The 66,774-nt window shown below is 42.5% G+C and overlaps 1 protein-coding gene across 2 annotated transcripts; it reads left to right on the top strand.

Annotated features, from left to right (window-relative positions):
* The first annotated feature begins 23,915 nt into the window (after nucleotides 1–23,915).
* Nucleotides 23,916–60,531, top strand: C15H16orf87 (chromosome 15 C16orf87 homolog). Of its 2 annotated transcripts, XM_038313069.2 has the most exons (4): nucleotides 23,916–24,072; nucleotides 39,911–40,007; nucleotides 53,965–54,147; nucleotides 59,496–60,531. In XM_038313069.2, exons 1-4 carry the CDS (start codon nucleotides 24,007–24,009, stop codon nucleotides 59,612–59,614), a joined length of 465 nt encoding a protein of 154 aa, XP_038168997.1. In that variant the 5' UTR covers nucleotides 23,916–24,006; the 3' UTR covers nucleotides 59,615–60,531. The 2 variants fall into 2 exon arrangements, with proteins under 2 accessions (XP_038168997.1, XP_038168998.1); XM_038313070.2 differs by lacking the exon at nucleotides 53,965–54,147.
* Nucleotides 60,532–66,774: the final 6,243 nt, after the last annotated feature.

Below are 66,774 nucleotides of genomic sequence, written 5' to 3' on the forward strand. Positions count from 1 at the left end.
TGCTGCCTTCCTTCTATCATTCTTTATTTTCTTCTTTTCCTTCCTTCCTTCCTTTTTCTTTTTTTCTTTTTGGAGACAGAATCTCACTCTGTAGCTCAGCTTGACCGAAAACTCACTATGTGGCCCAGGCTGGCCTCAGATTTGCAGCAACCTGCCTCAGCTTCCAAATTAGGAGGATCTCAAGTATGAGCCTCTGCATCCTGTTCCAAAGGTTGTACAGACTATACCCTCTCCTCTAGGCACCCAGGACTGAGGTTGTCCACACTACACCCTCTCCTCTAGACACCTAGGTCTGAGCTTGGCATATCCCTGGTTATCCAGGAACCTACTCTTTGGACCAGGCTGGCCTCAAACTCACAGAGATTCACTTACCTCTGCCTCCTGAGTGCTGATATTAAAGATATGTGCCACCAGTGGGGCCTTGCCTCAAAAAAAACCAAACTTTTTACTTTTAACTTGTGCAAGAATTAGGCAAGTAAGCACACCTAGGGGGGAAGTTCAGAGGTTTTATTCCTAACTCAAGGGGCTCTGAGTCTCATTTTGATTGGTCAGTGTCCAGCCTCACAGTCTTATGTGACTGGCTAACAATACAGAATGAAGCAGTTTCTTGGGAAAAATGAAATTTGAACACATATTTAATTCCAGAAATTGCTGCCTTATGTGGAATTTTCACCAGATGGAGCTAGCTTCCTTCCTTCCCTTTTTCTCTTTCCTCCTCTTCCTTTTAACTAGCTCTGTGGCTCAGACTGACCTTGAACTCAGAGATCCACCTGCCCCTGCCTCTCGAGAGCTGGGCTCACTGGCTCTTTCTCTTGTGACAACATCTATCTTACTGGGTAGCCCTGGTTGGCTTGGCACGCACTATGTAGGTCAGGTGAATTCACAGAGCTCTGCCTCCCAAGGGCTGGTATTGAAGGCCCACCTGACATGATTCGTGTGTTGGGACACACTCTAACTCACTCCTGGGATGTATTTTCAAAAACAAGCCTAAGTTTGTTCCTCAGACTCTGAAAATGAAAAAAAAAAAATGCTTATTTTTCTTTGTAACAAAATTTGGTTTTGCCAGGCAGTGGTGGCGCACACCTTTAATCCTAGCATTTGGGAGACAGAGGCAGGTAGATCTCTGTGAGTTCGAGGCCAGCCTGGGCTACAGGAGCTAGTTCCAGGACAGGTTCCAAAACTACATAGAAACCATGTCTCGAAAAACCAAAAACCAAAACAAACAAACAAAACCAAAACAACAACAAAAAACAAAAACAAAAATTCCCCCCAAATTTGGTCTTTATACTATTCCCAGATCGAGAACCCTGGCTGCCTTAGCATACTGGATTATAACTCTATGCTGTAATTGGACCTAATTTGTCATAATTTAGGCTAGGATCCTGGGATCCTTTATACCTGAGCTGTGGACACTTGAATAGAAAATGTCTTCCATAGACTCAGGAGGTGCTGTCAGGGAAAGTGGCACCTTGCTGAGGAAGTACGTCATTGAGGCCAGTCTTGAGAGTTTAAAAGTCTCACCCCGCTTCTAACTTACTCTCTACTTCCTGTGTGTAGTTGAAGAGGTGATCTCTCAGCTTCCTGCTCCTCCCACCAGGCCTGCCTGTTGCCCTGCGGCCTGGCTATTATGGACTTACGGATTGTCCCTCTGAAACTGCAAGCCCAACTGAACTATAAGTCACCTTTAGTCATAGTGTTTAAAGACAGCAACATAAAGTACCTAGCCCACAGGCCTTGCCCCAGAACCCTGAGCAGAGAAATGGATGCCACATGTGCCCTGGACTCACACTACCTTGCCCATCTCCCTTAAACTCAGCCCGGATGATGTCCTTGACATTTACCTCACAAGTCTCTGTTCAACCTCTGCCTTCACTGTCTCTGCTCCAGTCGCCCCCCTCTTTGAACAACCACTCCCCCTTCCTCTCCACCCGTGGAGCTCTCTCTAACCACACTTCCTCCTTACCCAGACACACTCAGTCTTTTTCAGACACTGTGGGAACAACACAGAATCCTCTGGGAGAACGTCCTTCTTCATGACATAGCTAACAGGGCTCCTGGTACCCTTTTCTGACAGATCTCAAATACAATCCAATTAAAGTGATTTAGTAAGGATCCCCTCCACCTCCACTAAAGGATTCCAAGGGCTTACTGCAGCTTTTGCCCTAACTTGGCAAGACCACTGGCTGCATATCTGAGGGAAAGTTCCACAACTAGTCTTTGATACACACTTGTACTGATGAGTTTCATTCAATTACAGCCTGGCCAGGTCCATTGCCTAACGCGGAGCTTCCCTGGTCACTGACAAAGGAAATGCTGAAGGAAGGACCCATTGGAACTGTAATATTATCAGAGGAAACGGAAAAGGCCATTGTCAACACAGGAAGCTTCCAAAAACAAACAACTCCCCCACCATTTTCTTTCAGCCTAGCCTAGCTGAAACCATGTACACATATACTAACCTGGACCCTGAGAATACAGAAAGACAAGCCATCCTGACAGTACATTTTACAGTTCAAGCCTCTTCAGAAACTGGGGCATACATGCTCCACAGGACAAAAGCTTCAAAAATTAGACCAGCAACTCCAGAACTCCTTTCCCTACTTTATGAGACACAGTCTTCAAAGTCTTTAATAGGTGGGAGGAGTCTTCGACAGTCAGAACAGCTAAAAGAGCAAAGAGCCAAAAGACCTGGCCAATTTATGTCCAGAGCTATTGTGGCTGTTCCTCTCATCTCCACAAACGCTAGGGCTCCCTCTAGTGGCCACCTGGTTTAGTCTAAGCCACTAACCAACCTTGGGTCTTCGGAGTCTGTCTTGTTATCATGTGGTTTTAACGCTGAGCAGTTATAGTTGCTTGTTAGGCACCTCTTAATCACTTGTGAGTCTCTGGGTCAACTGCTGTTCACTGTAAACAGAAACTTTGACCAAGGGTAAGCACTAGTCTGTGGATGTAAACATAAATATTCAAGAGGGACTTTGACAAAAAGCCCATTTATCAGGTAACAGTAGTAGGCTCACCCCCGTGGCCTATGACTTCTCCAGTCATAGGGGGAAGTCACAGTTACACGTTTGACTTCTAGAGTCAGTGAGATATGAGCTTTTGATTAGGTCCTCAGTGTTAGCCACAGCCACAGAAGATTGTAAAGCTTCTCGGTTTTTGGTTGGACTATGACAATTCCCATAGCTATGGCAATTTGGTTCCTCGAAATCAAATACCTTGTTTCTCGGGCTGGAGAGATGGCTCAGAGGTTAAGAGCACTGCCTACTGTTCCAGAGGTCCTGAGTTCAATTCCCAGCAACCACATGGTGGCTCACAACCATCTGTAGTAAGATCTGGTGTTCCCTTCTGGCCTGCAGAACACTGTATACATAATGAATAAATCTTAAAAAAAAATACCTTGTTTCTCTAGTTTCTTGCCTTCCCTGCCCTAAGGGCCCAGAATAATGGCCAGCCAGAAATGATGCTTATCACGTCACATTCTTTAACCCACTGCTTGCTGTTACCCCTAGCAATCCAGCTGTGGGCCACAGCAGGAAGCTCTTTAACCTCCTTCTCCACCCCTGCCCTGCTGCCCTAGAACTGCTTCAGCTTGAAAGTGGACAGTGGCCTCTGATACCTACAGAGCTCCGCTCCGCAGGCTTTGCCCCCAGTAAAAGTTTGTGCTGTCTTAGCCAGTCATTGCCTTCTCAGTGACATTTCTCTTGGTGTCCTAGTTGGGAAGTAGGGGTGCAGGCTCTCCATGGGGGTTCTCCTTTGCTCCTTTCTCCTCTCCACCCAACTCCTCATCCCTCTTTCCCCTTGAGAGTCTGACAGACACCATCTCTCTATTTTGTTCCTGCATCCGGTTCACTCAGCCTTAGCAGTATTTGGAGACAATTTTTTTCTTTTCCCTTATCCAGAAACCATTCCTTTCTGACCGTCTTCCAGGTGGAGTTTCCCAAAACCGTGGTGCCTGGGAGAGAACCGTTGGTGTCCCTTGAGACTAGTGGAGATATCTTCCCTCTTGCTGGGCCCTTCTACCAAGCAGTGCCATTGATGTTTGGCTGATGACTCTTCCTTTTGACCTGTTTTCAATCAGGAAAGATCTTTCTCACCCTTCCAGTGATGGGCACTGCTTTTTGGCACGTCTCCTGAAAACGGTTTCTACTATAGCATTCTGCACTGCTAGTGTGCCAAACTGGCACAGGCCAGGGTCATTAGGGAAGAGGCACCTCAATCCAGAGAACGCCTCCATCAGATGGCCTGTAGGCAAGTCTGTAGGGCATTTTCTTGATTAATGATTGATGTGGGAGGGCCCAGTACTGGGGGTTATATCACTCAGGGAAGGGGGTCCTGGGTGCTATAAGGAAGGAAACTGAGCAAACGGTGGAGAGCAAGTCAGTAAACAGTGCTCCTTCACCGTTCCTGCTCCAGTTTCTGCCTCCAGGTTCCTGCCCTGCTGAGTTTCGGCCCTGACTGTCCTCAGTGTGAAGTGTAAGACAAAACAAACCCTTTTCTCCCCAAGTTGCTTTGGTCATGCTGCTTTATCACAACAGAACCCTAACTAAGACACAAGGCCTGGCCTCAATACCCTCCACAATGGTTATCACTGGCCAGAGGCTGACACAGTTGACTTCTAGGTTCAAAAGGACCTATGTTAACTCAAGGAATAAACCTGAGGTCCTGCATCTAAACCTTTCTCTGTCTCTGCTTCTACCCTCTTCATTCATGCCGCTTGGCCTTTCAAGTTCCTGTCTCCATAAAAATCCTCCCCATGTTTCCTAAATCTATCTTATCCGCCTCCTGATTTTTCTGTGGTCATGTGTTCTTCTCTCACCGCTGACCACACACAAACCCTGCTTTCTCTCGTAGCTGTATGTAGCCCTTCCACAGCTAAAGGTCAGCCTTTGCCTCTCCAGGAAAAAGGAAGGAAGGAAGGAAGGAAAGAAGGAAGGAAGGAAGGAAGGAAGGAAGGAAGGAAGGAAGGAAGGAAGGAAGACTTCTCTCTCGCTGGCTGAGGACAACTGCTCCCTGTGGGGCTTCCTTCCCTGCTAACCCAACCCGCTCCTCCAGACAGTTTCTCCCAGATAAAAACAAGTACCAAATTCTCAGTCCTTGGAAAACAGACAGGCTCTTCCCTCTTGCTGTCTGTGCTGTTCTTAGTGTCCAGACCCATCACACGTTTTTAAGGCTCATCTCTATTCAGTCCACAGAGTTCCAAATGGCTGCTCTAGCTTACCAGACTCCTTCGTCACACCGGGTTCTTCTGCCCCCTTCGGCCCCCATCCTTGCTCCCACAGTGCCCTCCTACAACAGCTTTTAGGTGACCACCAGAGAGGTGACAGAGTGACACCCTGATTTTAAAATGTGTGAATGTTCACAGGTATATATGGATGGGGTAGAAATGAGTGTGGGGCTGTGTGTATGTGTATATGTATGTGTGTATATTAAGGTGTGTTATTTTTTTTTTTTTGATACAAGGTCCACTATGTAGTCCTGGCTGACCTGGACCTATGTAGACCAAGCTGGTCTTTAACTACAGAGACCCACTTGTCTCTGTTTCCTGAGTGCTGGGATTAATGCTGTGCTCTACCTGATCTAATTCTTGCAAGTTTCTCATTTTCATCATTTTTAAGATGATGACCGTATTCTGTCTATTTCTGATTGTCAAACAGCTGGGATACGATGAATGCCTAATTCATTCTGTAGATCAGGTTGTCCCCCCTACTCAAAGATCCGCCTGTCTCTGCCTCCCAGTACTGGGATTAAAGGTACATGCCACCACCACGCCAACTCTAATACATTGTTTCAATTTAAAATATAATTGGTTTATAAAATCTTATAAACAAAATTAAGCCATTAAATTTGAAAAGACACGAAATGCTGCCTCAGTGTTAGCTTCTGTGGAGGCAGCAGCTTATATCTACCATAGGCGGAAGCAGTTCCATCATCACCTGTTGCCAGGTGCTTTCCACAATCAGCTACGCGTGCACAGCTTCAAAGTGCCCTCCAGGCAGAGTTTGTTCTCTTGCCTCTTGCTCCTCTCTTTTTCCTCTTGTCTCTTCCCTGTTCTCTCTGTTTCTCTGTCTGCCTGCCTCTCTCATATCCCCACTCCAACATGGCCTTTCACTCTTACACACGCGTGCTCACACACACACACACACACACACACACACACCCCACTACTGCCTGTTCCTGAGGGTGGAATCTCCCCACCTTTCCCTGGTCTTGGGAGTCGCCTCCCTCAATTACCAGAACCAACAAAAAAATTTCCCCCTAAACTTCTTAACTTTATCTTCTGTTCTGTCAGCATCCTTCTGGGTCTAGGTGTCTCCTTAAAATCTGTACCCAGGACAGCTTTAAAGTGGCTAGCCCCAAGTGGCCCAGCCCCTCACAGTCTGCTTCTGCTAGTCCTTACTTTCCTGGTGCCTGACACTCCCACAGAGCCTGGACAGTGAGAGAAACAGCCAACTGTTATGCCCAGATCTGCACAGTCCCCCAACAACCAGCAAGGAGACTGAGTCTTTCACATACATTGAAAGCAAAGAGGCTTTATTTTATACAAGTTTGCAAACCCGGTCTCTCTCTGTGCGTCCAACGTATTGGAATAATCAGAGAGCCTCAAGCTCAGTTAGAGTTAGGTTTTTATAGTAATAAAGGGGGGGGTGAGGGATTTCTAAGGTTCAGGACCCCTGATTGGCTCACGTTTGTCTAGGGGTGTCCTGGTGAATGTGTGCTGGCCGGTGATCCTATCTACAATGATTGGAACGTTAGGCATTTCCTTTGGATGGTCTGTTCCTGGGTGATGCCTGAGTTATCTCAGTTTGAGGTCCTTCCTGCAACCAGGTATTGCCTCAGGGTAAACTACTGAGACTTGGGCCTCCATTAAAGCTCACCACGGCTGGGTCCCATTGTTCCTATTAAGCTTATGAACTACACCTGGACTTGGCCAGCATCCCAGCTTTCTCAGGTCCCTCAAAGATGGACCTGACGCCCCCAGACAACAGGAGGCAGTCTAGAGAACATGGCACCCCCATTCCCACCTCACCAGCTACCTCTTCCCATTTCCTCACCCTTTTATACTAAACTAAAGGGAAGGAAGTTGCTTTCCTCTGCAATAGCAGCAGCTGCACCATCACCTGGTACCAGGTGCCTTTCTGTCAACAGCTACATGACAGGTGCACCCCTTAAAAGTGCCCTCCAGGCACAGTTCACTCTCTTGCCTCTTGTTCCTCTCTCCTTCCTCTTGTCTCGTCCCTGTTCTGTTTCTGTCTGCTTGCCTGCCTCTCTCATGTCCCCAGTATGACATGGTTTTTCACTTTCGCTTCCCTCTCCCCCAATAAACCTCTTGCGCTAACTCGGTTGTGGATGGTGTGCTTGAAAGATACCGTGACCAGGGCAACTCTTATAAAGGAGAACATTTAGCCGGCGTGGCTCACTTACAGTTCAGAGGTTCAGTCCATTCACATCATGGGGGGGACGTGGTGCCAGAGAAGTAGCTGAGAGTCCTACATCTTGCAGAAAACAGGAAGTGAACTGGGTGTCATAGTGAGCAATGCTTGAGCAAAAGAGATCTCAAAGCCCGCCCCCACAGTGACACACTTCCTCCAACAAGGCCACACCTCCTAATAATGCCACTCCCTTTGGGTACCATTTTCTATGAAACCACCACAAATATAAAGTATATCATTGATAAAATGTTAAAAGAAAAAAAAATTTTTTTGACACAGGTCCTGTTTTTACAGCCTTGGCTCTCCTGGAACTCACTCTGTAGACAAGTTGTCCTCAAACTCAGAGATCTGCCTGCCTCTGCCTCCTGAATGCTAGGATCAAAGGAATGTATCATCATGCCCAGCTAACAAAATGGTTTTACATTAAAGTAGCTCTACAAAAATTTATAAAGAATGGTTATAATATAGTTCTAACAATTATAAATTCTAAGGTCAAAAATTATTTTCCATCCAGATAAAACTAAGTCTTGATTCTCTACAAAATCTTAGTAGTGTTTACAAAAACAATGATTTTGGTTTATTCTTTTACTATAGGAGATATTTAAAGCCTGTGATTAGATTTTGATAAGTATTGTTTCTGTTTTCTCATCAGTTAAAAAAAAATAAACCTGTAATTTACATCAGTTCCTGGCTTGATGGTTCTCATCCGCGTTGGTCAACTTGAACACTCGTCTTCGCGGCTGAGACTTCTCCAGAACTACCTCGTGCACCGTGAAGCTCCAGGAGTTTTTCCCACACCGGATCTACTGCTCTGTTTTCCCTTTTTATTTCTCAAAGACTATTCCTGAAACGAACTGTGTTAATTTAAATGAGAATGTGCCCCATAGGTTCAGATGTTGAGTACACAGTTCCTAGCTGGTAGCGCTGTGTGGGTGGGTTTAGGACGGTCTTGCTGGAGGAAGTATGTCTTGAGGGAAGGCTTTCAGATTTATTTATTAACACCTCATACCATTCCCAGTGTGTTCTCTCTATTTGGTGTTTATGGTTCAAGATGTGAGCCCCCAGTTCCTGCACCTACCAGTCTGCCTTTGCTCCATCATCATGTGGTCTGACCCTGCAAGCCCCAATAAACTCTTCTCTAAACTGCCTTAGTCATGGTGTTTATCCCAGCAGCAGAAAAGTGACTGATAGCTCTCTCTCTCTCTCTCTCTCTCTCTGTCTCTCTCTTTCTCTCTCTCACACACACACACACATACACACACACACACACACACACACACAAATACCAGATCCCAAACTATCATTAACACAAGAACCTTGATCTCAATAGATGCGTCTACTGAATACTGCCTTTTTAAAATACTCATTTTTAGCCAGACGTGGTGACACACACCTTTAATTCCATCACTCAGGTGACAGAAACAGGCAGGCAGATCTCTGTGAGTTCAAGGCCAGCCTGTTCTACAAATCAAATTCCAGAACAGCCAGGGCTACACAGAGAAAACCTGTCTCAAAAAACTATATATATTTGTTTTCTATGTATGGGTGTTTTGCCTGCACATATGTCTGTATGTGTGTGTCTATGCACCATGTGTTCAGTGACCACAAAGGCCAGAAGAGGGCTTTGGAGCCCTGGAACTAGAGATATAGATGATTGCGAGCTGCCATGTGGGTGCTGGGAATTAAACACAGATCCTCTGCAGGAACAGTGCTTTTCAATGCTGAGTCATTGCTCCAGCGCGGCCTTCTGGTGTTAAACAACTGAGGCCTGAAGATCCAGCCCCGACACGACCCCGGGACTAGAGGCACTCAGGACAAACTAACGTTAGCACAAGACAGACTTCTCAGTGCCACCAGAGTTAACCTCATTCCCTCCAAAGACAGAGACGGGACCTCTTCACCTCGCTGATGCAATTGTGTAATTGCTTGTCTGTCATTCTATTTTATGACAGCACAGAGCGGAACACAGTGCACCCTTAAAATTCCCCAGAGCCACTTGTGACAACTTAGATTTCTCTTTTTTTATTAATTATTTTGCATGCTGAAATTATTTTTAAATGTCTTGACATACTTAGAACTGTGGGTCTATTAAATATTTCATAAAATCTTGAAATATTATTTGTTTATATGAAACAAGATCATTAAGGTCATAAGGTAAAAGTCTCATTATGTTGTAGGATTTGACATTAGGGCTAGGTAGGGTGGCACATGTCTTTAATCCCAGCATTTGGGAGCAAGGACGACAAGTGTCGCTTTATGAGTTTAGGGCCAAGGGGGGGGGGTGGGCTACGTGGTGAGGCCCTGCCTCAAAACAACATATTTTTACATTAGATACAAAGATTTTAATAATTTTTTTTAAAAGAGATGGTATTGATTTAATATCATTTGTGTGATAGTCATGAGTAACAGAAATAAAAAGATATAAAATTGCTTTTTGTCAGCTGAGGTATCTTTGGGTGCTGGCCATTGTAAATCATTTCTGGACTAGTTGCTATTGGTTTCTTTGAAAAAATTGTTTTGTTTTTCAAGACAGGGTTTCTCTGTGTAGCCCTGGCTGTCCTGGAACTCTCTCTGTGGACCAGGCTGGGATTAAACGTATACACCATCATGTCCAGCCCTAAAAAGATACTCAATATAAAAATGTTACCTACGAATTTTTAAGTTGAGGTTGTAATATATCTAAAATGATGTTTTTTAAGTAACTCAGTTAAATTTCCTTTGTATGGTGGGGATTATAATAGGAGATTCAATACTGATAAAAAAAAAACTATGTAAACTTCCCCTATAAAGAACAGAGATGGCTGTGCTATACTTAAAATATAGTCACTGGTCTCTTACATTGCTAACACTGCCTTAGTTTAGGTTTCTATTGCTGTGCTCAAACACCATGACCAAAATCAACCTGGGAAGGAAAGGGTTTGTTTCATCTTACAGCTATCATTGAAGAAAATCGGAGCAGGAACTCCAGGCAGGAACCTGGAGGCAGGAGCCGATGCAGAGGCCATAGAGGAGTGCTGCTTACTGGCTTGCTCTCCATGGCTTGCTCGGCCTGCTTTCTCACTCAGACCACCACCTGCCCTGGACTGGGGGAACCATCCACAGTAAGCAGAGCCCTCCCATATCAATCATCAATCAAGCTTGCCCCCGGCCAATCTGGTGGGGACATTTTCTCACTTGAGGTTCTCTCTTCTCAAATGACTCCAGTTTGTGTCAGGGTGACTTAAGCTAGCAGCACAACCAGTGGCAATGGCGTGCGCCTTTAATCCCAGCACTCAGGAGGCAGAGACAGGCAGATGTCTGTGAGTTCGAGGCCAGCCTGGTCTACAAGAGCTAGTTCCAGGACAGACTCTAAAACTACAGAGAAACCCTGTCTCAAACTAAACAAAACAAAAAAATAAAAATAAAAAATAAGGTTTTCAAGGTTATTTTGTCCAACTTAAAAAAAATCTATGCACATGACTTGTGTACACACATTATTTACATATGCCTATATTTTATATTGTTTACATGATATCTAATTAGCTTAAGTAAATTGTATAAACTTGAGACATGACCGCTCCATGGTATGGTTAAGGGAAAGGTTTTTATTGTAGATATGGAGAGAGAGAGAGAGAGAGAGAGAGAGAGAGAGAGAGACAGAGAGAGAGACAGAGAGACACAGAGAGAGAGACAGAGACAGAGAGAGAGACAGAGACAGAGAGACAGAGACAGAGAGAGAGAGAGAACATACCAAGCATAGCAGGGCCATAAGAGGAGTGAGTATCTAGGGGAAGGAATCCCCTGAGCTGGAGGGCACTTAGGGCAGGAGAGCGGGTGAGAAGGCAGGTTACGTACTTGTGATACTGAGGGGGCATGAAGCCCAGCATTTGCTTAATAAGCCGATAGCAGCCACAGGTAGCCATATGTCCCTTCTGTCAGAAATAAGGGACCTTTGAATAGATGGGAACTGGCTTCACAAGTTCCAGAGCGATGCTGGTTTTATCTGCAATGCTGGCTGTATCTGACCACCAGAAATCCTCCCACATTCCAGGATGAGCTCATTTTTGGCTGTTTGGAAAGCCTTTGGGGGTTTGGGGAACTGGAGTTTCCTTCGTACCTGACACCAATGATTATTTTAACTGAAAGTCCAAAGTTAGTCCAAAGCCCTTTTAATTCACAGTGTAAGGAAAGTTTTGAAAAATGTCAGGCAGCATCTCAGATGCTCTGTAGTTCACCGTTGTCTTGGCTCTGGTCCACACGCAATCTAAAACTGTCCTGTGGTTTGGGAAAACAGACTGGCCTCCAGGACACAGTATCTTCTGTTCCAGGCACAGCTTCGCCCTCGGAGACAGTTGCCCTCCCTCAGAGGTGACTCTCTAAAATTTGCTGCTCCTAGAATCCAAAGGAAAAAATTACTTCCTTTCAAAATAATTGTTTATAGTTCCTACAAGGTGCGTGGGGCTTCTAATGAAAAGAACAAATTGATTCTTAAATCAGGTTTATTTAAAATAAAAATCTCTGCCAAACTATATCTAAAGGTCATAAAACAGTTACACCAGCTGAGCTGTTTGTTCTCCAAGACTCTTGTAACTGGCCTTCCAGGGGCACACTAGCGTACTTGATCCCAGGGCCTCTGTGGTGGTTCAAATGAGAAATGTCCTCCCGAGGTATGTGTGTTTGAATATTTGGTACCCAGTTGGTGGCGCTGATGTAGCAATGAGGTCTTTTTTGTATTTTGTTGTTATTTTTAATTGGGGTTACTAACAGGAGTTTGCGGGGTGAGGGGCTACTTAAAAGGAGGAAGGATAATCCCAAACAGCTGCAGCACCGCACTGTATCTCGCTCCCCCTCCCCAACATGGATGCCTTTTCAGAATCCACTACCCTGGCGTTCCCCGTGCTGCTTGCAGGGAGCTTGGCGGTCCAAATAAGTGCCTCTTTCCTTTTCGGTCCGGTAGTACGTGTTACTGCTTTTTATAGTGCTGAGGAGAGACTTCTGAATTTTCGTTCTTCCCGACATGAAGCTTTCTGCGATCCCCTGTTTCCCACTGACTCTGTTGATCCTTCCCTTCCGTCCTGGAAGAAATGGTTCAGTTTAGTGGAAAAAGCCCGACAGCAAATCCATGCTTCTGGGATCAGCACCAGTCACTTAAAGGACTGTTCAAAGTCTGTTTTTAAATTATGTTTTTAAATTAGTTTATAAAGTACTAGGTTTCGGGGGCTGGAGAGACCGCTCAGCGGTTAAGAGCACTGGCTGCTCTTCCATAGGACCAGGATTAGATTCCCAGCACCCACATGGCAGCTCACATTTTCTCAATCCATTCATCCGTTTATTCCATTCCCTGGCTTTTGTGGACGGGGCGGCAATGAATGTGGATATGCAAGTATCCCTGTAGTTACTACAGTGTAATAGGATTGAGAGTCCTTCGGGCATATGCACAGGAACGGTACCCACCTCATCCTCTAGTTCTACTCCAGCTTTCCAAAATAGCTATACCAATTTAAATTCCCACTAACAGTGAATAAAGCTTCCCCACATCCGTACCAGAGCTTAAGGTCATTTATGCTCCTGATAATGGACTGGATGTAGCTGTTGAGATGTTGAATCCACTGCAAAAGACCAAAGACTTAGACTCCATTCAAACTTAGATTAAATGAGTTTATTCTTACTGCTGGCAGAAGGAGGGCAGCCTGAGAGCCAAGCAGCACGCCATGCGGAAGGGGCTAAAGGGGGAGAGGTTTGTAAAAGGTGATATCAAAGGTGCACATTACAATTATCTGTGGAGTCGCAGCTGGGCCAGAGAACTGTTTCACTCCTGCCAGCTCTCTCAGTAGAGCATTGTGGTCTCAGTAGACCACACCCCCTAAGTCCCGTGGCGATAAGTAAAGTTTACCAAAGCAGACAGCAAGTGGTTAAACACCACACAGCAGGAACACCATTATCTTATACCTACCTCGTCTGAACACTCTGGGGGAAGTGTGACTAATCCACTAGGCTAGAGCAGGCAGTGACGAAGTGCCCTCAGGTTAGGGCTCATTGTCACACCCACAAAAGAAAAATCTTTTTTTTTTTCACGGTCTATTTTTTTATATTTAAAAATTTCCATCTCCTCCCCTCCTCCTCCCCCTTCCCTCCTCTCCTCCTCCCCCTTCCCTCCCCTCCTCTCCACCCATACCTCCCCTCCCTCCCTCTCCAGGCCAAGGAGCCATCAGGGTTCCCTACTCTATGTTAAGACCAAGGTCCTCCCAACTCTCCCCAGGTCCAGGAAGGTGATCGACCAAGCTGAGAAGGCTCCCACAGAGCCCGTCCATGCAGAAGAATCAAAGCCCAGCGCCATTGTCCTTTGCTTCTCAGTCAGCCCCCACTGTTGGCCACATTCAGAGAGACGGGTTTGGTCTCATGATCCATCAGTCCCATTCCAACTGGAGTTGGTGATCTCCCATTAGTTCTGTCCCACCGTCTCCATGAGTGAACGCACCCCTCACGTTCCTGACTTTCTTTCTCATGTTCTCTCTCCTTCTGCTCCTCATCAGGACCTTGGGAGCTCAGTCCAGTGCTCCAATGTGGGGCTCAGTCATTTTCTTTATCTATCGCCAGGTGGAGGTTCCCTCACGGTCCTGACTTTCTTTCTCATGTTCTCTCTCCTTCTGCTCCTCATCAGGACCTTGGGAGCTCAGTCCGGTGCTCCAATGTGGGGCTCTGTCATTTTCTTCATCTATCGCCAGGTGGAGGTTCTATGGTGATATGCAAGAAATTCATCAGTATGGCTATAGGAACTGGCCTTTTCAGGCTCCCTCTCCTCAGCTGCCCAAGGAACTAACTGGCGGCATCTCCCTAGAAACCTGGGAACCCCTCTAGGGTCAAGTCTTTTGACAACCCTCAGATGGCTCCCTAAATTAAGATATATGCTTCCCTGCTCCCATATCCACCCTTCCTGTATCCCAAGCATCCCATTCCTCCGAGCTCCCTGCATTCTCCCCTTCATGCTTTTCTCTCCCCATCTTCCCTTGGCCGCGTCTCGCCCCACCCTCAAGTTCCCAATTTTTGCCTGGCGATCGTGTCTACTTCCAATATCCAGGAGGATTACTATATCTTTTTTGGGGGGTTCACCTTCTTATTATCTTCTCAAGGATCCCCAATTATAGGCTCGATGTCCTTTAATTATGGCTAGAAACCAATTATGAGTGAGTACATCCCATGTTCATCTTTTTGGGTCTGGGTTACCTCACTCAGAATAGTGTTTTCTATTTCCATCCATTTGCATGCAAAATTCAAGATGTCATTGTTTTTTTACCGCTGAGTAGTATTCTAGCATGTATATATTCCACAGTTTCTTCATCCATTCTTCCACTGAAGGGCATCTAGGTTGTTTTCAGGATCTGGCTATTACAAATAATGCTGCTATGAACATAGTTGAGCAAATGCTTTTGTAGTATGATTGGGCATCTCATGGGTAGATTCCCATTAGTGGAATTGCTGGGTCCTGGGGTAGGTTGATCCCAAATTTCCTGAGAAACCGCCACACTGCTTTCCAAAGTGGTTGCACAAGTGTGCATTCCCACCAGCAGTGGATGAGTGTACCCCTTACCCCACAACCTCTCCAGCAAAGGTTATTATTGGTGTTTTGGATTTTAGCCAATCTGACAGGTGAAGATGATATCTCAAAGTTGTTTTGATTTGCATTTCTCTAATAGCTAAGGAGGTTGAGCAGGAGTTTTAACCTGCATTTCCCTGATGGCTTAAGGATGTTGAACACATTCTAAGTGTTTAATAACCATTTTCACTTCTTCTCATTAAAAATTAATAAAAAGTTCCGTTTATGTGTGTGACTCCCGTTATACATCATGCACGTGTGTGTGGGTACCCACAGAGGATCTCCTGAAGTTGGGGTTACAGGTAGTTTGGTGTCTCTTGACATGGGTACTGGGAACTGAACCCAGGCCATCTGAAGAGCAGTAAGTGGCCTTCTATGGAGCTGCCTTTCTCTATTTTAAGAAAATGTGAATTACATTTTGTTTGTTTTGTATATAAGTACATATGCCACAACACTGTGTGACAGTCAGCAGGCAACCAGTGGCTTTTTTCCTTCCTGGTTGCTAGGCTTGGTGGCAAACACTCTCACCGGCTCTGTTGGTTAGTTTTTGTCAGCTTGACACAAACTAGGGTCACATGAGAGGAGGAGAATTCATTTAGGAATCCCCTCCTAGCTAATCACATTCGCGAGTGGGCTTGTCTGCGGAGAGGGCATTTTCTTAATTGCTAATTGATATGGTAGGGCCTAGACCAATGTAAGTGGTATCATGCCTAGGCAGGTGGGCCTGGGCTGTATTTTAAAAAGGAGCTGGACAAGCCACCGAGAGAAAGCCCACAAGAAACAGTCCTCCATAGATGGAGCTTCAGTTCATGCATCTGGGTTCCCGCTTAAATTCCTGTGTTAGCTTCTCTAGAAGATGGGCTGTAACCTGTAAGCCAAAAATAAAAACATTTCCTTCCCACGTTGCTTTTGTGAAAGTTTTATCACTGCAACGGAAATGCAAGCGCCAGCTGGGCACCTCTCTGGGCTCTTTAGAGTACGGCTCTTTCTGAGAACTCTCTATTCAGTTCTATACCCATTTTAACTGGTTAGTTTGTTTTCTGATTTTTATTTTTTTAGTTCTTTGTACATTTTAGAAACTACTTCTCTGTCAGAGATATAGCTGAGCAAAGATTTTCTCCCATTCTGTGGGCTGCGTCTTCACTTAACTGACAGTTTTCTTGGTTGTATAGAAGCTTTGGGTTCCCTGATAACCCGTGAGTCAATTGCTGGCCTTTATTTCAGCATTTGTGAAGTCCCTCCTCAGAAAGCCCACACCTGTGTCTGTATGGCAAAGGATGGTCTTAAATCTTCCTCTAGCAGTTTCATTGTACTAGCTCTTTAAATTTTTATTATTATTATTATTATTATTATTAATTATTTTGTTTTATGTGTATGGGTATTTTACCTGCATGTATGTCTATGTACCACATGGGTGCCTGTTGCCAGGGGAGACCGGAAGAGGGCATCGGATCCCTTGGAACTGGAGTTTACAGAAGGTTGTGAGCTGCCATTTGGATGCTGGGACCTGAACCCAGGTCCTCTGTAAGATCAGCCAGTGTTCTTAACTGCTGAGCTAACTTAGCTCTCTAGCCTTTATTATTGTAATTTTCACGTGTGTGTGTATGTGTGTGTGTGTGTGTGTGTGTGTGTGTGGTCTGTGTAGCTGTCATTGGTGTGTAGGTGCCACAGAGGCCAGACAGGGCATCGGAGTCCCTGGAGCAGGAATTGCAGGCTGTAAGCTGCCTGACATGGGTGTTGAGTTCCAAACTTTCCTCTGTAACAGTGATTCTCAGCCTGTGGGTCTCAACCCCCTGTGGTCGCATATCAGGTATATGCATTATGGTTCATAAGAGTAGCAAAATTACAGTTATGAAGTAGCAAATAAATAGTGGTTTGGGGTCACCACAACACAAGGAACTGTATTAAGGAGTCACAGAATTAGGAAGGTTGAGAACCACTGGTCTGGAAGAACAGCAATGCTCTAAACTGTTCATCTATGTCTCCCGCCCCTCGAAGTACCAGATCTTCCGTACACGTCTTTGATTCATTTGGAGTCGAGTTTTGTGCAGAGCAAGAGATAATGGGCTAGTTTCATTCTTTTACAAGTCGACATTGAGTTTTCCCATTATTTGTTAAAGAATAATGTTTCTCTAATGTATGTTCTTTGACAACTTTGTCAAAGTTTAGGAGCGTGTAACTGTGTGGATTTATTTATGGACTTACTAATATATCCTATTAGTCTACTGTCTGTTTTTCTGCCAGCACTATCCTGTTTTGATTCCTCTGGCTCTATAATTTAAGTTGAGTTAGGTATTATTATCCTAACAGCCAGTGTTCTTTTTGTTCCGCATTGTTTGGTTTTCCTTGATCTTTTGAGCATTCGTGTACTTTTGTTCCTTTATTTGATTTGGTTTTTTGAGACATGGTTTCTCTGCGTAGCCCTGGGAGTCCTGGAACTTTCTCTGTAGAACAGGCTGTCCTAGAACTAAGAGATCTGTCTGCCTTTGCCTCCTGAGCGCTAGGATTAGCGGTGTGCACCAACCAGGGCACCCAGCTGCATTCCTGTACTTCTTAAGACTAATAGTCAATGCCTGTGAGGAACGGCCTTGGGATTTTGACTGAATTATCCTGCATCTCTGTAACGAAGCCAACTTGACAATTTAGATGTTTTCTTGAAGTGTTCAAGCATATTGGGAGTTTTGTATTGATTTGTGGATCGTTTCTGGCAGGAAAATTATTTTCACGATATTAACTCTTCCAGTCCATGGGCATGAGAGGTGTTTCCATCTCCTAGCATCTTCTGCAAATTCTTCAAGCTTTTGTTGTAGAAGCTTTTTCATTTTCTTGGTTAAATTTATTCCCAGACATTTTATTATCTTGGGGGTGGGCTACTCAAGCGGGATTACTTCACTGATTTCTTTCCACTGAGGTGTGTCATTGGTATAGACAAAGACCATAGATTTTTGTGTGTTATTTTTGTATCCTGCCATCTGGCTCAAAGCGTTTACTGGCTCTCTCTTTTTTTTAATAAAGATTTTAGGGTTTCTTATGTATCACGTATCATACTCTTCAATGGGGATACTTTGACTTCTCTTCCTATAAATATCCCTTTTACTCATTTATATTGTCTTCTTGATCTAGCTAAGCCTTTAAGCACTGTGTGTATTGAATTGGATTAAAGAGAGGACTTGCTTGTCTTGTTCCTGGTCTTAGTGGGACTACTTTGAGTTTTTCTCCATTTAGCATTCTGCTGACTATAGGTTTTTTTAAATATTTATTTATTATGTATACAATATTCTGTCTGTGTGTATGCCTGCAGGCCAGAAGAGGGCACCAGACCTCATCAAAGATGGTTGTGAGCCACCATGTGGTTGCTGGGAATTGAACTCAGGACCTTCGGAAGAGCAGGCAATGCTCTTAACCACTGAGCCATCTCTCCAGCCCCCTCTCCGTGACTTTTATCATGAAGGGCTGTTTGGTTTTGTCAAAGGCCTTTTCTGTACCTACTGAGATAATCTGTCTTCAATTCCATTTATGTAATGTATTACATTTATTAATTTATACGTGTTGAACCATCCTGCATCTGTGTAATGAAGCCAAACTGGTAATTTAGATATTTTCTTAACTTCAATTGGCAAGCATATTGAGAATTTTGCATGTATTACTAGGGAGATAAATCTATAATTTTCTTTTTATGCGTGTGTGTGTGTGTGTGTATGCTTGTAATAATCTTTGATCTGGTTTTGCTATCAGGGTAATAGTAACATTGTAAAGACAATTTGAAATAATTCTTTCCCTTTCTATTTCATAGAATATTAATATTGGTGTTAGTTCTTTGGCAGCTTGATATAACTCTGAAGTAGATCCATGTGGTCTTGGATGCCTTTATTTGGGGAACTTTTAAAAATTACTATTGCTTCAATTTCATTGCTGGTCATATATCTGTCAATATTATTTGTTTAATTGTGATAAGTCAGAATGTAGAGTTTTATTTATTTCTTTTAGGTTTTCCAGTTTAGCAGAATATAGGTTTTTAAGTTATATCTTTATGGTTTTCTGGATTTTACTGGTACCTCTTGAGTTTCTCCTCTGTTGCCTCTAATTCTATTGGCATCTATTATAATAGCTCCATTTTAACCTCGAATTTTATAAGATTTTTTTTCTCTTTCTTTTGGTTACTTTGGCTAAGGTTTGTCAATCCTGTTTATGTGTACACAAATCCAACTCTTTGGACTAGAGGGAGAGCTCAGCAGTACTTGCTGCTCCTATAGGGGGCTGATGTTTGGTTCCCAGCACTGAGTGGCTCACAGTTCCCTGTAAGTCCAACTCCAGGAGATCGAATCACATTCTGGCCCCCATGGGCACCAGAACTGGCAGACACATATTTATACACAGAAGCGCACACATACATATCATTTTAAAAAATCTTTCGCTGGGCGGTGGTGGTGCATGCCTTTAATTCCAGTACTCAGGAGGCAGAGGCAGGCGGATCTCTGTGAGTTTGAGGTCAGCCTTGTCTACAAGAGCTAGTTCCAGGACAGGCCCCAAAGCTACAGAGAAATCCTGTCTCAAAAAAAACTTACAAAAATATTCAAGTGTTGTATTATTTCTAATTGTATTATTACTAATTTCTTCTCTGATCTTAATTGTTTCTCCCAATTTGCTGTTTTAGGTTTAATTTATTCTTGTTTTCCCGATGCTGTGAGATGCACTATTAAGTTATTTGAATTTTCCCTGATTAATTTATTTGCTGTAGGCACTTAGCTAATATGCTATTTCTTAGGTCTGCCTTCACTTTATCCCATAGACTTTTGGTAGGTTGCATTTACTAACTCATTATTCAATAGTGTGTTGTTTAATCTCCATGAATTGTGTGCTTTCTGTAGTTTCTCTTGATGTTGATTTCTAGATTTAGATTCATTGCAGTCAGATATAATATAAGAAATTATTTCAATTTTTCTATGTTTGTTGAAATTGGCCCTGTGTGTTAATATATGATCAATTTTAGAGGAAGTCCTGTGGGCTGCTGAGAAGATTGTATATTTAGTGTTTGAATGAAATGTTCTATGGATTTCTGTTAGGTACATTTGATTTATGATGTCATTTAACTTCAACTTATCTCCTTTTAATTTACCTGATGACCTACCTGTCCATTAGCAGAGAGGTCTTAAAGTCACCCACTGTTACTGTATCGGTGTACTGCATTGCTGTTACATAATAGACAATGTCTGCGACTTAGCATATAGCTCCATTTGCTCTAGAAAATTGGGTACACTGGAGTTTGGTTTGTGTACATTTAGAATTATAATAACCTCTCGGGGGATTGTTCCTTAATGAGTGTGACGTGACCTCTGACTAGTTTCGCTTTGTTAGAATTTAGAATGAATATCCCTGCTTCTGCCTTTCTTTTTCTCTGGAGTGCCGTTTCCTGTTCTTTACTCTCAGTGGTATTTATGTTTGATGGTGAGGTGAGGTGTGCTTTTTCAAAGCAGCAAGAAAGGTGGGCCCCATTTTCTGGTCCTGTCAACATCTTTTTACTGGGACCATCAGTTATTGAGACAATCAATACTCAGTGTTACCATTCTTTGTCATTTTGTTGCTTTTGTGGTCTTCAACCTCTGTATGTTGTGGGTTCCTGGGAACCCTACTCTTGGCCAGGTTGACCTAGTTCCATCTCCACTGAGTGTTGTGGTCCCTGCACACCTGGGTTCCTTCCCTACCCTGGATGTGCTCCAGCTGCTTCTCCTATCTTGTATGTACTTCGTGGGTCCTTACCTGTTTGGGTGCCCTTAGGCTCTGGGTCCAGTGTGGCCCACTTCCCACTTGTGCTGTCTCCATTTCATTTTGTGAGTCCTTGCACACCTGGGAGCCCTAACCTGGGCCGACGATCCTAATTCAAGCCTCTGCACCCACCACCCTGCTTTATTGATCCCTGTGCATCTGGGCACAGTTCCCTGATAAGGTTCTACCCTTATATTTTGTACTTTCAATGATCCTAATATTTTACTTTTACCTTTCCAACTTAAATGCCTCAATATCTCATTATTTCCTTTTCTTCCTTAATTGCTCTGACTAGAACCTGTAATATCGAACTGGATATTATGGCTTTGTTCCTGAGTTTATGGGAAGAGTTTTTAGTCCCATACCATGGAATATGACATTACCTGTGGATTTTTCATATATAGTCTTTATTACATTGAAGGAATAACCTTCTATTCCTGGTTCATTGGGGTTTTTTTCCTCCTTTTTACTTTGCAAAATATGCAGAAAATAAAAATTTACATTTTAGCCATTTCATTTTTAAGCCTATGGGCTAGTCCTTTGATGACGTTTCATTTTTAAGCCTATGGGCTAGTCCTTTGATGACGTTTCATTTTTAAGCATATGGGCTAGTCCTTTGATGACGTTATGTTTTTATAATTCTTACCACCACTCATCTTTATCACTGCATGCTGAAACTCTGCATCCATTAAAAATGTCTCATTTGTCTCTCGCTAAGGCAATGGTTCTCAACCTGTGGGTCACGACCCCATTGGGGGTTACATATCAGCTGTTTAAATTAAGATTCCCAACAGTAGCAAAATTACCATTATGAAGCAACAGTAACTCAACTCTGTGGTGGGGTCACCACACCAGAGGAACTGTACTTCAGGGTCTCAGCGTTAGGAAGGTTGAGAACCACTGCTCTAGGGTATGGGAGCCTTGCCTCTGCTTTCTGTTTCCATGTTTTTTTTTTTTTTTAATCTGAGATCGAACCCAGGAGCTTATCTATAATCAGCAAGAAGTACAGCACTGAGAGATGCTGCCAGATTCCATGAATTTGGCTACTTGAAGTGCATCATACAGATGGAATCATTCACTGAGAAACAAGTCTTTAAGATTCATACATGTCGGAATTTCCTTCTTTTTGTGATTCTGCTTGCTTTCCCCCTTTTATTCCACCTGGGACCAGGGCCCATAGTCATTAAATCTCTCATGCCCATCTCATAATTCAAAGTGTAGGTGGAATTTTCTGTCCTGACAGCCAGCTCCCAAGTAACCACACAGAGACTTATCACTCAACTGATAGCTTAGGCTTATTGCTAACTAGCTCATACATCTTAACTTATATATATTTTTTTGTCTCCCACATGGCAGTACCTTTCTTCAGCACAGTTTGTTCATATCACTTTTTCCTGCATCTCCTGGTGACTCTCTGCCTTTCTTCTTCCTAGTCTCTTCTGTGTCTAGCTGCCCGCCTATACCCCTTCCTGCCTCGCTATTGGCTAGTTAGTTCTTTATTAAACCAACAAGAGCAGCACATCTTCACAGTATACAAAAGGATTATTCCACAGCACAAAATTCATTTAATCTCTCTCTAAAAATCACCAAAGTCTTAACAGTCTCAAAAGAGTTTAGAAGTCCAGGCCAGGAAGTGATGGTGCATGCCTTTAATCCCAGCTCTCGGGAGGCAGAGGCAGGCAGATCTCTGTGAGTTTGAGGCCAGCCTGGTCTACAAGAGCTAGTTCCAGGACAGACCCCAAAGCTATAGAGAAACCCTGTCCTGAAAAAAAACCAAATAAATAAATAAATACAAAACAACACCAGAACAAGCTACATACTTCTAATACACAATGGTACAGAGTAAATATTCTCATTCTGAAAGGGAGAATGAAACATATGAAAGAAAGAGCTGACCAAAGCAGGATCCAAACTTTTGGATCCAACACTGAACCCTACAGTTCCCTGTGTGGCATCTGGGTTTTGTGATGGATTCATCTGAGACCCTTGGGCAGGCCAGTCTTCCAGTTATCCCGCCTACATCCCATGATGGGCTGGTAGCTTTTCTCCGTGGTTGTACCACGTTTGTAGCGTCTCTAACAGCTTGAGGTCTCTGGTGAAACTTAGGTTTCACCTTCCCAGCTTGGTAAGATTGTCTCTCAGTGCCTCCCTGCAGGAAATCTCATCCTGCCACACATTGCTGGGTGTCTGCAGCTATAGCACAAGGCCCAAAGGTCCTATTATAATGATATCTCCCTTACTTGCAAGACAGATGCTGTCAGCTCCAGATGTTTTCTGGTCCTTTGGATCCAAAGTGGCAGCAGTTTTTTGTCCCTTCAGGGTGATCCTGGAGACTTCTTTAGGGGGTCATTTTGGAGCAGGGAACCCTTGTGGCAGGATTTTATTCTTCTTTAAAATGAATTTACATTTTCTCAAGTTTAGATTTTTTGACACGTGGTGTCTTACCCTTAGGATACCTTTCCTAAAGCACAGAGTATGTAGATGCTTTGTGTCTTCCCTCTTCCTTTTCTGCAACTTTAAACCCAGCGCATGCTCCTTTCTTCATCAAACTGTACATTTAAAAAAAAAAAAAAACCCTTCTGTTCCCTCACTATGGATCTGAACAAGAGCAGTAAGAGCCGGGATTACACGAGTGCATGGCATTTTGTTTCCTTTTCCAAATAATTTACTAATTTTAATCTAGTCAGTATCAGTGATACACTGAATCAAAACAGGGCATCCTCTCCCCCTCCCAGCGAAATACAAAGCACTGTAGACTGTTCTTAAGATAGATATTTCCTATTCAGTGTGCCTGATAGTGGATCGCAGGCAATTATTTATTGAATAATGAACGCTGAATCCCTGACGCTGTGAGCCTAGAGGTTTCATCGAACGTCCATTATACAATTTCTCACGGATTAGCACTGCTGACATTTACAGGGGTATTCGTTGCCAGTATCCATTTTCAGTCTCGGGTTCTGGGGCAGACAGATGAGGGGGCGTGTCCAGCCCGGCCCACGGGTGCGTTGGTTGGTGGAGTCTCGCAGAAGCCACGCCCCTCGCGGCCAGCCGCCATAGAGGGCGTGTCGGTGGGACTTCCCTGAAAGGGCTGCGCCCCCGCAAACACCTCCCCGCCCCCCCGCACGCAGCCCCGCGCACGCGCAGGCGCGCCTCCACGGCCCGGTCGCGCCTGGAGTGAGGAAGCGCTCTGTGGAGCGGCGGAGCTACGGCGCTGCTTCCACGGCTGCTGAGGAGGGGAGCATGTCTGCAACTCGAGCCAAGAAAGTGAAGATGGCCACCAAATCGTGCCCCGAGTGCGACCAACAGGTGGGCCGGGCCGGCGCGAGCGAGCGGGCGGGCGGGCGGGGCGGGCAGGGCGGGCGGCCGTTGCTCGGCGGCGGTTGGCGGCCCGCGGCCAGGCGGGGGTCCGGGAGCGGGGACCCGGCGCTGCCCGTTCTGGTCCCCCGCCGGCCCGCGGCCCCCTGCCGCCCCGGGTGGCTTTGTTCGCCCTTGCGGGGAGTGCGGTGCGGCTCCTCAGCTGTCGCCCCCCGCCACCTGGGTGGCAGCGTAACGCAGACAAAAGGACAGTAATGCTGCTAACTTTTTGCAAATTTGTGGACTTCCGGAACACCGCAATAAAATCAGTTTTCATGGGTGATTTCTAGTCCTTCCATTACGTTGTTAACGTTGTTAACGGAACACGACCGAATGAAGTCGGCATTGAAGCTTTTCCTCTCTGCATGCGCCCCTTCCTATTCGTGCTATTTACTGTTGTAAATTTGACATGTCTGCTTCCAGATTTTTTTTTTTAAATTTATGCGGGTTCGTGAATTTGAAACGAGTCATCTAAATTGAATTCATGGAGTAATAGCTGCAATCTTCAAAAAGATACATGCTTTTCTTTTCCTGCATTTAAGCACGCTTTATTCTCATTACAGTGTAATGAACTAAAATTCTCTCAATTAAAACCATCCTTAAGGCCCTTCGTGCCAGCATGCAGAGCTTGGTATACTTCTTTTTCCACTGACTGAATATTCAAATTTCCAAAATGACTACCTCTTTCTCCTCCCCTCCCCCCCTTCCTTCTTTCTCATTCTCTCTGGAGTAATTTAAAATGGGCGGAGACTTAAGCTGATTTTAATTTATTATTTAGGGCGCTTTCTTGTCGGTTTATCAAATCTTTTAACAGAATGTTAATATATTTTATTCATATAATTTATAAACACGCCGATCAGGGAAAGTTGTGCAAGAATAGAGACGATAGAGCTCTATAAAACAGTCATATTTTCCAAAATGTAGTGATGCATTCATTCTTTCCACCAAACTAAATTTTAACAAACTTGGACTCTGTGATCAATCTGTTGTTACATTACTTCGATTTTTTAATAATTTCCAGTTAAGGCTTATATAAAATGAATTATGCATTGTTTCTGTATGGCACAAATCCCGTGTATCCTTTTGTTTTACTTGGCATAAAGTAATCTTTTGGGGGGAAAGGCCTGATTTTAATATCCTTGTCAGGGGCCAGTGAGAAGGTGCAGCAGGGAAAAGTTCTGCTCAGGCCCGACCACCTGGGGTGGATCCCCAGGAGCCAGGAGAAGGGAGGAGAGAGCTGGCTGCCCTGAGTTGCCCTATGACCTCCACATTTAGTGCTAAGCAGGTCAGAGATGGGTGTGGGTACACCAATTCTACACACACTAATGGTAATAAAAAATACTGAAAAAAGCAAACAAACCGAAAAACCCTGGCTAAAAAAGAGCAGAAGACAGAGTCCTTGAGACTGCTCAAGACGTCAGGGTTTTATTTGGAAAGATGACCTTCATCTCGGTATCCAAATACACGTGTCTCTTTTCTCATTTTAATTTTGTATGTATCTGTGTTCTGTGGGAGTCTGAGGACATACGGTGGCAGTCTGCTCTCTTTTCCACCATGCAGGGGTTGCAATCAAATTGGCAGTGGGGGCCCTTAGCCTCAGAGCCATTTCCAAGGCCCCACATGCATTCCTTTGTGTAAAATCAGCTTTATTTTGGCTGCAATAATAAAATACCAAAAATAATTATCCAGTTTTTCATAGTTCTGATGGAAGTTCAAGGCCAGGATGGGTTCTAGTGAGAGTTCTCTTGGCTTGTTGATGCCAAGCTGTCTTCTCAGTGTCCTCGTGTGGCAAGATGTGCATGCTCTAGTCTCCTTAAGGTCACTAACCCCATTAGGGGCATCCCACTTCACTTAAACTCAGGCACCTTTTGAAAAGCCTTACTTGGAGATACCATCACAGTGGGGTTTAGGGAGTCAGCATGGAAATGCTGGTCAGTGGATACTATTTAGTCCTTTATAAACTAGTGCACTGGTTTTGCCTTGTTTTTTTTTTGTCTTTTATTCTCAATACTAAAGAGAATATACAGGATGGCAAATGAACTTTTGGTGATTTCCCTGTGGTAGGGTCGAATTCAGGGCCTTGCCCTTTGCTGATATTTTTTTTCAAGTAATAGTAGTTGAAGAAAGTAATAGGTTAATTTTAGTTTTCTAATTAAAGAGTAGAAGCTTGCCGGGCAGTGGTGGCACACACTTTTAATCCCAGCACTTGGGAGGTAGAGACAGGTGGATTTCTGTGAGTTCGAGGCCAGCCTGGTTTACAGAATGAGTTCCAGAAAGCCAGAGCTGCACAGAGAAACCCTGCCTCAGGAAAAAAAGTAGAAACTTTTAATTTTAAACTAGGAAAAAACCCCTATAATTGTAAGTAACTTTTTAAACAAAACACTAGAATGTTGCCAAGATTAGAAGTTATTGCATAAATATTAAATTAAGTTTTTGTATATAGTTTATAAACATAAATGAAAAATCTTTAAGGTGAAATTTTTCCAGTTGACTAGGTAGGCTAGTTTAAAAAACTGGTGCGAGGAGGCAGAAAGCTCGATTTTTAGCAGCTTTTAGCATCTCTTATATAGGCCCTTAAAAATATAGTTTCCTAACTTAAAATTTTGTGTTCTATACTTTCATGAGGGTCTCATTCACTGACTGGAAAATTACTAAGCTGTTCTGGGTATATTACTATTCAATATATTTGTCAGTTTTTTTTCTTTTTTTAAAGGTGTATTTTGGCTTGCTTTCATTTTAAACAATGTACAGTTTCTCCATATATATGTCACATCTGGCAAATGTGTGTGCTGTACCCACACCCATCTCTGATCTGTTTAGTACTGAAGAATCTCAGTACTCACCCTTATTTTGGGCAGATACATTAACATCTGTAGTAGATGTCTGAAATCTCAGACAATGCCAACTCTGTCTATACTGTGTTTTTGCATATGTACACACACCTAGAATGAAATCTATAAGTTGGGCATAAGCAGTCAATAGCTAATAATTAAATAGAACAGTATATTCTAATAAAAGTTCTGTGATGTCTTGTGAATGAGAATTCTTGAAATGAAACTGTCTACAAAGACTGGTTAAAACGTCAGCCATGTGGAGAGGGCGGAATGTTACTGGCTTAGTAGCAATGTGAGCTATCTTTAGCCCACAGATAGCCGTTCTCTGCCTTGCTCTGTGTCAGGTCTAAATCTGGAAAGATAAAAAGCTTTTGAGATGAGTTAACTTAAAACTCTAATTTTCCACCAATCAAAGGGCTAAAAGATTTGTCAGACAGCATCTGAGGCCTGTAATGAAGATTTCTCACTTTGCTGTGACTTCCTACTTAAATACCAGTTTATTTGAGAAGTGCTTTGATCTATGACTCTGTTCTATCCCTATGAAAACTTCATGGAACTTGCTTTTCATGTAGGAACATAGAATTTGGGGTAACCTACATCTGTTCGTAGGCCCTAACCCCGCCGGCAGGGTCAGCTATTCAGGGTCCTCTGAAGGGGCGCTAACCTGCAAGACATGAGCTGTAAAAGAGGAAGGAGACCAAGCAAGATTCTATTGTCAAGGTCTCCGTTTATTGGGGTGAAAGTTACAGCTTATATACCCTTGAATGGGGTGGAGGTAGGTAGGCAGGAATTCTGCCGGGGTAACTGAAGGTCATCAGCCAGCACCTGGAGTAAGCCAAAGCATGTGATTCATTAACATTGGAGTAAGGGGTGGGTTCCCTTAACAGATGTGATCCATTAGCATTGGAGTAAGGGGTGGGTTCCGTTAACGGATAGCTCTCAAGATAGTGGGATGAGGGGTGGGTTCTCTGTAAACATCCTTAGGACAATGACCTCTGCTATCCCTGTCAGGACGATGTTCCCTGACAAATCTATCCTTAGGAAAATGGTCCCTGACAAATCCCCCTTCCTTTTATTAAGGAAGGCAGCTAATAAGTGGAGAGCACTGGTCAGAATCTAACCACATAGTCAGACCTATAGGAGAAGGGACTGGGGCAAGGAGGACCCCTCTCTCGAGTGGAGTCTCCTATCCTCTCCTGGGAACAGAGAGGTGTCTTATGGGTAGTATTAATTATTTTTTGGCCCTTAATGATGGCCTGTGATGAGGGCTCTTGTCTTAGGTTGAATGGGGACCAGGTTTTTGTCTTAGGTCGAGTGGGGACCAGGTTTTTCTCCCCATTACCCGTCATAGGGTTCCCAGGGCCCTGTCTTAGGTTGGGGGCGGTCCCGCCATCAGATGCCTGTCCTTGAAGCTCCTCAAAAAGGTATCTAGCAAGACCAAAGTAAGCAGCTCTTTGACTGCAGGGTCCCTGTCTTAGGCTATGTGGAGGGCAATCCTCATCCCCTGACATCATGCCATGTTGAGCCGGCCTGTACGGCCTCTGTATGATGTGCTGTTCAGGGGAGGGTTCCACAATATTCCCGTCATTGGGCCTCTGCGTGGATATTAATGAAAAGACTGCGAGGAGCTTCTAAAACAAAAGGTATAAAAGATGTAATTTGGACACCAATGACTCCATCTCTGGACAAGAAGAAAGGGTACCTTCCAAACCCAGTATTCACCTTTTAGTCTGACCTATGGTATAAACTCCTTCCTAAGTGCCTACTCCAATATAAGATTACGAGTGCTGCTTGCCAAAAATTTTTTTCCAGGGATTCCAAGGTCTAACGGGTTTGGGGTCTGTAACAAGGGTAGAAAATTGAAGAGCAGCTGCAGGTCGTTCTGTCTCCAAAGTTCTGAGGTCCTCCGTGGAGCCACGAGTATTTAGGCGATGATAATGAACAGCAACGGAATCTTTTGTTATTTCGTCAACCTGGGTCTTAATAAAGCGGGTTAGTTTTGAAAAGGCCCATGGGCCAAAGGATAAAAGCAATAATAGTCCCAAAAGAGGGCCCAACAAACTGGGCAAGAGTGTGGATAACCAGGGGGAGGTAGAAAACCAGTTTTGATACCAAGATTCCTGTTTTTCTCTGTTTCTTTTTCTTTCTTCTAAACTGTTTTTTACCTTTTGTATGCTATCCTGTACTAGGCCTGTTTTATCTGAATAAAAGCAACATTCTTCTTTAAGGGCGACACAAAGTCCCCCTTCTTTAAGAAAAACAAGATCAAGGCCTCGTCTATTCTGCAGAACCACCTCTGACAGAGAGACTAATGAGTCCTTTAGGTTCTCCAGGCCCTTTTGTAATTCCTGGATGTCTCTGTCCACCGCCAAACTGAGTTGGGCATATTGCTGTTGGGAGGTGATAAGAGAGGCTATCCCTGTTCCTGCACCTGTGGCTCCTAATCCCAAAATAATAGCTAAAGTGATGGCTGTAATAGGTTCTCTCTTGTTTTGGGGCATAGTAGTGCCCTGTTTTCAAAAGTGGAGGAGATCCTCTGACTCATGTATCGTCAGACGAGGCACCAGCCGCACAAGCACACAATAATCTCTATTGATCAAAAAGTTATTGGTAATTATATAAGTGGTGAGGCCCGAGGCACAAGCAAAATAAAATTTTTTAGGTGCAGAAATATAAGAAAAAGAGATATTAACAATAAATGTCTGATTGTAGGTATACTGTAATGGTTGGGGAAAGCGTAAAGCTGGTCCCCTAAGGCATAGTCCTATGCCAGAGACCTGGCCTATCGTAATACCTTCACCGTCGACAGGATGCCACCTTAAATGCTTTGTATCATTAGTTAGATGGGGGGAGCCAAAGGCAGCCACACCTTCATAAAAGGGGGGCTTTGGTGAAAAGCAAACCCAGCATTCCTCATATAGGGAATTATTAATGGCATGTAAAGCAGTTATAGAAGCATTGACCATAGATAGAATAAGATCAGCAGAAGAGGGAAGTCCTTGGGGTAAGGTGGGTTGAAAAGGAGGGGCTGTTACAGAGGAACCATTGGTTGGGGGTTGTTTGTGAGATGGACGACTAGGTTGCCCACTAGCCAAAGAATGTAATGCCTTATTGGGGCCTACTGCGGTAACGGAGGATTGGGGGACTGTTCTTAGTAACTTTATTTTAAAAGTCACCCCAAAATCCCTTCCGGCCTTATAGAGACGGAGCCCCCATTCTACCCCTCTAGAGCTGGCCCAGTCAAATTTTTTTCCTGCTTCTGTAAAGGAAATTACCAAGGGGTTACACCAGCCCCTAGATTGGCTGTCAGATACACATTGAGCAGATAGTTTTTGGGCTGGATCTTTTCTCTTTACTTGAATATAATCCCAGAAAGAAGAGGGATTCCAATATGTATCCCCAGTAGTTTCACAGCCCCATGAGGCACAGAAATAATCAGAGCTATATCCACATTTGGAGGCCAGGGAGCGATTTCTGTGGGAGGCCCCAGGGCAAACATATATTGGTGTAAGGGCAAGGGAGGTCCTACTAAGTTTGTTGGCACAGCCAGGCTCCGTGGTATGACATGAATCTTCTGGAGCCTGAGTTAAAGGGAGAAATTTATCGGCCACTCCCCAATCTGTATGGCCTCCCAGAGCCAGTTTGCAGAGATCTACCTCTAGAGGGCCCCAATCAGGAGTTGCGGCTATGGTGGAGGAGGAGTTAGCAGTGTCACCTGCTTCATTTATGACCTGCCAGGTAAAATTGAAAAGTTGATACAGGGGTGTCGTCACTCCGATATGGTTGGTCCAAATTAGAAGGAGCCATAGCCAAGGTGGTTTCAAGATTTCTGCCAGCAAGAGGAAATTTTCTCAGGGTTTACTTTCCCTGGTTGGATTATACAATTTTATCAAACGCTCAGGGAGCCACCTGGCATTTTGAGCCTTGGTATCATAAATACATGCATGGCCTTTTCCCCTAATAAGCACAGGGTCAGGGCCAGCCCAGACTCCCAACAGGGGGTCCTTCCATAGGGCTTGTGCATAAATAGATTGGGTAGAAGGGTGCCACAATCTGTCCGCAGCGGACTGCCCTTGATTGTCCAAAGTTAGAAAATTGAGCACAAAGAGAGCATGAGCCAATATTGTCTTGGCGTTGCCTTTTATGGGGTAAAGAGTCTCTTGTGTCATTAACTTAGAGATGGTATGCTTAAGAGTCTGATTGGCACGTTCAACAATGCCCTGGCCTTGTGGATTGTAGGGAATACCAGTACGATGTTTTATATTTAACTGGGCACAGAATTGTTTAAATTTTTGGCTAGTATAGCCAGGTCCATTGTCAGTCTTAAGCATTTGGGGATGTCCCATAGCAGAAAATGCAAGAAATAAGTGAGCAATGACCTGTTTAGTTGCTTCCCCTGTCTGAGCAGATGCATACAGGAAGCCACTATAAGTATCAATAGTAACATGAACATATTTAAGTTTACCAAAGGAGGGGACATGAGTAACATCCATTTGCCATAGTTCCCCTGGGATCAGGCCCCGAGGGTTGACTCCCAGATGAGGTTCAGGTAAAAAGGTCACACAATTCTTGCAATTTTTAACAATTTGTCTGGCTTGTTCTCTAGTTATACCAAATCTAAGACGCAAGGTTGAGGCATTAAGATGATGGAGTAAGTGAGCAGCCTGAGCCTCCTGTACAGGATCCTGTACAGAGACCGAGGCAACTAAACGAGTGCTCTTGTCCGCCAATTCATTTCCTCGTGTCAAAGGTCCAGGCAAACCAGAATGTGCTCGAATATGGCCCACAAAAAACAAATATGAACGGTCTCTAATTAATCTTTGAATTTTGGAGAACAATTGAAACGTAGGTGTTGAAGGCTGAATGGTAGGAACCATTTCTAGAACCTGAATAGCCCTCACAACATATTGGCTATCAGAGAACAAATTAAATTCTTGGTGGTGGATCAATTGGAATATGGTTAAAGCTGCATATAATTCTACCATCTGCGCAGATCTGTATGGGGTATCAATAGAGTAGGCCTTATCATTAATAACATATGAAGCTTTTCCATTTTTTGAGCCATCTATAAACACAAGTAAGGCATTTGGAATGGGCTGCAAGCGTGTATTCTTTAAAAATGTAAAAGGTGTAATATTAAGAAATTGGATAAGCCTGTTTCCTGGCATGTGGGTATCAAACTTTCCCCGAAACCCAGCAAGTAGCACAGCCCATTCATCATGTCTTTGTTGTAGCCAGGTTATCTGATCTCCCGAATATGGGGTAACAATAACATCTGGGTCACGGCCAAAGTATCGAACCGCAGTCTTGATACCTGAGAACAGAACCTGATTCACTAAAAAAGGATAGGAGGGCAAAACCTTGGATGAGGTAGCAGGCGCATGTATCCAAAGAAGCGGCTGCTCCTCTTGCCACAGGAGCCCTGATGGCATATAATCAGTGGCAAATGTCAATAGATAAAGGATTTTTTCAGGATCAAAATATCCTGAGCCTTGCTGGGAGATAGCTTCTTCTACCCTTATAAGTGCGGCTTCTGCCTCTAATGTAAGGCTCCTAGGGGAACTAGGGTCAGGATCTCCTTGTAATATATTAAATAAAGGTTTTAAATCTCCTGTTGTGAGTCGCAAATAAGGGCGTAACCAATTAATATCACTTAAAAGTTTTTGAAAATCATTCAGGCAACGTAAACTCGTTCTTTTTATATGGATTTTTGAGGTGCGAATTAAGGTTGGTTCCAATTGAAACCCCAAAAACAAAAAGGGATAGCAAGTCTGAATTTTTTCTGGGGATATAATAAAGCCCCTATATTGTAAAGCCAAGACTAAATCCTGAGCTATTTTTTGTGCCATATCAGCCTTGTCTGCAGCTATTAACAAGTCATCCATGTAGTGGATGAGGTACGCAGAGGGGTAAAGTAACCTTATGGGATCCACAGATTGTGCCACAAAACGCTGGCATAGGGTGGGCGAGTTGGCCATGCCCTGTGGTAAGACTCGCCACTGAAACCGAGGGTTTGGGCCAACATGATTAGTAATTGGGATGGAAAACGCAAATCGCTTACAATCTGCCGGGTGAAGGGGTATAGAAAAAAAGCAGTTTTTTATGTTGATAACAATCTTGTGAAAATCTTTGGGAATAGCAACTGGTGATGGCAGGCCAGGCTGTAAAGCTCCCATGGGTAGCATGGTTTTATTAACTTCCCTTAAGTCCTGTAACAGTCTCCAGTCCCCATTTTTCTTTTTAATGACAAATATAGGGGTGTTCCATGGGGATGTGGAGGGCTCAAGATGTCCCTGCTCTAATTGTTCCTGCACCAACTGCAGGGCAGCCTGAACCTTTTCCTGAGGCATGGACCACTGGTCTATCCAGACTGGGTCATTAGACCTCCAAGATATCTTATCAGCCTGGAGTGCAGGAGGATCAGTGGCCCTTAGGAAAAAAGGTCCACGCCTAAGCCTAACCTACCTTGGTGTTGGCCAGTAGCAATAGGGTCTGTAAGTCCTTGTTCTTTCTTTCCTAATCCTTTACCAGGGAGGAATCCCATTTTAAGCATCTGTTTAGTGACAATTTCATTAGGACTAAGCATAATGACTCCCATTTGTTTTAAGATGTCCCTTCCCCAGAGGTTAACTGGGAGGCCTGGGACTATAAAAGGCTGAATGGCGCCTGAATTACCCTCTTTGTCTTTCCAGGTTAATAACTTAGAACTTTTTAAAGTATTATGGGTTTGTCCTATACCTTGTAAGTGGGTGGCAGTGGAATCTACAGGCCATGCTTTAGGCCAGTACCTGGATGATAGTACAGTGGCATCCGCACCTGTGTCTAAAAGACCCTGGAATTGTTTATTATCTAGCCATAAAGTCATCATAGGTCGGGTATCAGAAAGCTGTTGTACCCAATATATGTCAGAAGAGCCGGGGCTCGAGGCACCACGTTTGTTTCCTTGGCAGGGGAATTGTCCCATCATAGGTAATGGCAGGGCTTGTGCTATGCGATGTCCAGCTCTAAGAGTTAAGGGGCCTTCAGTAGCAGTGGCAAGCAATTTAATTTCTCCTTCATAATCAGCATCAACCACAGAGGGAGTAACAGAAAGCCCCTTTAGGGAGCATGAAGCTCGCCCTATAATAAGATAGAACATGCCAGGAGGAGGAGGTCCATACAGCCCAGTCTCTACAATCATGGTCCCATCCTCAGGGGTTATAATCCGGGTGGAGGAGGGGCACAAGTCCAATCCTGCGCTCCCTGGGGTGGCCCTGTAAAGGGGTTTTGACGTTGGGTCGTTCCCCTTGCATGAGCTGGCTGGTACAGAATTGGTGAGTAAGGGCCCCCGATCGGGGCCCTTCTCCCGTTTCCCTGAACCGCAGTAGCTGAGACAGGGGTTAGGGAGTTGCCCATATTATCAGTCTTGGATTTGCAATACCTTGCCCAATGTTTGCCCCGCCTACATCGGGGGCAGGGTCCTGGAGGGCCACCCCCTCTATCCTCAGGACAATTTTGGTTATTCTCAACTATCGATCGAGAGGGGCATTCTCTCGCAAAGTGTCCCAGTTGACCACAGGTGAAACATGTCTTCCCTCCGGGGCGAGAGTGTCCCCTTTGTCCCTGAAATACTGCGCCAATGGCCAGGCTGATTGACTTTGATAGCTGATGACCAAAATTGTCTACCTCATTGCACACCTTAATCATACCAGAAACATCAATGTTCCTCATTTTTCCCCTTAATGCAGCTTTACATGCAGTATTGGCATTCTCAAAGGCCAGCTGTTTGACCAAGGTCCCTTCCATTTCCTCTGGCCCCAAGATTCTTTCTGCTGTTTCTTGGAGCCGACCCATAAACTGAGCATATGGTTCCTGAGGTCCCTGGATGATTTTAGTGAGCGGGGTGGTAGTGGCGCCAGTGGAGGGAACTGCCCTCCAAGCTGCCAAAGCAGTCTGTGCCGTCTGGGAAAGTATCCCAGTGGACAGTCCTTTTTGCTTGTCTTCATCTGCAAACTTGCCTTTACCAGCAATTTTATCAGCTGTCCAGGAGGCAGTCTGACTTAATGGGTTCCTTCTATTTTCGTTTGCAAGGGCTTCAGCCCTATCGAGAAACTCAGACTTCCAAGTCAGGTATTGTCCTCTATTCAATACTGACTGGACCACCCTGCTCCATTCTATGGGCAGCATAAATCCTTCTCCTGCCAATCCCTCCAATATAGAAAAAGTAAAAGGTGCATTCATCCCATAATTTTTAACAGCAGAGTGAAGATCTTTAATATGTTTAATTTTTAATTTTTTATATATGGGCCAGAAAGTTTCATATTCATTTTGTTCAGGCTCTTCCTCCGAATCAGAGGCCATCTGATCTTGCTCATAATTGCCCTCTTGCCTTGGCTCTAGCCCTGGGGGGGGGTTTCTGTGGTATCAGGCTGAGACTCAGCAGCCTCTTCCACTTGCCTGGCTCGTGACCGGGTCAGGACTGGATAAGCCATTTTACGATTAAGTTTAGAGTTTGCCCGTTTGTCTAAAGTCGTGCCCTTTCCCATAGTAAACTGTAAATCCTGAATCTGAACAGAAAGGTCTGAGAGCTCATGTTGTAATGCAAGCACTTGTTTGAGACCTCCTATTTGCGCCTTAAGGGCAGCTTTTGTATTAAGTAATTCCTGAATCAAGGGAGTGGGCAAAGGCATGCTATCGGGGGCAGTCAGAACATAAGGCGGTGGCCGCGGAGTCCTTTTTGGCTGACTAAGAAAGACGCGGGGGGCTTTATCCCCTCTACCATACCTTCCTTTCTCATAACTAGCCGCTTCTACCTCTAACTCATTTTCGGACCCTGAATCCAAAGGCTCCTCTGAACTTTGAATCCAGCGATCCGAGTCCTGCAGGCCGGGTTTGATTTCATTTTTAAAAGCGACCAGCGATGGATAAATGCTTTTAGGCGGCTTTTGGATCTCATCTTCAGCGGGCACGGTCTCTTTTTGGGGAGCTGTTATAGATTTAATAGGTCCTGGGGAGGGGTCCTCGGGGATACTAATAACAACCGAAGGACAGGGGGAAGAACACCCACCCTCTTCATTTTTACAAGATGATGGGCGGGATGCCTCTAAGAATTCAGTGACTATCGTTAGGAGATGGGAACCATCCCCTCCTTTTTCTGGACTATTTATGACATCCCTGATCAGGGACCGTAACTAAAAACAATTTCTGGCACAGAATCACCTCCTTTAATCATCTTACTAAGATCTTTGCCCACCTTGTCCCAAATTTTGGGATGTATCTCTGGGCCTGTTAAAACTAACCAAGGGCATTTTTCATCTATAAAACAAAAGAATTCAGCTAAATCTCTCTTTTTAACTCTTACTCCTCTTTCCCTAAGTGACTGTTGAAATTCCCATATGAATTTCTCTTCCTTTGAAAGCGATTGTCCCATGTCCTATAGACGACAACGAACCTGCGCCTACCTCCGTCCTGCAGACCTGTCCGAGTATCACAGCTGGTCAGGACCTTATTTTCCTTCGTCCCGGGACTGCGCCTCGTCGTCCGATTAGTTGGCCGTACTTCAGGGTCCCTGTTCGGGCGCCACTGTAACCCCGCCGGCAGGGTCAGCTATTCAGGGTCCTCTGAAGGGGCGCTAACCTGCAAGACATGAGCTGTAAAAGAGGAAGGAGACCAAGCAAGATTCTATTGTCAAGGTCTCCGTTTATTGGGGTGAAAGTTACAGCTTATATACCCTTGAATGGGGTGGAGGTAGGTAGGCAGGAATTCTGCCGGGGTAACTGAAGGTCATCAGCCAGCACCTGGAGTAAGCCAAAGCATGTGATTCATTAACATTGGAGTAAGGGGTGGGTTCCCTTAACAGATGTGATCCATTAGCATTGGATTAAGGGGTGGGTTCCGTTAACGGATAGCTCTCAAGATAGTGGGATGAGGGGTGGGTTCTCTGTAAACATCCTTAGGACAATGACCTCTGCTATCCCTGTCAGGACGATGTTCCCTGACAAATCTATCCTTAGGAAAATGGTCCCTGACACAATTTAGCTCCAGCATAAACTCTCTCTTACTCCTTTTGATGTGCTGTGTTTTTGCATCAACACCCTCAATCTCTTTCTAAATACCCCTTTCCATTTTTAACCTTCTTGTTGACTTTGGATAACTAAAACCTCAGAAAGCAAAAGTAATGAGATTTCTATAAATGAGTTTTCTGTATTGGTTTTGGTTATTTTCAGGATTGAAAAAAGTCAGGACAGGCTCCAAAGCCACAGAGAAACCCTGTCTCGAAAAACCAAAAAAAAAATAAAAAAGTTAATGAAATATTGTAGTGCCCAAGTCCGTCCATTCGTCCGTCCTTCCTTCCTTCCATTCATCCTTCTTTCTTTCTTTATTTTGGTCCTGGACAATTTCAAGCACAAATTTTAGGAGTGCTATCATTTTTATATCTCTAGACTTTTTCACCCACAAATATTTATTGAATGTCTATTTTGTGCTAGACGTGAGTCCAGACACCAGTAGTGTGACATTGAGCGAATGTGTAGCTGACCCTGGTTTTCCTTTCTTCTTTAAAATTGACAGCCTGAATAGTACTTTTCAAAGAATGAATTGGTAAATAATAAATCCTAGTAAACAATATTTTGGATTTTCCCATTAAAAACTGAAAGTATATTATTAGAACTTATTTTTTTTTTGTTTTTTTGTTTTTGTTTTCCGAGACAGGGTTTCCCTGTAGTTTCTAGAGCCTGTCCTGGATCTAGCTCTTGTAGATCAGGCTGGCCTCGAACTCAGAGACCCGCCTACCTCTGCCTCCCGAGTGCTGGGATTAAAGGCGTGCGCCACCACTGCCCGGCTTATTAGAACTTATTATTATCTTAATGTGAACTGAAATTTAAGGAGTGTTTAGGGCATTTGTATAAAATCTCCCTAACACTATAATTTAATCAGACTGACTAACATTATTCAAGTTGTCCAACCCGTTTGAAGATTCTTTTTATAGGATCTGGTTGTGGTGGGGTTTTTGTTTTAAATTTCTGGGGCAGGAGTTGAGAGGGACATTCCACTAATAATAGGACTTTAGGATGCACTAGCTCCGACGTAGGAAGTGTTTTGAGTGGAACTCATTTAAAAAAAATCATCTCATCATTGAATTAGTCAGTGGACACCTAGGTATCAAAGCCAATCTTCATCTGTTAATTTACAGAAACAGGTTTCTATGATTTTATTTTCTTCATATTTTTTCTTTGGTGGTATTCAGTGTTGAACTTGGGATCTTATACATGCTGGGCAAATGTTCTACCACGGAGCCATTATATTCCTAACTTTTTAATTTTTTGAGACAGTGCCTAAGCAGGCTGTCTAAACTAACTTGAACTGATTGTATAGCCCAGGCAAGCCTTGAACTTGTGGTCTACCTTCTTTAGCCTCCTGTGTTAGGGTTATAAGGCTGCCTCACTGAGTCGTACCGTTGTTCTCTCCTTTTTAAATCAACTGGCTCATTAGTTAATTTATAGTGTGTGTCTGTGTGTGAGTGTGCACTGGCGTGTGCATACACACACACCCATATGTGTATGGAGAGTACAGCCCTTGGGAGTCGGTTCTCTCCTGCCTTTTGCCTGGTATTGAACTTAGGTCGTCATACATACAAGCCATCTTGTAGGCCCCGTTTGTTTTCTCCTAAGTGTAAATTAAAGATCTTATGTTGTACTGGGCATGGTGACCCATGCTTACAGCCCCAGCTCGTGGGAGGGAGAGGCAGAAGAATCAAGAACTCAAGGGTAGCTTTTGTTATATATAGCAAGGCTAGTCTAGGTCACATGAGACTCCGTGTCAACAAAGCAAAAACCAGAGCAGCTGAGGTGGTTCGGTGATGAGGTGTTTGGATGAATGCAAGCCTTATACCTTGAGTCTGAAGCCCAGGAAAAGTGGAAGAAGAGAATGAGCTTTGTAGTGCTCACCCTCTCTCCTACGCAATACACAGTACTATTACTACTAACTACTACTACTAGTTACTAATAGGAGTTAGTAGTAATAATAGTAATAATTTTTTCTTTGGGTTTTTCGAGACAGGGTTTCTCTGTAGCTTTGGCACCTATCCTGGAACATGCTCTGTTGACCAGGCTGGCTTCGAACTCGTAGAGATTTGCCTGCCTCTGTTTCCTGAGTGCTAAGATTAAAGGCGTGCGCCACCACCACCACCATCCAGCTATAATGATAAATTTTTAGAACAGAAAAAGAGCCAGTGTTCAGTACTTTTTGTTTGTTTGTTTTGTTTGTGTTTTTCAAGACAGGGCTTCTCTGTGTAGCCCTCACTGTTCTAGAGCTCGCTCTGTAGACCAGGCTGGCCTCAAAGTCAGAAATCCGCCTGTCTATGCCTCCCAAGTGCTGGGAGTAAAGGTGTGCACTACCATGCCTGGCCGTGTTCAGTACTTTAATGCAAACAAACAAACAAAAGAATGGGTTTTTCTCCTGCCCTGTTAATAACCCTCAGTTGTTTGGGCTCCACTCACAGGATCAGTAGTTTGGTTTGGATCCATTTCTTGTTTTTTCATTCTGTGAAATGTAGCTAATCTAATTTTTCAGTTTCCATTCTCATTATTGCAGCTGAGTCTCACATCTTCCGTTTGTATTATTTAACTTCCCACTTTTCCTCAGTTTGCTGTAAACTGCTGTCAGTGTAACAGTATAAAAATGCTGCCTCATCGTATTTAACCTCCCCTGGCTCTGAGCTGTTAGGGTTTTCTGTTGGTCATTCACGTTTACACGCACTTACATTGTGTTTAGTATTTATCATATTGGTACCGTAAGATAGTTCAGTGTCATAAACACTAGGAAAATGCGAATGTCTGTCTGTGAAGTGGTAATTACCTCAAAGAGGTTTGCATTCACCTGTGGTTCTTCAAGTAGTTCATTCAAGAGACTTCATGAGTACTGAGAAATCTAACCATGGGAGAAGAGTAATCCAATTTTTCTTTTTTTTTTTCCTGCAGATTCCTGTTGCATGTAAATCATGTCCCTGTGGTTATATATTTATTAGCAGAAAACTTCTAAATGCTAAACATTCAGAGAAATCTCCATCTTCTACAGGTAATTGTGAAAATTAAACACAACAGCTTAGCTCTTGAAAACCAACTTGTGACATGGGTTCATTTTACTTAAATGTGAACTCCCTTATAATATAATATTGATAGTGTGTAGTATAGTTCTAACTTGTTAATAAGTGTGGTAATTGGTATAAAGTGAAAGACAGTGTGTGGCCTACCATTTGATGATTCTACTGTGTGGGTGCCCGGTTTCTCACCGTCTCCCTTGCTATTCTTGTCTCCCATTGCCGCTCTTTGCTATTGACCTGTTGGTGGAATCACAGTATGTGAGACTCTTTATCTGGCTTCTGTCACTGAACAAAGTGGTTAACTTTTACGTCCTTTGTTTGTGTTGCTCAGTTGTGTTCTTTATATGGATATGCCACCATTTATCACTTCCCCTGTTGGTGGACCATTGTCTTTATTTTTGTTCCCTTTCACAGTGCTGGCAAAACTTGTAATAACTTTGGAGTGTTTTGTTTTAAGTATAATTTTTTCAAGATTATAATTGTGTCATTTCCCCTTCCCTTTCCTCCCCCCACCCCTCCCTGTATAACCCCTTTCTCTTTCTCAAATTCCTGACTTTTTTCTTTGTTGTTGAATATGTGTGTGTGTGTGAGAGAGAGAGAGAGAGAGACAGAGGTGGGGGAGGGAGGGAGAATGTATTTTTAAATATATAAACAGTCTGCTTAGCCCATATAACATTAATTGTATGTGTGTGTTTTCAGGCCTGACCATATGCTGTTAGATAACTAATTGGCATGCCCCTTCTTGAGGATTCCTTAGCTTTGTCTTGGATTGAGGCCTCATGAACTTCCTTTTTTGTGTTAGTGTATCTATTGGTTTCATCCCTGTTCAGGTCTTGTTTCATCCCTGTTCAGGCAAGCCATGCTGGTGAGACTTCATGGATACAATTTCTCTGACAATTCTAAGAGACATAATCTGACAGCAAACTTCTTGTTGCTCTGGCTCTTAGAATCTTCCTATACCCACTGTTCTCAGTGGTCTCTGAGTCTTAGGTGCAGGAGTCGTGTTATAGATGTATCAGTTGGTGGGTCTAGGCTCCACAACTCTGCATTTTAATTGGTTGTGGTTTCCTGTAATGGTTTCCATCTGTTGCAAGGAGAGCTTTTTTGATGAAGGATAAAAGCTTTTGTTGTTTTGTTTTGAGACAGGGTTTCCCTGTGTAACCATTTTGGCTGTTCTGGAACTCATTCTGTGGACCAGGCTGGCCTCAAACTCACAGAGATCTGCCTGCCTTTGCCTCCTGAGTGCTGGGATTAAAGGCGTGCACCACCACCTGGCTGCATTTGAAAAATAATTGTTACATAATTCTTGTAAGTAATTTGTGAGGTATAACACTAACATTTGAGTCATATGTAATGTACATGGCCAGGGTTATTAGTGTTTGCCTCTCCTTACGCACTTACCACTTCTGTTGTGGGAGGTTCTGAGTCTTCTAGTTATTGGAAATATGTTATCAATGATTGCAGACTGTAGTTACCAAACTATGCTATAGAATCACTAGAATTACTCTTTCTGTCAAGGTTTATTTTGGTACATGTTATTCTATTTTCATTCTTTTCCTTTGTGCCTGGTACCATTATTTCAGAATCGTGAGTGACAACATACAGCATTGTTCTATCCCTTTATTTCGCTTAATGTGATTCTTTGTGATGTCTGATCTTCATTGTCGACTTTATTGGACTGAAAATCATCTAGGAAACATGTCTCTGGGAATGTCTGAGGCCTTTTCCAGAGAGTTGTAACTGAGGAGGAACGATCCACCCTGAGTGTGGGCAACTGTTCTATGGGTTGTGGTTCTAGACTAAAGGAAAAGGAGGAAGGGAGCTGAGCTTAGTGTTCTCTGTGCTTCCTTAATGCAGGCACAGCGTGACAGACCTCATGTTCCTACTTCAATGGGGCAACAAGACTAACAGCTAATATATCTTCCGGTTCTGTCACATTGTTACAAATGCTAGAATTTGACAACCCCCCACCCCCACGCCACACTCACAGGGATTCTTTGTGTAGGCTTGGCTGTCCTAGAACTTGCTCTGTAGATCAGGCTGGACTTGAAATCACAGAGATTTGCTTGCCTCTGCCTCCAGCGTGCTAAGATTAAAGGCATGCACCACCACTGCTCAGCATGATTTCAGTTTTAATAGCTGAATAATATTCATGAACGTTAGTGTGTGTATGTGTGTGTGTGATTGTGATTTTCTTCACTAGTTTGTCTGTTGATGAACACTTGGGTTGATTCCAAGATCTGAAGAGTTGTAAATGGTACTGTAATAAACATGGAGTTCAGGCAGCTTTTTATGTGCTCATTTTATTTGCTTTGTATGTGTACTTAATGGAGACATTGGATTATATACAATACTTCTATCTGTCTGTCTGTCTGTCTGCCTGCCTGTCTGTCTGCCTGCCTGCCTGTCTGCCTGTCTATCTAAGCGCATATATATATTTATTTATTTTTCCATATCGGTTATACTATGTTTTTATGAACATGTCAAAATATGTCCAGTGAACACAAAGACATAATTCTCACCTCAAAAGCAGAGAGAGTTTATTCTGGTGCCAAGTGAGTGACAGTGGCCCAGGTTACTTCAGATTCCATGTTTCAAAATGGTAGCAGCTTGATGAATTTCAAAAAGTAACAGAACAAAAAAGTTACAAATTAAGTCGCCTTTCAAACTCATTAGAAGAAATACTCCATAGATGAGTTAGAAAGCTCTGCTATACCTTTCCGGTGCTATTTGAGGACACTCTGAGATTTTTATTTAGTGGAAGCTAGTGGGCCTTTAATACTTTCCAAAAGGTTTTGCCTGATAATCTCAAGGATAAAAAGATAGCCCAGGATAAATTGTAATTAGACTCTGGATCTGAAGCCTTCTGACCTTTCCACAATTATTGACGTTCTATTCCGTTAATCTGCCTTGCACGATGTTCACTGGCAAGTATGAATTTTTTCATGACCTTTTGTTCACAGTAATTACATGATAGTACAAGGCAGAGCCTTTAGCACAGTCTTAAAGCAATTTCTGGGAGTTTCAAGTATAGCTACCTAATATCTGTAGTTCTTTTTGAATAGGCATGTAACTTAAAGAGCCTTAATTGTTTATAAGCATAAAGGATTATGTGAATTTTTAAGGCAACATATTGCAACAGCAGATGTTAGCAACCATCTGTCATGAGTGGGAGATTGGTTAAAATAGGGTGCGTCTTTTAGAGAACAATAAGTACTAGTTAGAATGATAATAATTTTTTACGAACTTACCATGGAAAACTTCTCAAAACATTATTATATGGTGGCATATGCCTTTCCTAACCCTCAGCACTGGGGAGTAAAAATAAATAATAAATGATCTATTATATAAAGTTAGGAATTTTTAAATGTTTAAAATGAATTTTGGTGAAAGGAAGAGAGTTAAGTGTTAAAGGTTTATTAAGAAGTGATTAGGCTGGGTGGTAGTGGTGCATGCCTTTAATCCCAACACTTGGGAGGCAGAGCCAGCCAAACCTCTGAGTTCGAGACCAACCTGGTCAATGGAGAAAGCTCCAGGACAGGCCCCAGAGCTACAGAGAACCCTGTGTCAGAAACACAAAACAGAAAAGAAGTGACGGGCAGTGAGATCGCTCCGTGTGGGGCACTGTTGCCAAGCCTGCCAGTCTGTTTTTGATTTCCAGTAATGCGCAAAACAATTCCACACGAGTTAGGATTTAAAGGGATATTTATTTTGGGGGGTAAAACTCACAAAACACCAACCGTCAGGAAAGGAGCCTAGTCGCTGGAGTAGGTGCGCTGGAGTAGGTGCCGGAACCAAGCACCGAGGCTTGCGGCTCTTTTATAAAGATAAATAGACCACGCCCCAGTGGGCTGGTATTTCAGCAGCTATTGGCTGAAGGAGCGGAAGTTCCTTCCGCAGCACTCCAGGTGGAAAGAAAGGACCAACTCGCACAAGTTGTCCTCTGACCTGCAGCATGGTGCATTTGTGCATGCACATGCACACAAAACTACACATATAATAAAAATAATAATAACAACAAATGTCTTGTGTAGGAACCTAGAACCTTAGGCAGTTGTTCTTTGATTTATTTGCAAATGAGGTATGTGTTAGAGATAAGTTTTTTGCATGTTTGTTTTTTAAATAACATTAATTTAGGGGGCTGGAGAGATACATTAGCAGTTAAGAACACTGGCTACTCTTCCAGAGAATCTGGGTTCAGTTCCCAGCAACCATACGAGGCTCACAACCATCTGTAACTTTAGTTCCAAGGGCTCCAACACTTTCTTCTGGCCTCTAGGGGCACTATATACATGTGATACATAGAAATACATTTGGACAAAACACTTATACACATAAAATAATAATGTAAAAATTCTTACTAAGTCAAGATTTCATTTCTAGTTGAATGGTTGAGTGAGAGTTTAAAAAGTATCTTTGAAGTATCCCGTAGATTAATGGGAGAAAATCTTAGCCTTAGATTAATCCCTATCACCGTTGTTGTTTTCAAATTTTGTTATTACTATTTTATACGTATGTTTGTATGCTAGCACCCATGTGCTACATCGAGCATGGAAGTCAGATGATAACTTTCAGGAGTCAATGCTTTCTTTCTACCATAGATGCAGGGATTGGATTAAATCAGGTTGTCAGGCTTGTGCATCAAGCATCTTTACCCACTGAGCCCCCCCCCCCCCAACCCCCATGTACAAAAACCTTGCAATTAAGCTTGAAATTGAGGTTATTGCTGTGTAGCCCCTGCTGGCCTACAATGGTATTAGTACAGGATGGTCCCGTCTTCCATTTATAGGCCTCTACCACTACATCCCATGTTCAAGGATTGCTTTAAAGGAGGAAGTAAACACGGTATTTCTTAAAATTGTGACTCTACCAAATCTACATTTATTTACTTGTATGTGTGGGATACATGGCATGGCATGCATGTTAAAGGTAGGGTAAGAAGACAGCATGCGAAAATTGGTTCTTTCCTTTCACCCTGTGGGTTCCAGGGATCAATGCATGGAGCCACTCCCTGGAGAAGTTCTGAACCAGCTAGTTAGCCAATTACCATTACTAAGGGAAATATTAATTAACTCTGTTTTGTATCTTTTAAGTTTTATTTCTCAGATGTGCCATTTTATATTAATTACTGGCTGTATCTTTTTTCCTTTCAAGAATTTTAATTAGGGCTGGAGAGATGGCTCAGAGGTTAAGAGCACTGACTGCTCTTCTGGAGGTCCTGAGTTCAATTCCCAGCAACCACATGGTGGCTCACAACCATCTGTAATGAGATCTGGTGCCCTTTTCTGGCCTTTGGGCACACATGGAGGCTGAATACTGTGTACATAATAAATAAATAAATCTAAAAAAGAATTTTAATTATAAAACTTGTAGAAGCAAATGTAAATGAATTATAAGTCAAATTTAGTTATAAGACTTCACTTAAAGGTGAGAAAAATATTCACGACAATTAAAATGAGAATTCACTAATATTTTACCTGTTCACTTCTCAGTGGGTAGATGCTTAGTCAAATAACCACCTTATTTTTTTTATTGAAAGCAGGATAAAAAGGAAAATGATTACTCATGAACAGGCAAAGGTCAACAAACAAACAAAAATTTTAAAATGATAAATTCACTTTACGAGAGAGAGAGAGAGAGAGAGAGAGAGAGAGAGAGAGAGAGAGAGAGAGAGAGAGAGAGAGAGAGAGCGCACACTCAGGAGGCCAGGGTGGGTAGATGGACTTTCCTTTGGGCCACCAGCTTACAATAACGACAGGGAGACTTCTTATTAGTTATGAAAGCTTGATTTTTAGGCTTATTTCCAACTAGCTGTTATAACTTTAATCAACTTGTTTCTATTAATCTTCATCTTGTTACATGACTCGGCTACCTCTCCTCTGTACCGTATGTCCAACTTCTTCAGTGTCTTGTTGGCATTTCTCACTCACCTAGATTCATTCTGAGTCCTTCTCTCTGCCCAGAAGTCCTGCCTATTCTCTCCTGCCTACGTAGCTATTGGCTATTCAGCTCTTTATTAAACAAATCACATTGACACATCTTCACACGGTGTAAACAGATATTCCTCAATAAAGATGGGAAGAGTGAGAGTTGTAGGTCAGCCACCCTTGACCTCTAAGAACAGTGCCAGGGGTTCCCTTTTGTGGGTTCTTAGTTTTGGTAATAAAATAATTTAAAAATAGACTCAGAAGCAAGTTCAAGAACTATTTTTATTAGAGGTTGGGAGGAAAAACACAGGGCAGGCAAACTGTAAGCCAAGCCACTTGTTTTTAGGTCTCCTGCACAGTTTTGTTTTGGGATTTCTTTCGGCCATACTCTCAGGATTGTACTTATAATTGTATATTCACACATTCATTCTGTCTCTGCACCCCCCACTGTGTGTATATATTATAGTTACATGTGTTTCTATTTCTGGAAAAAAATTTTCAGTTTCTTACCTAGGAAGTTCTAGGAAAAAAACACGTGGCATTGTATTTCCTATCTTCCACTGTAGCATTAACACACATATTACTCTAATTTTTCCTTGGTTTGCAGTGCTTTCTTTCAGGGCTGGGGTGTTAACCAAGGTAGAATGAAGAGAAACATGTCAGGTGTGGGGGAACATGAATAAAGGAATCCCATACTAGCTCTGAATAGGGTATAATAAGGGGTTCTTATTTAAAGGGGAGCTCATAGATCACAACGGGGAACGGGAACAGAATCCAACATCCAGGTGTGGCAAGCGGGCACACCATGGGCTTTTTGGTAACGAAGGTCACACCCAACCTGGTCTAGCATCTCAAAGGCCATTGGCTGAAGGAGGTTCCCCATCACCTCCCCCTTTTGTCTAAATAAGAGTTCCAAACCCAATACAAAACTACATACAATAAGAACAGATATCAAGTATAAAAATTGGAATTACAACCAGCATAAACAATATTAAGCAAGAAACATATGCTAAATGTTTCAATAATTATTCTATCCTAAGGAGTCTAAGTCTTGTATTAGAAATGGCTTGGTTAAGTCATAAGGGGAAAGTAACCACAACTATCTAGACTTCAACTCTATCGAAGACCTGAGAAGAGAGATATTACTTGAGTAGGCAGGAAGTGCAATGAAGCAACTTCCAAAATGTGCAATAAATGACTGAGACAATTGGCTACCTGGGCAATCACCCAAAGTCTCATTTGCAACACTGGAGCAACCAACTTTTGCTAAGGCCTAGAGTAACTGACAGACCATTTTCAGAGGCAGGAAAAATTTAAAAACCACCTTACCCTGTCTTGCAAGGTTTGGCAGTCTTTTTTTATTGTGTCCTGCTTGTCCAGTTCAGACATTGTGCATTTTGTCAGTGGTCGAGGCAGGGACAGTTTTGCCAAGAAAACAAGCTCCAAGTGGAGTGTTGGCCAGGAAATGAACGAGCAGCCTCCGCCAGCAGTGGAAAGTTTACCTAGCATGCATGTATACATATATACAAGTCTTCCACTTGAAGGCTCAAGGCTTCTACTATTTGGGGCAGTTTTTAATTATCTTTTAAAAATTGGCTATTTTTCAAATACAGGGTTCATGTATTTTGAGTTCAACTCAAGATCACTTAGAAACCCGAGATGACCTCCACCTCCTCTACCTCTCAAGCACTGGAAGGACAAGTGGTGCTGGGGTCACACCTAGGACCTTGTGTGTTCCAGGGAAGCCTCTTATCTTCTGCCCTAGGAGCAGTTTAAAACCATTGTTTTCTTTTTCTTCTCCTCTTCCTTGGCCTTGTGTACTTACTGGATGGTGTCAGCTTACAGACCACACCACTCAGTTGATAATACAGTGACTATAGTTATCTACTTAGTGAGGAAGGGCGAAGGACTGGGCTCCTTTCTCACAGGAAAGATAGGGCTGTCATACTTCTTATAAGGTAACTTTTGCATCTGTGTGTCCCATAAACAGTCCTTGCAGGAAGGAAATGGAAGGGTAGGAGAATAAAGGGACATACTACCAGGTTTAAAGAAAAACCTTTCTGGAAACCTTACAAGTTCCACTAAATGTGTTAGTCAGAGCTAGTTTTCCTGGCAACTTTCCTTGCAAGAGAGTCTAGGGAGAGTGTAGCAACTTGTTAACAGCTGCCAGGCTGGGTGTGGTGGGGCACACTTTTAATCCCAGCACTGGGGAGGCAGAGGCAGGTGAATCTTTTTGAGTTCCAGGACAGCCTGCTACACAATGTCAGTGTCTTAAAACAAACAAAATCCAAACGCCTCGCTAAATAAGTAACAAATCTGTCTAAGCATGTTGCACATTTATTGATTGTTTACTTCGTTTTCTGTCACTGTGTTAATTACTTTTCTTGTTGTTGTAACAAAATATTTGAAAAGAAGCATTAAGGGACCTGGTTTACAGTTGTAGGAGGCACAGTCCATGAGGTCAGGGAAGGCATGGTAAATGCGAGATTGAGGTCAGGAAACCGAGTAGGTAGAAGTGGAGCTGGGATGGCAAATTTTAAAGCATGCCCACAGTAGTCCACTTTTCCTAGCAAGACTTCACTTCCTAAATGTTCCATAACTTTCCAGAACAGCATTTAGGTTCCAAGTATTCAAACACATAAACTTATTGGAGACATTTCACATTCAAAATACAACATTCTTTCCCTAACACCTGTATGCTCATGACCATGCCATTATGGAAAATGCATCAATTCCAACTTCGAACGTCTTCATAGTGTTTAACAATCCAGCATTATTCAAAAGCAAAATTGTCTGCTAAGACTCAAGAGTCTATTATGAGAACCCCTGTAAAATTAAAAAAAAAAACCAAACAGTTACATACTTAGAGTATTCAGTGACATAGTACAGATTCCAAAAAGAAGAAATGAGGGCTAAGCAAGGAAGGATCAGACCGAAATAAGGCTGAAACCCTCCAGAGCAAACACCAAAACCCAAAGCTCCCTGTGCATCTGGTGCTTGTGAAGGAGTCAGCTGAGCTTTTCTGTCTCTGTCACCTGTAACACATACAGCCTCTCACTTGGAATTACTCTACTGCATGCCTGCAGCTTTCTTTACATGAGTTCTAGTGTCCTGGGGTCGCTATTACAGCTCAGGCTTTAACTTTCAAGGTAATGTAATAGCTTCTTGGGCAGCCAACCCTGCTACTCTGCCTGGCCTTAGTGACTTTCTGGAACATTGGCACAAACCACAATTAACTTACTTTTGCACCTTTTACTCCTGTAAAACTAGTACCATGTGGATGATAATGCCAACCCCTACTGCCAGTTTTAAATACATCCTGACTCCTAGGTTAGAGTTGTGTGCACCTCTGTGCCTTTGGAGTTGAATCTGAGAAAGCATTGTCTTAGACAAATCTCTTCAGTCTTCACCCATTCAAGTGAATTTGGGTTTTTCACAAGTTGGTGCTTCAGTGGGTGAGGTCTTGCCCTCCCTTTGCAGACTATGAGGTCTCCTTTTAGTGACACCAACCTCTGACAATTAAAAGATGCTTTGTCTGCACCATCATTATCTACAACTTTAAGCCCATATTTCTTTTCTCACAAAACTGCATGTTTTCTTGTCTTTAGGCTTCATGTGTTCTCCCCCTGTAGACAAGTAACTGTTTCATGGCCTGAATGTTACTGTTTGAAATTTCCTTGAGAAATAAGTTAATTCATTAGTCTTGAATTCAGTCTTGCTCAGCATCTCAGTGTAGGTGCAGGATGTAGCCAGATTCTTTGCCACAGTTTAACAAACATGACTTCTAACCCAGTTCCCCATAGAGTCCCTGCTCCCCTCTGAAAGTTCATGAGCACAGTCTTCCCTACTGCCCTCAGAGCAGCCTGCTAGACATCTGTTCTAGTCGGGCTCCTCAGTCTTCAGCTTCACATTCCCCTGTGATTTTCCTGCAGAGCAGTTTCAAATGTTTAAGAACAACATACTTATGATATCTATAATTTGTGTGGTGTGTGTGTGTGCGTGTGTGTGTGTGTGTTTGTGTGTGCACGCGCGCGCGCCCCGAGTCATTTGTTAATTCTCTTCTTTTTAGGAATCATCATACCACTTATATTTCTACTAATACTGCTCAGAAGCTCTCTTCAACACTTTCTGTTTTCTGTTTTTGTTTTATGTACTATCCTAATGATGGTGTCTTTGTATAGTTTTGATTTGGGTTTTTCTATTTTTTTCTTAAAAACAATTTTAAAAATTTAAGTGTATGTATGTGTGTGTCTGTATGTAGGCAAATTTGCGTGTTCGTACAGGCTGGGCTGTAAAAAGGAGCATATGTGACTCATTCTTCAGAGAAGGTCTAGTAGGGCCTTCAGGTCCAAAGAGGAGCTTCGTGTTGAGATAGCCAGAATCAGGGGCTTGTAGGAAGTTCTGCTTCACAGGACTGAGCTTGACCTGGTGTGGCCTGTATGTCAAAGGACATAGAAGCAGGAAGCAGGTAGGAGTATAAACTAATATCCCCTCTGTATAATGACTGCTCTGTCACAGCAGGTGCTTGTCCACGTTGGGGTGTATGTGACCTAATTGAGTCAGGTAGGGAGAGAAAGGGGGTGTGTGGGTAGCTATAGGGCCCAGGATCTAGAATTAATAATTTTGTTTTATGAGACAGGATATTTAATAGAACCTGTGATTTTCTGATTAAAGTAGGGGACCTGGCCAGCAAGCCCTAAGGATCCACCTGTTGTCACTTGTCCAGTATTGGGATTACAAGCACATGTCACCATGCCCATATTTTTATGTGGATGCTGAGGCTCAAGCTTAAGTCCTCATGCTGTGTGACAAGCACTTCACTGACTAAGCTGTCTTGCCAGTCCGTAAAACAAGACCTTTAAAACTATAAACACCATAGTCTTTTTTTTATAAGCAAACAATTTTTATTCTTTTTTGCTTCTGTCTTCTGAAGTTTCAAAATGATATTGTTTTACAATTTGTTTTACAAAACAAAATGATATAATTTAAGAACATCTATTCGTTTTGAAAGAGGATGACATAATAGACTTTGAAGTGGTATCAGATAAAATATTAAGAGAAACATTCCAGACTCCTAGGAAAAAAACACACCATCTTCAAACACAATACTCTTATAAGACATTAATGATAATTCCTTAATACTGACTATCCAAGTTTCTTAGGGCTTCTGTTGCTGTGAAGAGACACTGTAATGAGATCTGGTGCCCTCTTCTGGCCTGCAGGCACACATGGAAGGAATGTTGTATACATAATAAATAAATCTTTAAAAAAAAGTTATTGTGGCCATGGTGTCTCATTACAGATGGTTGTAAGCCATCATGTGGTTGCTGGAATTGAACTCAGGACCTTTAGATGAGCAGGTGGTGCTTTTAACCACTGAGCTATCTTGCCAGCCTCTCCCCCCCTCCCCCTTTTTTTTGTTTTTTTTGTGACAAGGTTTCTCTGTAGCTTTGGAGCCTGTCCTGGAACTGGCTTTTGTAGACCAGGCTGACCTCGAACTCACAGAGATTCGCCTGCCCCTGCCTCCCAAGTGCTGGGATTAAAGGCGTGCGCCACCACTGCCCGGCTGACCACAATAACTCTTAATAAGGAAAACATTTAACTGGGGCTGGTTTACAGTTTCAGAGGTTAGTCCATTGTTGCTATCAGACATGGTGCAGGAGAAGGAGCCAAGAGTTCTACATGTGGATCCGCAGGCAGCAGAAAGAGAAAGCGAGAGAGATGCTGGGACTGGCTTAAGTTTATGAAACTTCAAAGCCCACCCCCCATGTCACACTTCCTCCAACAAGGCTGCACTTCCTATAGTGCCTCTCCCCGTGAGTCTATGGGGCCATTTTCATTCAAACCACCACACCAGCCTAAGTTCATAGCTGTGTTTTCCCACTGCCCTAGTTCTCTTTCTGCTGCTGTGACACAATACTGAAGAAAAACTTTGTTGTGCTTGTATCCAGTGCTGTGGGCTGTCACATTCCTTAAGTGACCTGCTTTTTTATAAGCTGAGAGTTGGGTCTAAAAATGGTGAGACTGGCTTTCAGTGTCAATGCTTTTCCTGCAGACATGGTGAACATTTTTTAGACCCACAAACTCTGTGCAAGAAGTATGGCAAGCACCAGCCCCACAAAGTGATAAAGTACACGAAGGCAAGAGGCTCTTGGTATGCCTAGGGAAAGCGGCATTGCTACGGGAAGCTGTGGCTGCGGTGGGCAGGCTAAGCCTGTTCTCCACGAAAGGCCTACAGCTACAGAGGGTCGTGCTGAACGACTGTGTATCTACGGGAATATGGGCATTTGAACAGGGAGCCATTAAAGGAGAAAGGGCCACTGGTCCAGTTCTAAGCTAATTTTGTTATAAGACAATAAAATCATGAACTTTTACTCAAAACAAACAAAAACCCCTGAGACTGGATTCTTTGATTTTTGCCTGACTGTAGTAGGTACTTGAAGCCCGTCTGCCTGTTGGAGATGTTAGCAGTCGTTGATGTTAAAGTAGCCACACTGGTTCTAGCACTCATGTACTTAGTGTGTTTAATAACTTAAGAATCAAAGTCTTCTCTTTGTCTGCTCTTTGGCTATCAAATGATATGGTCTGAATAGAAAGATAAAAACAGGTTTGTTTAGCTGGGCAGTGGTGGTGCACACCTTTAGTCCCAGCCCTTGGGAGGCAGCGGCAGATGGGTCAAGACCAACCTGGTCTACACTACAGAATGAGTTCTAGGACAGCCAGAGTTACACTGAGAAACCCTGTCTCAAAAAAAAAAAAAAAAGAAAAGAAAAGAAAAAGAAATCCACAAACTAAAGAGCTTCTTCAGTATAGTGGCTAAGTATTTAGAACTTTAAATATTATATGCTGGAGATGTTGGGATATTTGACATGTTTCCGTTTGTTACAGTTGTGGTTTTGGTACTCAAATTGAACTATTATGGTCATTAGAGCCCTCTTCAAATTGGACCCTACATTTTTCAATAAATTCTCAACTGGATCTTTCTTGCAGTCTGGAATAATTGAATATTATTATTTTTGTGTAATCCAATATGCTTTAGTCTTAGGCCTAGGATAAACTATTCTGCAATGGCATGTAGAGATAATTAATACTGGTTTAATACCCACCCCCCTTTTTTGAAAGCACACTCTGTTTATGTAGTTCTGGCTGTGCTGAGACTAGGTAGACCTAGCTGACCTCAAACTCACAGAGATCCACCACCTACCTCTGCCTCCTGAAGGCATGTACCGCTATGCCCCACCCCTTTTTTAAAGATATTCTCACTATGTAGCTCAGACTGGTCTTGAAGTTTCCACCTTTTCCTCTTTACCATTGTGATTTTAGGTTATTTGGAGAGTTAGTTTTCTAGTTTTTGAAGTTAGATGTATATTGAAGTAAAAAAAAAAATCAATCTAACCTTTTAGTTTGTTGTAGGGGAGTGATTTTTGCAATAATGAAGTTACTGTATTAGTAAAGTTTCTGTATTTAGTTTACTCCACTTATGGAACAAGATTCTATTACATCAGTGATTACCTTCTTTGTGAAAATTCCTTATTTTCTGTGCTTTGAAACCATGTTGTATGGTTGCTCTGTGGTTGGTTTTTATTATAACCTTTGTTGTGCCTAAAGCCAGTTTTGCTTCTGCGTATTTGACAGGCATAGTTCAATCTGTAATTTAGGTAAGGGTTAGGAAGCAGTGTATTTTCCATGTATTTTACTGTGTTAAACTTGGAAATGAGATGAAAGACATGGGAAGGTTGTTGTGGAGTTGTTTAAACTTACAGGGGCTGAAATTAAAGTTGCCAAGTGAAGAAATTTGTTTTCTCTTACAAGGTTTTTTTTTTCCTACCTACATGGAATTCTGTTGTTTCTTTGTTGTGTGTGGGTATGGGGAAGATCTGGGTGGGATTTTTAGATAGTACAGAATATGCTGGGAGGTGTGGCTTAGAAAGTAGGAGGAGGCGATGGGAACTGGGCAGACAGTTGTGTGAAGCCTGAAATAAACCACTTTCATTCGTCCATACAGAAAACAAGCATGAGGCCAAGAGGAGGCGGACAGAGAGAGTTAGGAGAGAGAAGATAAATTCTACAGTAAATAAAGATTTAGAAAACAGAAAGAGATCTCGAAGTAACAGCCATTCAGATCATATCAGACGAGGAAGAGGAAGACCTAAAAGTACAGCTGCCAAAAAACATGAGGAAGAAAGAGGTATGACTCAGTCCCAGCAGCCCTTTTTCAAATATTAAATTGGTAGAGATCATAATTAGATAACAGTAGTGAATATGGTGGAAGCTTTGAACTCTTGGACACAGAAAAAAAATCACAATTCATAGTTTGTAAAAGAAAAGAAGAGCTTTTTTTTTTTTTTTTTTTTTACATTGCAGTACTGGGTTTTGAGCCCAGTACACAGGCCAGGTAACTTCTACTACAGAGCTATGCTCTCATCCCTTACAATCTTAGTTTTGAAATGAGAACAAAACACAAATTCTTGTGAGAAACCTGAAGTCCCACTTTAGATAAAATCCACATTGTTACAAACTGGCAATAAAAAAGTTAAAGATTGTATGTGTATGATGTGTTTCGAATATCAATAAAAATGATTGTACCTTTTTTAAAAACACAGGTCTAGGCAGTTATTTTAAACTGTTTTACTGTGCATTTGAAAATTGCTCTTTGGGAGATTTACATGCTTCCTACACAATTGGCTTTTGCATAGTTAGGTAAATTCTTGAGTTCCAGGATAGCCTGGTCTACAAGAGCCAGTTCCAGGACAGCCAGGGCCACACAGAGAAACGCTCTCTCAAAAAGACCCCCACCAAAGAGTAAGAAGAATCATAGAATGAGCTCCTGTAATACCTGTATGAAAATTGAGACTTTGACACTGATAATTAGTGGAGTCAGGTAGTTACTCTTTATATTTTGTAGAACCCTCAGCTTAAATGATTTCATTTCCAGTGAAATAAATTTATAATTATAGTTATGTTTTATGTATCTTTGGAAGCTTAATTTTAGATATACAAATATTTCCTATATAAACACAAATGGTATTTGAGACACAGAATTCTTCATGATTTCTCTGGTATATAGCTGTCTCTAGCTTTTACCAAAATGAAAAGTGTTTTGATACTGTGCAATTAAAGAACAAAGTTTGTGTCATGAATTACTGTAAAAGACTTAGGTATTCCTAAATTCTTGGAGTAATCTAAATCTTTCCTTCTGTTATACTATTCCAGCCGCTTTGAGTTACTTAAACATGACTTCTTAGCAATGAGGTCATCAGAGAATCTTACTTGAAAGGCTATTTTGGAATAGAAACTGGGCAAGAAAAGTCCATAGAGAAGAAGAAAAGATACAGTAATTGGTCAGACCAGACCGTTGTTCTCAGCTGAAGTGAACACAGCAGGGAAGGGCTGCTTCTGATGAGACTGAGAGTCTGACAGGACAGTGGAGACAAAGGCTGTGTTGTTGAGCACATCCGGATTCTGTGCACAGCACTGAAAATTCACCTTATTAGTACTTGAATAAGGAAGCATTTATTTGACAGTGAATATTTTTCAGATATTTTCCGTTCAGGAATATTTTTGGCTGGGAGTAATGGTGCTTGCCTTTGATCCCAGAACGTGGGAGACAGAGACAGGTCTGTTTTCTAAGAAAGCCTTGTTCGCCCTAGCTCTAGTCTCGAGCTTGAACCCAGGACCTTTTGTATACTAGGCAAGTATCATTCTACAGAACTACACCACCAGAAGCCAAATTATTTATTTATTTTTTGTTTTTGTTTTTGATTTTGATAAAATTTCAAGATATGATCTGGATTTCCACCCCCTTTTGAAAAGATGGCATCTTGCTATTTATCCAAGGCTCTCTAACCAAGTTCTCTAACACAAGATCTTCCTGTATTAGCCTCCCAAGAGCTGGGATTATAGGCATATCCCATCATGCCTGGAATAAAGTGGAATCTCTTATGTACATTGGGCCCAGATGTAAATATTTTAGGCTTTGTGGGCCACAGAGTCTCTGTCTCAGCTGCTGAACTCTGGAGAGCAGCGTGTGAGCGCAGAGAGCTGTGCTGCTGTGGAAATGGGAGGGGGTGTTGTTCACTGGGCTCTGAATAGAGCACACGAGGGATGTCCATGAATTTTACAGAAGACCTCTTAGTAATGCTTTGTAGGGCTAAGTAGCTGTTTGGTTTAATTTATTCTGCCTTTATTGGGCCCTTGCTCTTCAGGAACTTGAAAACTTTGAAGTAAGCGTAATTTTAAGTTATAATTTAATCTTAATGAATTAAGATTAAAACTTGACACCATATAAAATATTTTAATTGACTTTTTTGCTTTCTATTTTTGGTGAAAAAAAGACTGGGAAGAAGAGAAAATGAAAAAGAGAGTCCTTTATCCACCAAGTTGACACTTTGAAAAGGAAAAGGAGTCTCGGTCTAGGGAGCCAGACAGCGAGGGCAAAGGCAGTGAAAAAGCTCAGGGAGACTAAGGTTGAGCATGGTAAACACTGAGTTCTCTGACTGGGCTTCTATCTTTCAGGTAAGAGAGACCAGAAGCAGTCTTCTAGGGAACTGGAAAAGCCCAGGAGGAAAGACCTACAATAAACAGAGACGCACCTAGTAGACCATGACTGCAGTCGGGTCTCACATATTCGCATGCTGCTTCTGATCAGCCCTTTTTATACTTTTAAATAAATATAAAATCACTAGAAGATCTCTAGAAGAAAGCATCTAGTAGAAAGAGTCAAGAATAAAGAAAAAGGAGAAAAAGAGAATGGGGAGAGAAAAAGTATTTTTCAGGGAAAGGAAACTAAGTGTTAACATCCTTGATAAGAAAAAGATGCTGCCCCAGCAGGAGGAGCAAGACGCTTGAGAGTCAGTGCAGGGCAAAGACAGAACACGCCTAGAAAGTAGTCTTCAAGGATCGCTTTAAATACGAAAAGTGCCAAAACATGTGAGTTACAAAATGAAAAAGTTTAATAGGCTTAAAGATAAAATTGAAGAAAGACTTCAGGAAGTATAAAAATAGAGAGATTGAGAAAATAGATGGAGAAGATAAGAAACTTAAAGGACCAATTTGAAAAGTTAGCATCTGTGGTTTCAGTAAAAGAATCTAGAAGATGGAAGACGAGGATATTGTTGATGACTTCCAGAAATCTCTCCAAACCCGAAAGACACTGAAAGTTCCCCATCCAGTGGAAGGTCAAAAATTAGAACAAAGCATATCATCACTGTTAAAGAAAAAGAAATGCCTAGGTTTTTTTTTTGTTTGTTTATTTTGACAGAATAATCAAAATATTTGATTGAGTATAGTGGAATTCTGACTAGCAAGGAATAGACTACTTCTGTGTGAACAGCACTAACTCAGGAAGTTTTAAAACACAGAAGGAAAGCTACATACAGTATGTCATTAACATTTAAGAAAAAACAAAATCCAGTGTGTCACCAGGCAGGGCAGTGTGTCACCAGGCAGGGCAGTGTAAATATCGAGAAGTAACAGGGAAGAGCCTGAGGAGTCTTGCAGAGTGGGGAGGGTCTGGGCATGCCAGGGCCCTCTCTGTTGCCGTGATGACTCCGTGCGGAGAGCACCACATAGAAGAGTTTGTTTGTGCTTATGCTTCCAGAATGCTAAGAGCATCATGGTGGAGAAGCATGGCAGGCATGGTGGCAGGAACAGGTGCAGAGAGCCCGCATCCTCACCTGCAGCCTCGAGCAGAGAGAGCAAAGGAAGTAGGCAAGACTTTTAATCCCAATGTCATACTTCCTCCATCAAGACTGCATCACCCAAACCTCCCAAACCAACTGGGACCCAAATGTTCAAATGCCCAGGATTGGGAGGCATTTTTTAGTTAAAACAATACACATGTCTTAATATTTGGGTTGCATGAATATATGAATCTGTCAGAATATATTCAGATTCTAAAGAATTTGTGCATTATTTTATGGTGTGTAAATTTAGCAGTAATTTAAAAAATAATATAAAAAGTTTGGGTTTCTCAACAGTGATACCAGTGGTCAGAAGAAAATTTATTGCATTAATAATTCTAAGGGGAAATCGCAAACCTTTTTCAACCAAACTGCAATTTATTGTGATAATAGACTAAAGATACTTTGTGATATTCAGGGTTTCAAAAGGTATACTACCCACACTCCTTTCCCAAGAAGCTACTGAAAGTTGCACATGCTACAAAAAAGAAAGTCAGAAAGGAATACTGGATCTAGGACAGAGAGCAGCCAACTCAGGAGAGGTGGAGAATCTCCTTTTGAAGAGGGATCCCAGGGTAATAATTGCCCTGGAATCCTCGAGAACAGTCATTTCAGATTAAGCAAATGGGGAGACTTGGAGAGATATTTCCACGAAGATAAAATAGTGTGTGAATATCCTGAAAGATTTGTACAACTGAGACAGTTTGAGTTGAATTAGAAACGAGAGCTAAGCAAATAATCAGTTGAGGCTGTGGAATGCTCAGCAGGTAAAGGCCTGACCACCTGAGTTTGATCTTTGAAACCCACCTGGGAGGAGAGGACAGACTCTAATGTAGTCGTCCTTGATCTCTACCTGTGTGCAGTGTCATACGAATGCATGCTGGCACACACACACACACACACACACACACACACACACACACACACACACACAGAGTTAATAGGATTGCTTCTTCAGAGTAGTACTTCAAAAAAAGTAAAATCATTCATAGACATAATGTAGCCATTGAAAATTGATGTTACTAAAGTGTGATTTAAGAATAAGATGAAGGGATATGCAGTATTTGAGATGGCCGTAAAACATTAAAAACAGTAAAATCCTGGTTTTCTAAAGTAGAAACAAATAATGCAGAAAACTCACGAAGGAGCATCTTATAACTGTCGCATGGATACAGATTTGTTTTTATAAAAACAGAAAGGAGCAGCTAGGGGGCAGTAGTTGGAAATTAGGAAATATGTATATAGGGATGCATTTTTTAGAGCTTTTTTTGACAAAATGAATTGGCCAAATTATATGCATGTTTAACTTTGATTCAGATAGCAAAATATTAAATCAGAAATATAATTATTGCAAAGTATGAAATAATTCGAAGCATAAACAGAAAGATGATGTTTTAACTGATTTTATGACTTTTGGGGATTTTTCTATTGCTTAACTTTCAAATTTTCTACTTTGTGGTTTGCATTTGTTATTGGGTAGAGAAAAATGACAGTTAAAAAGTTGGCTATTGTTTCTGTAGAGAGGCTAAGGTGAAGATGTTAATATGTTCAGAAAATTATTCTTTGTTCAGAAAGGAGTAACTTCTAGGGGGAAAAATTAATTTTGACAGATTACAGTTTATGCTAGTGAAGGGAAAGAAAAAGACAAGATTTTTACAGAAATTACGTAATATTAGAAAATGAGTAGAATTATAGTCTTCATTTCAAACCTCATTTGTGTCATTTAAACTATAGTTCGTAGCATTGTAGTATCGCATATATTTGTCATTTGGATAAATACTTGAAAGCCTGAGAAATGTTGTTAAACTACTGCATCTGCACGTTTGTATTAAGATTTCCCTTTCTCTTTTAACAGAGAAACAGGAAAAGGAAATCGACATCTACGCTAACCTCTCTGATGAAAAGGCTTTCGTGTTTTCAGTCGCCTTGGCGGAAATAAATAGGAAAATTATCAATCAGAGACTTATCCTCTGACATTTGTCTGCACAGCCTGTTGACACTTTCTTCAGGATTACATCAGCAAATTCTCAAACAGTTATGGACTCTCAGGAGCATTCTGACTGTATGAATGAGGCCATTGATTGCTTTTTTTCTCTGTTACTTAGTCGGGTGCCACACTTTGGGAGCAAAGCTGTGGGATTAGACTTTGCTGGAATTTCCTTGTTTACCAAGGATTATTATCAGTGTTTTGTGTTGGGATATAACTAAATGTATTTACAAAAAAAAAAAAAAAAACTACCAAAAAAAAGAAATAAATAAAAAGCCCCGAAAACTGGATGGATATTTACAGACAAGGGGAATAGGAGTGGAGGTGGAAACAGGAAAACTAGGGCAGTTAAAATGCTTCATAGTTTTCAGGTTTGCACCAGAGATGCAATATTTTAAGTACTGTCAAGAGAGTGACTTTTAAATATTTATATTTCAGGCTTTCATCATTAACAGATTGCATATATACAATCCATTGACTTAATAAATTGGTAATTGATATTTTATTAAATGGAGAATTACGAATATAGATTATTAATTCTGTCTTCAATTGACCCTTTCCTTGGCCACTATTTTAATGATTTAAGGTAGAAGTTATATATTCAGAAACTTTCTAGACAGTTTGGAAATTTGGGTGCTATATGAAGAAAAGCATTTAAGGCTGTATCGTATAAACACCTTGTTTTCTTGAATGTTTATTTATTGGTTTAAAAAAACTTCTGTTATCAAGATGGTGCCTGTTAATCTAAACACAAGATATATTTATTACATGCAAAATATTTCTTAGCTACTTGTAAACAGTGATGTTTTGTCTGAATGAATGTTCATTTATATACATAAATTCTGGTAATTATTTAAACTGTTACTTCATCCTGGAAAGAAATAAACCTTAATATTGAAAGTGAGTAGATTAGTGTGGTGTAGCTCTTTGTCCTAGTGAAATCTGTAAAATATTTCAGCCAGTTTTTCCAGTGTTAAGTCACGTTCCTATGCTTCGCGCATGTTGACACCAGTGCACTGCGTGCTGACACACTAATGCGCGATTAATCCTCCGCGCTTGCAGCTTTGCCTCCTTTCTTTCTTTCTTTCTTTCTTTCTTTCTTTCTTTCTTTCTTTCTTTCTTTCTTTCTTTCTTTCTTTCTTTCCCAGTCTGCTTGGAATTCCCATAGCCGCTTAGGGAAATGAGTCACTGTTTAGTGAACTTTTAAAAAAAGACTAATTTATTATTTTGTATGTGTGTGTACACATGCATTAAAATGTGTGCATACCCCCACATGTACACCCCAGTGCCCGAAAAGGCAGAAGAAGATGTCGGATATCACGGAGCTGGAGTTAAGGTGCCCCTGAGCCTCTGACTGGGAACTGATGTCCTCTGTAAGAGCAACACGTGCTCTTGACCACTGAGCCGTTTTGTTAGCCCCTGCCTAGACAGACATTTTTGCCCGTCTAAGGTACCCCTCCAGTATGTATATGTTTATTTTTGAGATGTAAATTATCCTTATAAGTCACATGGTAGTTATTTTTCTACTGTTGTGGTAATATGCCATGAACCAAAGCAACTTACACAAGGAAGAATTTATTTTGGGCTATGGTTTCAAAGGGTTGGAGTCCATGGTTGTGTAATGGAGATAATAGGTTGCTGGGAATTGAACTCAGGTCCTCTGGAAGAACAGTCAGTGTCTTAACCACTGAGCTATCTCTCCAGCCCCCAAGATCTCTTAAAGATAATTAAAAGATTAGGTTAGGTGTGTTGAAAGTATTTGCAAATGTGAATAAGATTAAAGTAATTTGGGAGGTAGGCTGAATCACAAATGTGGATGTTTATCCCCTGTGCTGGTTGGTTTTGTTATTTTAGATATAACTGGGAAGATGGAATCTTAACTGAAGTGCTTCTATAAGATTGGCCTTGTGTCTTCATCTTGATAGTGACTGAATGTGGGCACCCAGGCTCACTGCAGGCCGTGCCTTTTCTGGGCAGGTGAGCCTGGGTGTGTAGGGAAGCAGGCTCAGCAAGCCAGGAGGAGCAAAGCTGGTAAGCAGTGTTCTTCCGTGGTCTCTGCTTTAGTTCCCTCCAGGGTCCTGCCTTGCCTTTCTCTAGGGAGCTATGATTCTGGGGCATGTAAGCCAAATAAACCCTTTCTCAAGTTGCCTTTGGTCACGATGCTTTACCACAACAGAAGAAATAAGTAAGACGAGTTCCTACTCCGCTCAACTTCATGATATTCTAAAACATTTTGGGAGCAGTTTGTTTGAGGCTTGAGTTTGTTCTTTATTAGTTTTAAATATGAACCATTATTCCACTGTAAGGATGCCTTGAGCTACATTGTACAGAAATCATCACACCATTCTAATTCTCTTTTAGGTTTTATTTTTTGCCTGTGGGTGTATAGATGTACATTAGTGCAGGTGACTGTGGAGGCCAGAAGAGGGCGTTAGGTCCCTGGAACCAGAGTTACAGGTGGCTGTGAGCTGCCCAATGTGGATGCTGGAAACCAAATTCTGGTGTTCTGCAAGAATAAGTGTTCTTAACTGCTGAAACTCAGGAACTCACGAGCTCTTTGAATAGAACACTTAGTTTCTTTCCAGAGGGGAAGTGGACACAGCCCCACCCCTAAACCAAGAAGCCATTTGCAATTGACACTTTCTGGGGAAGGAAAATCAGTTTTCTCTAATGTATCTGTATTGTCAACCACATTCCAGGGTGAGCCCCGTGCCCAGGTGTAGTTGACCATCACAAAATGGATTTTTTTGTAGGCAGAGTTTCTCTGTGTCCTGGCAGTCACTCCCAAATATAACCACCCAGAGACTTATTAATTATAACTGCTCAGCCGATAGCTTAGGCTTGTATTAGTTAGCTCTTAACACTTAAAAATTAACCCATTTCTATTCATCTATGTGCTGCCCTGAGGCTTGTTCACCTCATGTGTGAACTTCCCATTTCCTCAGACCCTATCCTTCCCAGAATTCTTTCTGCCCCTCAAATCCTGCCTAGTTGTTGGTCAATTAGCCTTTTATTAACAATGAGCAACATGCCTTTAAAGTGTACAAAGATTGCCCCACAGCAGACTCCATATTTCCTTGTGTGTGCTTTCTGTTCTGTTATTTTTTCTTAGTGATTTTGTTTTTTGAGACAGGGTTTCTTTGTGTAGCCCTGACAGTCCTGGAATCCACATTGTAGACTAGGCTGGCCTCAGATTTATAGAGAGAGATCCACCTGCCTTTGTCTCCTGAGTACTGGGATTAAAGGTGTGTGCCACTACTGTCTGACTTAAGTCTGTTTTTATTTTCCTTTGTTTGTTTGTTTTCCTTAGACAGAGCAACACACAAACACAGAGGGGCAGAGAAAGAGAACAAACATGAAGTTAGGGAAGCAGGGGTAAGATCTGGGAGAAGTTGAGGAAAAGAATATTATCAAAATATATTGTATGAAAAGAGATTTTAAAGGTTAAAAAAAAAACCTCAGCCATTTGTAAAGTAATTGACAGTAGTAATGTTATTAGTCACCTCATATACAGGGCTTTGAACTTCTGTGTAACTGAAACTTACGTCCTTTGACTGTCTTCTGCTTGCCTTCCTTCACTTAATCCTGCATTTTGTCTTTGTTGTCACAGGTAATAGAATCTTATTCTTCTTAAGACAGAGAGAGAGGGAGAGAGGGGGGGGGGAGGGAGGAGGAAGGGAGGGAGGGGGGCAGGCAGGAGGGGGGAGGGAGCATGAGCGAGCTTGTAGCAGTTGGTTTTCTGTTGTATGGGTCCGCTCAGGTCAGCAAGCTTGGCAGCAAGTGCACTTACCTACTGAGCTGTCTCATTCCAGGCGCCTCCATGTTGTTTTCCAAAGTGGGTCTTCTGGTTTACATTCTCACTAGTGTACAAGGATTTCCATTTCTCCACATTGTGCTGGCACTTAATACTGTGTTTGTGTGATAGCTGTAATAACAGGTGCGAGGCAATACCTCTTCATGGGTTTGATCTGTGTTGCCTCATGCTTGATAGTGAGCACCTTTTCAAACACCTGCTGGCCACGTGTGTGTCTTGATAGGGAGCACCTTTTCAAACACCTGCTGGCCACGTGTGTGTCTTGATAGGGAGCACCTTTTCAAACACCTGCTGGCCACGTGGGTGTCTTGATAGGGAGCACCTTTTCAAACACCTGCTGGCCACGTGTGTGTCTTGATAGGGAGCACCTTTTCAAACACCTGCTGGCCACGTGGGTGTCTTGATAGGGAGCACCTTTTCAAACATCTGCTGGCCACGTGTGTGTCTTGATAGGGAGCACCTTTTCAAACACCTGCTGGCCACGTGTGTGTCTTGATAGGAAGCACCTTTTCAAACACCTGCTGGCCACGTGGGTGTCTTCAGAGATGCTTGTGTTGGTCCTTTTTCCACTTTTAACAAGGCCATTTGTGTTCTTTCTACTGAGTTGTTTGAAATCCTTTGTAGTTTGAATACTAAGTCATTTACATGTGGTGGCACATGCCTTTAATCCCAGCACTCAGGCAGAGGCAGAAGGATCTCTGTGAGTTTGAAGAAAGCCTGGTCTACAGAACAAGTTTCAGGACAGCCAAGGCTACACAAAGAAACCCTGTCTTGAAGAGAGAGAGAAACAGAGTCAGAGAGAGACTGAGTTCCAGAACAAGTTTAAAAGCTCCAGAGAAACCTTGTCTCAAAAAAAAAAACCCCCAAAACAAAACTGAAAACCAGTTGGGTGGTGGTGGTGCACACCTTTAATCCCAGCACTGGGGAGGCAGAGGCAGGCAGATCTCTGTGAATTTGAGGGTAGCCTGGTCTACAGAGCGAGTTCTAAGAGAGCTCCAGAGCTACACAGAGAAACCCTGTCTCGAAAGGTCAAAAAACAAAAATTATGTGTGCCTTGTAGCTATTTTCTCCCATTCTGTGTGTTGCCTTTCATTTTGTTTTGCCCTCTGCAGTGCAGAAGACTTAGTTTGGCATACATACAGCCTCTATTTCTGCTTTTGTTGTGATGCCAAAAAACCCATTAATGCCCTACACTGGAGCTTGCCCCCAGTTGTTTTCTAGTTTCAGGGCTTACGTAACGAGTACATTTTAAGTTGGTTCTTTTGTGTGATGTAGCTTCAGTTTAATTCTTTTGATGTGGCTATCCAGTTTTTGCAGCTTCGGGGACTGAAGGGTCTGTCTTTTCTCTGTGTGTCTTTGTGGTGGCTTATTGGGATCATAGCACGCTTCGGAGGCGCAGTTCCAAACTACAGAAACAAAACGAATATTGAAATAAAGCAAATCACACCTTTGTTTCCAAGCCTAGATAAAAATAGTTTTCATGATATTGAATAGCATTATGGCAAAAAAAAAAAATGCACCGGATGTGTTGGCACACCCTTTTAATCCCTTGCAACTCCAGAGGCAGAGGCAGGTGGGTCTCTGTAAGTTGAGGCTAGCCTGGTCTACATAGTGAGTTCAAGGTTAGCCAGAGCTGCGTAGTGAGACTCAGACTCAAAAACACAGAAACAAAACAAGAGAAGTTCCTTAATCTATAAATGCTTTACTCCTGGAAAGTGCTAATGATCATTTGAGACTACAGTGGTGGAGGACCTTGCTGTGATGCTGGTGGCTGCTGACTGGCTGTGAATATGGATACTCAAGTTGGGTTGTGCTGTAGGGGTTCTTACTTTAGCACTTGACCCTAGTAGACTTTCTTTAGCAATTGGAATCAGCGCTCTCAGATGCTACGACTTTATCAACTGACACATTTCAATTCAAAAAATTTTGATTATGTTATTTGTGTATGGGTATGTGCACACGGGTGTAGGCACCCATGGAGGCTGGAAGAGGACTCTAGACCTTCTGCAAACTCATTAGGTGCTCTATCTCCAGTTCCTCAGTCCCTTTTAAAGATTTTATTTTCATTTTATGTGTATGAATGTTTTACCTACTTGTATGCACAGTGTGAATGTTTGGTGCTCTCAGAGGCCAGAAGAGGGCATCGGGCTCCCCTAGAACTGGAGTTACAGATAGTTGTGAGCCCCCATGTGGTTGCTGGGAATGAAACCAAAGTCCTCTACAAATGCAGCAAGTGCTCTTGTTGGGCTGTCTCTACCCCCTGGAATTCTGTTTTAACTCTGTTGAGAGCATCTGCACAGGTGCTGGATTCCATCTCAAGAAACCACTTACATATTTATAAGAAACAACTATCACTTTTTTTTATTTTAAAGACTTATTTATGTGCGTGTCTGTGTGAGTTAATACCACGTATGTGCAGGTGGCCATGGAGATCAGCTGGGGTTACAGGTGGTGGCAAGCCACCAGATGTGAGAGCGCCAGGAACCGAACACCTGCCCTCTGGAAGAGGCGGCTGAGGTGCCTCTCCAGCCCCTACCGAAGTCTTACCTTGTGGCTGTAGCAATTCACTCCCATCTTAAGTTCTGCTTCAAGCCAACTATGAAAGTTGGAATCAGCATCTCCCACATTCTTCCTGATACTTTAGCTGGCTCCCGTGGATCTTAGTGGCGTCTAAAGGGGCCTGGATGCGCCAGTGGAACCCACAGCTCTAGCGCATTGCGACCCTTCCTGTGACCTGAAAGTCACAGTTATCCTGGTCCTTGGTTTGTAGCGTGGATGTGCGAGCAGTTGAGTAAACATTCATCTTGCACATTTTATTGGCACTCTTAGGGTCCACAGGCATTGTCCAATGGGCAGTAATACTGAGCATTAGATCTCAACAGTGAGTTCAAAAGATTCAGAATATCATGCTGTAAGCAAATGTCATCTAGGCCTTGTTTCGTTTTCTTAGTACATGATAGATCCATTATGTATGTCTTACAGAATTTTTCAGAATGATAATGAGCATTGCATTGCCTTAAATACAGCTCCCAGTTGTATTGTCGTCACCCCTCCCCCTCCACGTGTCAGCCAGCAGATCCTTTGGTACTTTGAAACCAAGCATAGATGTCTGTACAAATATGAAATTCCTAGACAGCACCTTGCAATATAAGACTGTTTACTTCCACACTGACAAATCAGTTTATTGTTGCTACAGTTAGGGTTAGGGGTGCTGCCTTCATCTGTGATTTTAGCTAGCTCTTCTTTCTAGTTTGCTGCGTTCACTCTGTGCCTTTGTTTTGTTTTTGAGACAGGGTTTCTCTGTGTAGCTTGGCTGTCCTGGAACTCATGTTG

Source organism: Arvicola amphibius, chromosome 15 (assembly GCF_903992535.2).
Source record: "Arvicola amphibius chromosome 15, mArvAmp1.2, whole genome shotgun sequence".
Classification (NCBI taxonomy): domain Eukaryota; kingdom Metazoa; phylum Chordata; class Mammalia; order Rodentia; family Cricetidae; genus Arvicola; species Arvicola amphibius.

Excerpts from the sequence above, each read along its gene's own strand:
- C15H16orf87 (XM_038313069.2), top strand. The coding sequence starts at position 24,007 with ATGTCTGCAACTCGAGCCAAGAAAGTGAAGATGGCCACCAAATCGTGC. Across the intron at positions 24,073-39,910 it reads GCCCCGAGTGCGACCAACAG|ATTCCTGTTGCATGTAAATC; the intron begins GTGGGCCGGGCC and ends TTTTTCCTGCAG. Across the intron at positions 54,148-59,495 it reads AAAACATGAGGAAGAAAGAG|AGAAACAGGAAAAGGAAATC; the intron begins GTATGACTCAGT and ends CTCTTTTAACAG.